This window comes from Rhamphochromis sp. 'chilingali' (genome assembly GCF_963969265.1).
Source record: "Rhamphochromis sp. 'chilingali' genome assembly, chromosome: 22".
NCBI classification, from domain to species: Eukaryota; Metazoa; Chordata; class Actinopteri; order Cichliformes; family Cichlidae; genus Rhamphochromis; species Rhamphochromis sp. 'chilingali'.
The window spans coordinates 29,886,656-29,947,603 of NC_137950.1; the positions used below are offsets into that span (position 1 = coordinate 29,886,656).

A 60,948-nucleotide genomic window follows, 5' to 3' on the forward strand; every position below is an offset into this window, starting at 1 on the left:
GGTTACTGCAACAAACTCATTCTCATCCATCATTCCAGTGGCCTGAGAAACACAGTGGAAACAGCATGAATGCTGGGACTCACAGTAAAAGCAGAGAGATGGAGATCAGGAGGAGGAGAATCAGTACATTCACACTGATGATACCATGAGACTGAGGGTCAAGTTTTCTTACCACTGCTCTGTCCCAGACCACAGACATCCTCTCCTCTATGCCATTAGTTCCCTCTGGAATCGAAGTGAAGTTGTCTTTACCAACAGCTTTCTGAGCGGTGGAAAAGCTGGCCTGAGCGCTGGAGGTTACTTGGAGGTCTCCACTGGAAAACACACAGCAAGCACTTGTAAGGGTCACCTGTGACATCTCAATGGTTCAGGTGAGGGGTAGTAAATGGCCTGTATTTGTATAGCGCTTTACACAACCAGTCATCCACCCATCCACACACACATCCACGCACACATTCACACACTGGTGATGGCAGCTACATTGTAGCCACAGCCACCCTGGGGCGCACTGACAGAGGCGAGGCTGCCAGACACTGGCGCTACCGGGCCCTCTGACCACCACCAGTAGTGAAGTGTCTTGCCCAAGGACACAACGACCTGTCCAAGCCGGGGCTCGAACCGGCAACCTTCCGATTACAAGGCGAACTCCCAACTGTTGAGCCACGATCGCCCCATGAAATGCTTACCATGCTAACAGGGAGGTCAAGTACTGCGGAGTCGAAGGATCAGGGTTAAGGGGCGGGCTTGTGACGAAGGCAGCAGCTATGGCCCAGTCTTTCGACCAATAATGGGAGCCGTCGGTAGCCAGGCCAGCTGTGATTGGTTCCCCATACACCACCATGCCTGAGGACAAAGAAGTTCAACTTTAGGGCACCAAGTTGCTTTTAAAGTATCAGTACCTGAGGCTGGGGGTGTTGTTTATGGTAACAAGTTACCCCAGAGCTGTGTGCAGTCTGTCAAAGTAAACTGGCTTAGGTGACCCCTTTCTCTGTATGACTTGAACATGGTGGTTAGTTCACCAAATGAAAAGCTCAGACAGCTCGACATCCAGTCCAGAAAAATGTAAATGTTGTGTTTCAGGACAGCTGGAAATCCAGAGGCTCCTGATCCAAGCCACAGGTGCGGCCAGCGACAACTCTAGAAACTGGCACCAAACTACTGACAGTCCAGAACAGTCACTCAGACCTCTCTCAGAGTCCAGGATTCCTGCGTGAACAGGAGCAGAGGGTAAGTGGCTGGTTTGGCAAACGAAGGAGACAAATGACCAGATATGGAGGAAGCCCAGCGTCACAAACATTCAGAGACTGCCTTCTTCCAGCATAAATAGGAACCGGCTAACAACAAAATCTCTGCTAGGTGTATTAATCAGATTCTGACCTGAGAATGTCAGAATCTAAGAACAACCATACCTTCTGACCTGGGTGATAGGTAGCAACAGTGGTACGCCAAAGGCTGTCAGGAAACTTGTTTTGTTCTTTTGTCCATAACAGGGCTGCTCGAGTGGCCCTCCAGATCCTGCGGCAATGACGGACATGAAGTTGAACAGAAGGAAATCTCACCTTCAAAAGTTGGAAACAGACGTAGCCCAGAGACACTTCGAAAGATGACAAACCCGTAGCAGAAGATGCCAGCGAATTGTGAGCAAATTCGATCCAAGAAATTGGTTGGCTCCAAGTTGCCTTATTGGAGGATGCAAGACATTGAAGAGCAGCCTCCGGCTCCTGACGTGCCCTCTCCACCTGCCCTTTAGTCTGTGGATGGAAACCAGAAGACAAGCTCACCTGCTCGTCTCTCCAGACTCGAGGTGTAAATTGTGGGCCACGATATGACACAATGTGTTGAAATATACCGTGAAATCGGAAAACATGGTGGACCATGGGGTTGAGCAGCTTCTAGCGCAGACTGGAGTTTGGAGAGGGCGAAAATATGTACAGCCTTTGAAAAATAGTCTATGATGGTGAGAAGGACTGTTTTACCCTCCGAGGGAGGCAGACCAATGATGAAGTCCACTGGGATGTGAGACCAAGGTTGTTCCGAGGTTGTAAGAGGGTGCAGGAGGCTGGCTGGAGGTGAACTGACAGATTTGTTTTGAGCACACAGAAGACATGCAGAAAAATGCTACCAGGCTTCTTTGATCAAGGACGGCCACCAGAAGGAGCGTTGAAGAAGAGTGATAGCCCGGTTCTTACTGGGATGGCAGGCCAACTTAGAGGAATGGAGCCAGTGGATGACTCATTAATGGATGTTGGATGGAACATACAGCCGGTTGGGTGGACCGCCACCTGGATAAAATTCATCCCTTTTGGCAATTCAGATCAGTGACTTCATCTTGGAGGTGAGTGAAACTCAGAGAGAAAATCGGGCTTTGCATTCCGAGAACCTGGTCGATGAGTAATTGTGAAATTAAAGCCTGGGAAGAAGGCCCCCCTGGATTGAAATCTAGTTATCATCTCAGTAGACAAAGGAGAAACAGTTCAGGAAGTCACGGACCATGTGAAACACAGATGGTGCACAGATTAATCCAAAAGGCATTACGAGGTATTCAAAATGTCCTAAATCTTTACTAAATGCAGTCTTCCACTCATCCTCTTCTTTGGATGCAAGGTGTTTCGCAGTTTAAAGAACACCGTTGTGCTCTGTGGGAATTCAACATTCAAACTTGATGTTTTTTAAGTTTTGTTTTTTCTCTTGTTATTTTAGTTATATTTGCATGTTTGAAAATAAAAAAATAAAATCTATCTAAAAGGGAGATACAGCAGTGGGGGGAGTGGATATTTGTTTTGGATGGTGATATTATTTAGACCTTGGTAACTGAAGGACAAAGAGACTTGTCCTTTTCTCTACAGAAAAGAACCCTGCACCTACAGGAGAAGTGGAAGTGCAAATGTGCCAGCTGTGAAACCCTTGGTAATATATTTTTCCATTTTCAGGTTTGGTGAGACTGTAACTATGACTTGTAGGTAGCGAAGCTATGGGAAGAAGGTCTATTGCACATTAGGCCAGATCTTTACGAAAAAACTGAACAACAGATCTGGGGCTTCACTGGGGCTCTGCCTCCCATTCTACTTTTAAATACTCTAGGAACAACAAGTAGGCCTGCAGTGTGAGAGCAAAGTGCTCTGATAGGGTGATATGGTACTACAAGGTCATTAAGATAAGATGGGGCCTGATTATTTAAGACCTTGTAGAGATGGGTGAGCCGGGAAACAGAAGGACCACCAGCTGAGCTCAGCATTCACCCTCTGACTCTGAAGGCTCAGGACCCCAAATAAGGGTCTGAATGAAACCTGTTAAATCTGGATTAAAGGCCAAAAGGACGAAGCTGACGCCCTCACCTTTCTTCCTGGCTTTGGCGATGACATCAGCAGCAGATTTGCTCATTACCTTGGTAATGTACAGCGGGCAGTTGGACTGTTTGGCAATGGTGATGGCCCGATACACTGCCTCAGTCTCTACCTGAAGCACACACAAAAACACACATCAGAAATATGCAACATGCCAACACATCAGCCACAATCTGCACAGGAGTGTGTCTCAGGTGTGCGTACCTCTTCTGAGTGCGATATAACATGTCCTTCAGGTCCAGTAATGCCAAGACAGAGAAGCTTCTTCTGCTCCTGAAACAAACCAGTATATACCAGTTAAAACATATTTACACCATTTAAAGCCTCGGGTAACCAAACAGTGAAACTGAGCATGAACCTTATTCTCCAGGAACAGGTAAAATGACAAAATCAAAGGGTGTGAGTCTGTTTGTTGTGTTAAAATCTCTCTCTGCCATGTCATTAGAGGATGTCACATTCTGGCAGGAGGCAGCAGTGTACCTACAAGCTATTTGTGAACCACACGCAAACCATAGTAGTGGTTCGCTGCAGGGTGTCAGACCAGAGACACCCCAGCTTTAAAGGCTCATTATGGTAATGGAAGCTGTGAATGTTGGAGGAACTGTGGCTATGACACAGCTCACCACTACCATCCAGTGGCTTGCAAAAGGATTGGCCCCCTTGAACTTTCCCACATTTTGTCACATTACAGCCACAAACATGAATCAATGTTATTGGAATTCCACGTGAAAGACCAACACAAAGTGGTGCACACGTGAGAAGTGGAACGAGAATCATACATGACTCCAAACATTTGTTACAAATAAATAACTGCAAAGTGGGGTGTGCGTAATTATTCAGCCCCCTTTGGTCTGAGTGCAGTCAGTTGCACATAGACGTTGCCTGATGAGTGCTAATGACTAAATAGAGTGCACCTGTGTGTAATCTAATATCAGTACAAATACAGCTGCTCTGTGACGGCCTCAGAGGTTTGACCCATACTCCGGAGCAGTAGGAGGCGGTAATGCTCCTTTTTGTTGGTTGCCAACCGCCGTTAAACACGAAGAAGAAGAAGAAGAAGAAGAAGAAGAAGACGGCGGCGGCGGCGGCCTCAGAGGCCGTCTAAAGGAATATTGGGAGCAACAACACCATGAAGTCCAAAGAACACAGCAGACAGGTCAGGGATGAAGTTATTGAGAAATTTAAAGCAGGCTTAGGCTACACAAAGATTTCCCAAGCCTTGAACATCCCACGGAGCACTGTTCAAGCCATCACTCAGAAATGGAAGGAGTATGGCACAACTGTAAACCTGCCAAGACAAGGCCGTCCACCTAAACTCACAGGCCGAACAAGGAGCTGATCAGAAATGCAGCCAAGAGGCCCATGGTGACTCTGGACGAGCTGCAGAGATCTACAGCTCAGGTGGGGGAATCTGTCCACAGGACAACTATTAGTCGTGCACTGCACAAAGTTGGCCTTTATGGCAGAGTGGCAAGAAGAAAGCCATTGTTAACAGAAAACCATAAGAAGTCCCGTTTGCAGTTTGCCACAAGCCATGTGGGGGACACAGCAAACATGTGGAAGAAGCTGCTCTGGTCAGATGAGACCAACATGCAAAACACTATGTGTGGTGGAAAACTAACACTGCACATCACTCTGAACACACCATCCCCACTGTCAGATATGGTGGTGGCAGCATCATGCTCTGGGGGGCTTCTCTTCAGCAGGGACAGGGAAGCTGGTCAGAGTTGATGGGAAGATGGATGGAGCCAAATACAGAGCAATCTTGGAAGAAAACCTCTTGAAGTCTGCAAAAGACTTGAGACTGGGGCGGAGGTTCAGCTTCCAGCAGGACAACGACCCTAAACATAAAGCCAGGGCAACAATGGAATGGTTTAAAACAAAACATATCCATGTGTTAGACTGGCCCAGTCAAAGTCCAGATCTAAATCCAATCGAGAATCTGTGGCAAGATCTGAAAACTGCTGTTCACAAACGCTGTCCATCTAATCTGACTGAGCTGGAGCTGTTTTGCAAAGAAGAATGGGCAAAGATTTCAGTCTGTAGATGTGCACAGCTGGTAGAGACAGACCGTAAAAGACTGGCAGCTGGAACTGCAGCAAAAGCTGGTTCTACAAAGTATCGCCTCAGGGGGCTGAATAATTACGCACACCCCACTTTCAGTTATTTATTTGTAAAACATGTTTGGAATCATGTATGATTTTCGTTCCACTTCTCACGTGTGCACCACTTTGTGTTGGTCTTTCACCTGGAATTCCAATAACATTGATTCATGTTTGTGGCTGTAATGTGACAAAATGTGGGAAAGTTCAAGGGGGCCCAATACTTTTGCAAGCCACTGTATTTTGGGATTGTAAGAATAACTACTGGAGAGATGTCCATAAAGTGATGCAAAACATCTTTAGTACATATTTAGCCTTTGATTTCAAATCCATATTTGAAATTTGTAAAACACTGGGGAGAATGGCTCCGCTATGTGATGATATTCATCATTGAAGGAATGGTTGTTTAAATTTTTGTTTGTTATAATAACATGTACTAATGCTATGTCACCATCTGCTACTGAGTGTGTTGGCTTTGCAATTGCTCTCTCTCTGGATAGTTACAAACTGTATCTGTCTTTAGATATGTTTGTTTGTGTGCTTTCTTTTCTTTCTCTTTTTTCGTACCTGCTTGAAGAAAAAGTACTTGAAGTGATGGCGGTCACCCAGACTACTGTACATATATGAGTCTTAGAACAAAGGAAGCCATCAAATAATGTACATTTTATTTCATGCATAACTTCAATAAACACTAAAAAAAACAACCTTTTTTTGCTTCTGACTACAACACTTAATTCAGTTCAATTTTGTTTTATTTACATATCGCCAAATCACATCAACAGTCACCTCAAGACACAAACAGTTGTCTCCAGCTTCTGTTTGCATTATGCTCATCCTTAGTTTGGACTCATTTAACTGATTCAAGCCAACTGTGAAACACCAACTTTCAGTTTTCTGCTCTTTATTAAATGAACAGTCAGAGTTTTGCTCAGTTACCTCATCAATGATGTCACCATTCTCAGCATGGACCTGCGCGATGGCTCCGAGATCACGGAGGACACTGAAGGCCTCATAGAGCTGAAACCATGACAACGGTAAAATGAAAGCAAAACTAACAAAAAGAAACGATTAATGAGAAGTTACTCTGTCTGCACACCTGAGAGTCGGAGCTCTGGTACTTATCTTTGTAGGCCATGAAGAAGAGGAAGGAGTTCACACCTGAAACACAGAGTACTGCAGTTTATACTCAGCCAGACTACAGTTCACCCTCTGTGTCTTGCGATATCTGACTATAATTGATAATGAGCTTATTGATTATTGCTTGGCAATCTTGACCTTTGTCCTTGACAAGTGTCTCCAGCTCCTCGTACAGCCCTTCGTGCCAGCGGGTGATGTCCACATGGAGGGAGAAGTCGCAGCACGCCCTCTGCTCTGCCGCATCTTTCCACTGGTCAAATGCCGTTAGTAAACTAGTCCCCGGCTCCACCAGCACGTGGTCCACTGCCAACACAACCAGCTTACCGTTAGCACATCACACTGAGGCCAGATGGTATTGATCGAGTATTGGTTACTGACTAATGGTGGTGGTTCCTCCGGACAGGGCGGCTCTAGTTCCCTGGTAGAAGTCATCTGCCGGGTTCAGGCCTTTCTGCGGTGAGTACAGGTTTGTGTTGGCGTCGATTCCTCCAGGGATCACCAGCTGACCATATGCGTCCACCGTTTTCACGCCGGGCGGGAGAATCAGGTTCTCGCCGATCTGTCTGATCAGGACACAACAGGAAGTCCGAGGTGTCATTGGTGTAATTATCGATTAGAATGTTCACTCGACATCTGACTATAGGAGTAACCTGATGAAATATACTTTGCTGTGTTGTACCAGTGCTCGATGAAGACCACTAGTATACTTCCAGCAGGGGTGGGGAACGCCAGGCCTCGAGGGCCGGTGTCCTGCGGGGTTTAGATGTGTCCTTGATCCAACACAGCTGATTTAAATGGCTACATGACCTCGCCAGCATGTGTTGAAGTTCTCCAGAGGCCTGGTAATGAACTCATCATTTGATTCAGGTGTGTTGACCCAGGGTGAGATCTAAAATCAAGGCCTGGAGTTGGACACCCCTGACTTACAGTAAACCGGGCTTTTGGATTTTCTCGTTTTCACTTCTGGTAAGATGAGCAAGCAAAAGGTTAAAAACAATGAAGCAGATCTAAGAACACCCTGGGAGAAGACGACTGGAGCTCGGGATGGCCAAAGAAGAGAAACCAGCACCTCATCTCTGACTTTTTTAAAGATGAGGAAGCAGATGAAGGACTGCTCTGTCAGAGACTGAGCTGTGATTGTCTACAGCTCAAGATGATGCTGATTCTCTGAAGTAAAGAGAGTTTAGGAATAAAACTTTGGAAGATAAACTTTTGCTTGAAGACGTCATGAAGAACACCCTAAAGCTTGTAAATTGACTTTTCTACTCTTTCTGAGCACTTTAAGCCTTTTTTCTATGTAACATTTACACACATTCATACTCCAGTGGATGCATCAGAAAGCAGATGGGGGTTGATATCTTGCCTAAAGCATGCAGGCTGGAGCAGATGGGTATCAAACCACCAACCTTCCAATTAGTAGGTGACCTGCTCCACCACCTGAGCTACAGCCGCCTCAAGTGGCAGAGGCTGAAGGACCAGATGTGCTGGTCTTTGGATAAAAATGGACAAAAGAGCTGCTCAGTGTGGAGAGAGCACCACGACGGGATGGGGAGATGCTTAGGCCACACTGGGAAGGTTGATTATGAAGATTCTCAAACACAGGGACAAAGTGAAGGCGATTCACACCGACCACAAGTAAAAACCTGACACCCAACCAGTGAGATTTTAAAAGTAAATTAAATGAAATAAAGATTATGTGTGAAGAACTCAGTGCGGTCCAAACAGCTGGAAACCAGTTTTCAGATGCAGCCTTTAGACTGAAGGTCAGTATGATCCAAATTCTGCTGCCTATCACAGACATACGTGAGCAATGACTCGGATGAGAACATCTGGTTTGACACAAAGATCCAACCGTTTCAGGAAGAGCTCAGAGAGATGCAGAGGAAATGATTTGTTAAGAAACTCCACTGAAGCTGCCTCTCCTGCTCTGAATCCAGGGTGTCAGCATTAGTACAAACGTGAACAAATATCGATGAACTTTCAAGATCACAGTGAAATTTGGTCTTCTCAATGACCAAATGCCCCCCACTAAAAAAAACCAACTAATTACAGAAAATACACTGCAAATGCTCCATCAGAGGAACCAATAACCCCAACATATACCTGAAACATTGACCTTTTTGAGTCAAAGAAAACTTGGTTTTAAACATGAAGGGCTATGTTGTTCTTCAGATGAGGAAAACGTTTTTTCTTCAGTGAATTTGCGTGTTTCGTTTGCCATGTGTGGAACACGAGGACATGTTTGTTCCTCTTTAAATCAGAATGATTACATCAGTGAGAAAAAAGAGAATATATTTACTTGATTGTCCCATCCTCAATATAGATATCAGCGTAGAACGACTGGTCGTCATTGACAATCTTTCCTCCTTTGATGATCAGACGGTCGCCCTGGAAACAGAGAGGATGGTGCATAGATCATAGGAAAGAAGCTTCTGACTGCAGATTCAGACGGGGTCGACGGGAGAGGTGTGGCCACCAAGCAAGTTGAGAACGCTTTCTTTGAGTTAGCTGGATCAGAGTTAGCAGCTCCCACCACATTATCATCTTTCTGGTAATTCTGACTCTCTGCTTTAGAATTTAAGCCTGCTCATGTTTAAAGAGGCATTTCACAGGTCACGTGACTCTTCTTCCTCACAAAATGATCCTCGTTCCGCTTGTCCTTATTATGTTGGGGATGGGGCTATCTCAGCTACCGTTGGTCAGGAGGCAGGGTCACAGTTTTTATTTGATTCCTGATGTTTTAGTTGTTTCCTGCCTTCCTTGCGTCCCCTTGTAGCTTCTGATCTAGTCTTTATCTCTGTGTTTGGCATCTATGTTCTTTCCTGTTTTATTTTGATAGTCTCGTGTCTTGTATTTATTTTTACTTTGCATGTTACAGGTGTTTCCCCTCATTAGCACTCGGTGTGTCTGTGTGCATGAATAACATGCCTTTGCCCTCAGTCACCTCCTGAGTGCCCTATGCTGGGCCGTGAATATTTATAATATTCATAACATATAAAAATGTATATTATATGATGTCATATTACACATATACAGTTATTATCCATGTGAGACGGGTAAAAACGAGTCTCCGGTTCTGAAGATGAAGCCGGTGTTTCTCTAGATTAAAACGGAGGCTGTGCTCTGTATTTACCCGTTGTCATGGCAAATCCTGGACGATGACCTCAGAGTGGACTGAACTCTGATCACTAATCTCAGCCGATTATCTGCAGTCACAGTTTTACAGATGTGCATCGCCTCTGATGAGGTCCCTGATTGGAGGAGTAACTCAAAGAAAGCCTGGATTTCTTGAACTTGAACATCTGTTTGGTGCAATCCAATCTCGTGATACAACACAGATGGAGGCTGCCACCCCAACGTCACCCACTAGACCAGGGGTCGGCAACCTTTCTGATGATGAGTGCATCTAAAATTTCCTCAGAAGTCAACGTGCCACATGATTGCATTAGCATTAAATTTAATAACGCTCTATATGAACAGTTAAACACTATATAGAACAACTTTATAGAATCATATTTGTTTGCAGATGTTGGCAGCTGTCAGCGAACAGTTATCGCTGTCTACATGTTTTTAATGTATGCTAGCATCATTCAGAGCCAATCAGCTTTTAGCTGATGGTGACTGCACACCTGACCTTACAAAGGGAGATAAAGCATGTGTGAGTGCTGTAAACACTGCGGTCAGACTGTAAACGAGCTGCTGTGTGAATAAAGTTTATATGAAGCAGGAAGTAAAGGAGGTAAACTGGTGAGCACGGGTTTTATCAAATATCGAGTGTTTGAACATTAAGGCCAGCTGTAGTTTCCTCCTGTGGCCTGCAGCCTTACTCGGGTTTATCGCACTGAAGAAAGAATAAGAACAAAGAACAAATATACGCTACGTGGCTCAAAGTGGTGAAACCGCAGTCCTGCAGTTTCACTATACCAAGAAATACATTTACAGAAATAAAGTCGCCAGTATGGAGAAATATGAAAACACAGCAGATTAGTGTTTTAAACTAAAACACTTCAGACGCTCCAGCCGTCTGAGCTCTGAAAGATCTGATTGGTTAGTGCTGGTGAGTTCATACCTGCTGATCTCTGCTCTGGAGCAGGTTGGGTCTACAGCATCAGTTACCATGGTGATATACCCTGAATTACCTGGATAGACCAAATGCTGCCCCTCCCACTGCCACAGGTGAGCAGGACGGATGAACTGTTTTTAAAAACACGCGTAAAACGTGGATCCTGTCACCTGACAGGTGAACTGAAACAAATCGAACCGTGCTGTGCCAGGACTGGAACTGGCTCAGGTTTTAACCCGTGCATTTTTATCGACCTCCCCTGAAGGCAGCGTGAAAAAACCTGTCAGCATCCGTGACCTCTGCAAACCGAGCCAAGCCGAGCCAGGCCGAGGTAGACGTGTCTAATCAGCCCCGCCCCGCCCGGCCCGGCTCGCTTCCCAGCCTCGGTATGCTTCTGACTGACCGGCGGAGCCGCAGCATCACCGGTTGGTTTGCCCCGGCTCGGCCCGGCTCGGGTGGACCTACCGCGTGTCTCGCGCTGCTCTTCTTGGCCTGGAACGACATCCCGATCGATCTGTGATCAGCTGATTGATCCGCTCACACACGCACACAGACACAGCAGCTATTGTTGCGCCCGTCGACACTGACGTCACGTTTCCGACAACACAGCCTGACACAGCTTCCGGTGGGAGCTTCAAAGTAAATCTCCCGAACGTGTCTTCTTAGAGTAATCAGAGTAAGAGTACGAGTATTGGAGGCACATTAAGAAAATATATATTTTATTGATCATTTTTTGAATAAAGTCGAAGTTTCGAGATGAGAGTGGAAATGTGGAGTTAAACGGCTGCTGTAACACACTGAGGCGCTCATAAACAGCGCGGACATCAGGGAAGCTGCATCCGTCGCAGGAGTGGATCTGAACAAGTGAAATCGTTGGTCAGATGCCAGGTTCTTGCAGCCTCGGCAGTCAGTTTGCGTTGAAACAACGGTCATCTCCTCAGAATGATGTCTGGTTCCAGTTCAGACTAACAGCAACGAGTCAAAATGATCAAATGCTTTAAAGTGTTTATAATGTTTTAAGTGCTTTAAACTGATTTCTCTCCGAGTCCACCTCGAGTCTATGAACTGAGCAGATGCTGCTGTGTTTTTATTAAATTAGGAGATCCGGTGACTAAACAAAGAACAGCTTCAGCTCAGCTTGAACTTTTTCATCAACATCAACTTTCAGATATTTAAACTCCTCAGGTTTTAGAGCAAATTAACAGCCTTTTATTCTGAAAGGAGATTAGACCTCTCGTGGCTTCTGATTGGCTCTTAGTGTCAACTAGTGGTCACAGATTTATTGAGTGATGTGAGTTGGATATTTTTTATTTGGATATAATTACACACAGTACAGAACAATAACACTCATGCTGCATGGCTGCACTGTCATTTAATCCTTTTAGTAGAACTGTACGCATACTTTTGTTTATTAGTCTGTCTATTTTTATTTTATTGTTATTTTATTCTGTAGAATGAATCACGAGTGAAAGCATGTAATAATGCACGTGTGCTAGTCTGCTCCAATTTCTCTGTAAGTACAACGACAGTAAAGGAATCTTTATCTGCTGAGGCCTGAAGGATCTGTTTATCCTCACCTTCATCTGTAGTTTGACTCTTAGTCCACACACACACACACACACACACACACACACACACACACACACACACACACACACACACACACACAGAAACGTTTCGTCACTCATCCAAGTCAACTTTTGGAGATGTGTGTCTGATTGATATGCTGCTGATATCAGACTGATATTTCCTTACATGTAACAAGTAACTCCTCTCAAATACCTAAATATACCACACCTGAGTGTACCTGCTGCTGAGCCTTGTTTCAGGTTATTAGTTCTTTTAGTTTTTAGTCAGTACTGTAGGGAGCGGCACGAGGATTCCCATCCCTGATATTTAGTTCGGTATCGTACTAAAATATAGCATTACCCAGGGAGGTGTTACTGTAGTACGCTCAGTAATCACAGTACAGTGAATGAAGTCTTGAATTATTTATGAGATGAGCGGATAGAAGAAACAAATCTACAATCAGCCTCTAACTTCTGAGAGCAATTAATCGTTGTGATTTACTGCACGAGGGATGAGAACGTGATGTAACAGACCTGTCTGCTGTGACCGTGGGGAGGATATGAATTGCTGAATAATTATTTTAAAGTGAAACTGAATCGTGAACTGTGTCTGTGACATTTCATTAGAAACCGAAGTGGAAGGAAGAAAAACTGGAAATGAAGTGAAGTCTCCACAGCCTGGGGTCACACTAACCGTATGCCCATGAACTTTGTAATACGATACAAAGTTGTTCCAAGCCGTCTTATCAATGATGTGTCACATGACTATACTTATCTGTAACAAATGACTGAAGCAAAATAAACACTCACCATCTGATGGTCAGTAACTCTGAGTTGTGTGAAGGTTGAAAGGTGAGATCAGCAGGATATGAGCATTACAAGGATAAACAGAACTCACATTTTCAATTCACTAGAAATAATACAAACCTCTCTCTTGCCACAATTTTCCCGAGTGTGTCCAGATGTGTGTCCTCTTCTGGCGGCGTGGCCTCCATCTCGGCTGTGGGTGCAAGTGGCTTGGCATCGCTGCGGCCGCAGACCCAACGACTCAAAGTTCAGTGTCTTGTTCTCGAACGCTCCCTCGACATTGCAGAACATCCCGCCATACTTCATCCGAGGTCGAGGAGAGTCTGAGCCGAGCCGCGAAAGGAGAGAAGAGCAGTCGTCCTCCGGGGAGCACCTCCTCTCAGACATCCTGGAGAGATGTGACCTGATCAGAAACAAGCAAGAGAAGAAAAGGAGGAGGAGGCGGGGAGGATGAAGATCTCAGACGATAAACGAACCGACAGGATGTGGAGGAGGAAGAAGGGAAGAAAGGAGGTCATGGGCCCAAAGTAAGATTAAGAGGGAGGAGGAGGAGAACACAAACCTTCAACCAATCAGATTCACAGGTCTGTCCTTTGTCTCCTTTTCTCTCTCAGGAGTTCATCTTTATTGCTCAGCATACCCTCACACCTCCTCACTCACTGATATCTCTGACTTTATCAGCTTAGAATCAGACGAAGGTCGTGACCAACACACACACACACACACACACACACACACACACACACACACACACACACACACACACACACACACACACACACACACACACGTCAGTGCTCATTACTGCTGATGCTCTGAAGTTGCTGCAGTTTGAACTTGATTTCTTTGCCTGTCAGATTTAGTCCATCTAATCACGCGCACACACACACACACACACACACACACACACACACACACACACACACACACACACACACACACACACACACACACACACACACACACACACACACAGCCAGTGAACTGTAACAAAGTCTGTAGTTCATGCCCACATGAAGCTTTCCTCTTTGAAAATGAAGTCAGAGTATCTGCTCAGAGTTCTTAAACTGAATGCAGGGCGACCGCAGTCAGAAAGTAAACAAAGGTTGTAACAACAAACATCAGGTTATTGGATGATCCAAACACAGTAAAGAAAAGGCATTCTATTCTATTCTACTCTAGTTTTTACTTCCCACTGTCACCATTGATGCTTATATAGGTGCTCTGACTAATTTTGTGTCGTCTTTACCTTATTAAAGTATATTTAGTTGACTGTTGTTGTGAATTACTGGTCTTTGAATGATGCTGAACTGATTTGGATTGGATTATTCTGGTGAAAATGCACTTGGACTCAATAATCCAACATAAGCAACAAAACACAGACTGCTCCTTGTTTGGTTTCCATTTTTAATCGCCAACTCTTCAGATGTTCAGTGTTTAGACTCACAGCAGGGATAGAAAAATATCATCTGGAATAATAAAAGTACAACAGCAGGATGCAACTTTTAAAACAACAGATTCTGATACTGCTTCATTTGAACACTGAGGATAACTCAGAGAAATGGTAAATGGTCAAAATGACAAAGTGCAGAATTTGAAGTCAAATACGGTTGCTGGCAGAAACCCAAAAGAAACAAAAGCTTTAAAAATATTAATGTAATGTAGGTATTAACCAAAATACAAAGTCTTTAGCTTTTTTATAATTAAACTTTTTATTTAACAATATCCGGTAACTTCAGTGTAAAGTGAAAAGGTGCATCATTTCATGTAATACTAATTAATCATATATTATATATTGTGATATAGTTTAGTTTTAGTTCTGTGACATTATTTAGATATGGATTTAGGAACAGAAACATATTGGGAGTCATTTCCAGGACCTAAATCCAGGATATCTAGCACCTCAAGGTCAGAGACCACTGCTGTGCTTCTCTCCATCAAATTAAACACAGTCTGAACCTGGTTTCTCTGGACCTCATGAACCTGGTTTGCCTGCACCTTATGAACCTGGCTTGTTTGGACCCGGTGAGACTGGTTAATCTAGACCTCCTGAACCTAGTTTGTCTGGACCCGGTGAACCTGGTCTATCTGGACCTCATGAACCTAGTTTGTCTGGACCCGGTGAACCTGGTTTATCTGGACCTCCTGAACCTGGTCTATCTGGAACTCCTGAACCCGGTTTGTCTGGACCTCATGAACCTAGTTTGCCTGGACCTCATGAACCTGGTTTGTGTGGACCTGGTTAACCTGGTTTATCTGGACCTCATCAACCTAGTTTGTCTGGACCCGGTGAACCTGGTCTATCTGGACCTCATGAACCTGGTTTGAACCTGCCAACACGGACGATGCTGCAATTCTACACTGCAATCATCGAGTCCATCCTCACCTCCTCCATCACCGTGTGGTACGCTGGAGGCACTATCAGGGACAAACAGAGACTGCAGCGTGTTGTGCGCTCTGCTGAGAAGGTGATTGGCTGCAGACTCCCATCTCTGCAGGACCTGTACACCTCCAGGACACTGGGGCGTGCAGCTCGGATCTCAGCTGACCCTTCTCACCCTGGACACAGTCTGTTTGACCTGCTCCCCTCAGGCAGGAGGCTCCGGTCCATTCGCACCAGAACCTCTCGCCACAAGAACAGTTTCTTCCCCTCTGCTGTTGGACACATGAACAATAACCGTATGACTGTACCCACCACTAACACATGACCCTACGCTGTGTCACTGCATCATTCCATGTTTGGCACTGATCACCACCTGCACTCATGTATATATCATGTATATATCTATCTACTTAGCACTTTTAATTCTTATTCTCATTTTTATTTTCATGTCTATTTAAGCTTAATTTATAACAGTATGTCTGTGAAGGTTCTCAGTCATCCAGGTCATCGTAGTCAAAGGAGCTTGCAAAGAAAAGCGTCTGGACTTCTTTAAGTTGCTTGAAGACGTTTCACCTCTCATCCGAGAAGCTTCTCGGATGAGAGGTGAAACGTCTTCAAGCAACTTAAAGCAACTTAAAGAAGTCCAGACGCTTTTCTTTGCAAGCTCCTTTGAGTATTTATAACAGTATTTATAACAGCATGTTTGCACTGAAGCACCGCAACAATTTCCTAATGTTGTAAACCTGCTCAACATTTGGCAATAAAACCCTTTCTGATTCTGATTGCCTGGACCTGGTGAACCTGGTTTATCTGGACCTCATGAACCTGGTTTGCCTGGACCTGGTGAACCTGGTTTATCTGGACCTCATGAACCTGGTTTGCCTGGACCTGGTGAACCTGGTCTATCTTGACCTCCTGATCCTGATTTATCTGGGCCTCATGAACCTGATTTGTGTGGACCTGGTTAACCTGGTTTATCTGGACCTCATGAATAATGAATGAATGAATGAATACATTTTATTTAAGAAAGCGCCTTTCAAAACACTCAAGGACACTGTACACAAGCAATAACAACAACAAACATAACAATTTACAAAATAATAATGATAAAACGTTGAGCAAATAGATCAAATAAATTAAAGTAGCAGGATGGAAAGATTTATGTGGAATAGGCTAATGTGAATAGGTGAGTTTTGAGTCTGGACTTATATAGAGGGATGGAAGTGATGTTCCAAAGTCGGGGGCAGAGCAACAGAAAGCCCTGCGCCACACGGTGGCTAGTCGGGGGGAAGGGATGGAAGAGAAAGAGAGGAGGAGGATCTGAGATACGGAGAAGGAATGGTGATTTGAACCAGGTCAGAGAGGTATGAAGGTGAGAGATGATGGGTAGCCTTGAATGTGTACAAAAGTATCTTGAAATCGATGCAGTATTTAACCGGACGCCAGTGAACCTGGTTTATGTGGACCTGGTTAACCGGGTCTATCTGGACCACTTCACTTCACTCTTATCTCCTAACAGACCTCCTGACATTGTGGAGGTCCTTCTTCTGTTGCAGACGAACCAGGTGTGACCTTAGCTCTGTGAATAAAGCGGGAGGAGCTAAATTCACTGTCTGCTCTTCAGGTGGAACAGCCAATCAGAACAAAGAATTATTGAACTAAACTTCTGTCAGGCTGGTTTCTGATGTTTTTATGTCTAGTTCTTATAGAGATTTTGCTCTTCAGCCTAACTCTGCTGAGCTCAGGTTCAGCTCTGTCACAGGTTACTGAACCAACCCCATCTGACAACTTCAAAATCAGCGACCTAAGCTAATCATATAGGGTGTCACCTAGTTTAGCTAGTAAGAGTCCAACACCAGTTTGGGCCAGACTCTTTTACTTAGCTGAACATCAGCAAGCTGAAACGAAGCCATCAGTCATTGTGAGACAGCACAGTGGCATTCTAGGAACGTGTAACAGGATAGTTTGAGAGCCAGCTGACAGCTGGGCTCTGCTCTGATTGGCTGGCAACAGAGAACCCATAGACCCTCGGTTGGTGAGCTGCTGGTTCCAGGAATCCTTTCAGGTCCTCCTGGTCTGATCCAGACTGAGCTGACCTGGCCACTCAGCTGCTGGACTGTGGTGGTCTGCACACACTAAAGCAGAGCAAACATTTTACTACACAGAGATCCAACAGGTAAACTCTGCACACCTGGGAAAGTGTAACCAACCTGCTGCTGTTAGGACCATAGGATGAAGGCCAAAGAGAAGAAGAGAAACAGGAAAAGGAACTGAAAGAAGAAGAAAGCAGTGCAGAATCTGTCGATGTCAGAGGAAGCAGTTTTTTACATACATGTTTCTGTTCGATTTGTCTTTACCTTCTCTTCCAGCTCTTTAATCTGTCGTTTCTGTGCTTCTATAAATTCTTCCAGCTCCTTGTTCCTCTGACAAACACAACATCATTGATTACAGACTACAAAGGAGAAATCATAATAGTGTACCTGTGCTCATTTCAGTGGTTTACCTGTTGGGTGAGCTGCAGTAGTTCCATCCGCTCTCGAAGGATTTGGGCATCTCTCTCTCTGAGCTCACACATCACAGTTCGTTTCCACTGGTCCATGGCTCTCCTCAGCTCCTCTCGCTCTCCCTCTGTCAGACTCTCAGACAGTCGACCCTCCATCTTTAATCCCTCTATCCTGGATTCCTCTTCCTGCTGCAGAGCCTCAAACAACATGGCCTCCAGCTCCAGGATCCTCTGGATCAAAGAAACATTTTTGCGCTGTCATTGTTGTTGCTCAATCATCCAGCTAAGGAAATCCCAAAATGCTGATCCTGTTCATTTGGATGTTTTCAGTGGGAGAAACGTTTTGTCACTCATCCAGGTGCAGGTTTCCCCAACTTTATAAACAGGACATTTGCACAATGACTGAAACGAGCACCACTGAACAAACAACGGGCCGTGAAGTCATTTCCTTGATCATTAATATGCAGATTGTCATGGCCATAGATTGACAACCATTGATCACAGCCCACTGATCAACGGGCCAATGATATCAGAACAGGCTCAAAGACTTGCTCTCAGTTATTTGGTTGACCTCTCCACAGTACAGGTTCAGCTATTCACTGACCTTATGGGCCTGATCCATCGACTGCTTCCTGTAGTCCAGCTCTTCATCCAAGTAACCTTTCTGCTTACTGAACAGCTCCTAGAAAACAACAGCATCTTCACTGGCACCACATTTATTTACCCCAGACAACAACTTCCCAACATGGATACTGCTGCTTTACAAACCGCTAAGGCCTTTTAATGTTTTCTGTACAAACAGACTCCGACATATGAAAGAGTTGAAACTAAAAGCTTCCTGTCCAGCTCGCGATCACCACGCTCTTCTTACTGGACCGACTCACCACAGAGCACTTATTTTAGCCTCATAATTCAGATGGATCTAGTGTCATTGACCAGACCACAGATCAGATCACATGATTTCAGCAAGTAGAAAAAAGTCCCAACAGAGACCAGATACACTTTGTCTTTCACCTTCTCACTCTCGATGTCCAACATTTTCTGCTGCAGGGCCGATTTTGTCACTTCAATGGACTCCAGCCACTGAAAGGGGGTAAAGAGAGACAGGTGAGCAGACAGGTAGACAGAGACAGGCTGGTCGTAAAGCAGATATTGATTGTGCACTGTCTGTCCTCCTCATCAATCCAAGTTCATCTTTAAATTTCTGTGTATGTTCAGCTTTATTCACAGAGTTCACACAGATTTGTGTGAACTGTTTCTCACCTGAACTCGTTCATCCCAAACAAACAGTTTAGGAGCCTCAGGTGACGCATATGAACAAACGACGAGGACCGGGCTGTGTCACGGGATACTAGAGTATACTGAGTACTACTTTTCAAAGCTTTTATTAACCCACAGATGCTGGAGAATCTGGGAACCTCATCAACACTCAGCATCTTTAAATCTCACCTAAAGACTTGTTTTTAAATGTTTCTGACACTTTTCTGTTTTTCTGTATCTTCCTGCAGTAGGGCTGCCACAAACGATTATTTTGATAGTCGATTACTCACCGATTATTTTTGCGATTAGTCGACTAATCAGATCATCATCCATTGGACGTAAAACGTACAGCTTATTGCACCAGCAGCATCTGCTCTTATATAACTATCATTAGCTTACAGCTTTAAGTGTGTAAGGTGCTAACTAACAATAAAGACAAGATGATAGTTTATTATATTATTTATTATATTATAATTTTAATGAAATTTGCAGATTGTTTCGGTGAAGTTTAATAAACTCCTTGCTATCTAAAATATAACAGGACACCGGAGTAAATTCTCCAGCATCTCACACTTCTGATGATCAGCTGTCTGCTTGACGTTTATTCAGCTGTGTAAAAACTATAACTTTAATCTCAGCCAAACCGATTTACTCAGGAACAAATAAAATACTGAAAAAAGCCAAACAATAACATGTTTAAGTTATCTAAGTGACTCATATATCATGTTTAACCTGAGTAGCGAAAAACGGCGGTGGGTTTGAAAACAATTTGCCGGGAGTCCGGTGTTCTCACGGCGCTAGTTAGCCTAGCCCCCGGCTAGCTATCGAGCTAGTGGGTAACAGACGTCTCCGAAAACGTCGGAGCGCTTTTGAAAATATGTGGTGTCCTGATAAACTGAGCAGATATTTGAGGTTTACACAGCTACATTCTCGCCTGAAAATATGTTAAACATTTATTTTGTGACCCAGAAAGAATAATAAGAGTAACATTAAAACTAACCAGCTGCCGCCATTGTTGGAAACTGAGCTGGGCTGCGCTATGAATTCTGGGACACAGCTTCTTCTTCTTCTTCTTCGGGGTTTAACGGCAGCTGGCATCCTTGTACATGCAGTGCTGCCATCTTCTGTTCCAGTCCGTTATTACACTCTTAAATCCTGCTACTTATTCCTGCGTCTTTTGGGATCTTACAAAGCTTCAAACGACGCGTCGACTATTAAATCAGTCGTGACTAGTCGACTAATCATGGCAGCCCTATCCTGCAGACATGCAAAGTACCTGTTGTTTGAATTTATTCTAGTCCATTAACAAACACATGATGGTAAGAGCCAACTTAGCTGGTGTTCATGTTTCTTGAATCACATGGTATTTTTGCATGTGCACACATTTCATATTGTTACCTCGCAGAGACAGAGCAAACAACTTTGTGAAACAATAGCGACGAGCTGTCTGACTGTTCACCTGATACCTGCCGAGATCAACAGCAACTTTACGAGATCGGACTGATCTTATGTAAACTTTGATGAGCCGTCAGTTATTCCACGTCCTCAATCTCACTATGCGAACCTGCTTTTTCCCTGTGCCAATAACTCTGAGAGGTGCAAAGAATAAGAAACTTTATCTGCATCCTGTCAGAGAGCAGAAACCTCAGCTCTCTGAGAACTGACAGGTGGGACGCTCACCTTTTCTGCTAGAGTGAGTACCGTCCGGGCATGTATTACCACCACCTGCTCTTCATTGGACAGATTCTACAGAAAAACAACATGTCAGCAATATATAAACAACACGCTCAACATGGAAAGTATTGTTGTCCCGACACAAACTCAGATTTATTCACTGATCATCAGAAAGGACTCACTAATGAAACAGGGAACGTGTCACCACGGTTACTAAACAGCATGTTTACAAAATGCACACATTCAACACACGTGAAGCCACAAGCGGATTACATGGATCACATGTTTCAGTGACACAGACATGTACAAAATAAATTCAACATACACTTACGGCGTTATCTCCCAGAATGTCCAGCTTCTTCATCAGCTCACTCATCACAATGTCCTGATCGGCAAATCACAAAAACAACCATTACACAGTGAAAAAATAAACACACACAAGTAGACGGCAAGACACAAAAGCAAAACAACTCAGTCACAATTAAAAGCTAGAGAGTAAGGATGTGTCTTCAGATGGAGAGACCCTAATTTGAAGAAGCAAACTGTTCCAAAGTTTACACACAGCAAAGGCCCCTCCTGTGTTTCAGTCAGAAGCAGCCTTCAGTTTATAGCATGAGATAAAGATCAGAGAGGTACGGCGAAGCTTATCCACCTAGAGACTTAAAAACAAGCAATAACATCTTAAAATCAATTCTATAACGTGCTGGAAGCCAGAACGCAAACAAGCCTAGACGGGGAAATACGGTCGCGTTTACGCCTGCCTGTCAGGAGCACACGTAAACACGCGAGAGCTGAAGATGAGAGAGCTGCTGCCAGGTCTGGATCAATTACTCGCATTAGCTACTCTCTCAAAGCCTTTAACAGCAGTTTCTCAATATGAAGAAACATCAAATAACATTCCCAGAATTTTGCAAAGGCAGTTCTGCTTTTCCCAGAGGGTCAAGGTCACCCTTAAGAGAAGAACGAGGGTCAGAAGGTCCACATAGGACAATCTCAGCTTTTTGATTGTTCACATTCAAAACATTTAATGCCAGCCATGATTTAATATCATGAAGACAGTCACGCACACTTTCAAAGTCTGTAGAATTCTTTTTAAGAGGAAAGTAGATTTGTGAATCATCAGCAAAACAGTGAAAAGAGAATCCATATTTTCTGAAAACAGAGCCTAATGGGAGCATGTGAAAGGAGAAAATGCTGGGCCAAGGGTGGATCCTTGAGGGACTCCACATGGATGGATGGATGAACCTGACAGAAAACATTCTGCTGCTTAAATAGAATCTAAACCAATCAAGGGCAGGTGCCTTAATACCCACAGCAGTCTGGACACTACAACACCATGACCCACTTTATCAAATGCAGTGCTCAGGTCTAAAAGCACTTAAATGGCATTAATAAAAGATCATTAAAAACTTTTAAAGGCATAGTTTCAGTGCTGTGTAGCGCTTTGAGCCTGGCGCTGGACGCAGACAATTTTCTCCAGGACTTTGGACACGAAAGGGAGCTCAGAGAACTCTGGCAACATGAATTATAGTTTGAAGGCCAAGAGAAACAGAATAGAACAATCCTTTAATTGTCCCACAAGGGGAAATTTGGTGATGCCCACCTGATTTATTTTTCCAAGTGGATCATTATTCATCCACTTGATTGATCTTTATTAATTATTTATTCTTTTAAGTTATTACAATTGGAACAGACAGGACCCGTGGATAGAAAAGGGAAAGACAAAGACAAGCAACCTTCCAAAAAAGGAGAGGGAAAGAAAAGCAGAGGGGAAGCGCGACAGAGAGAAAAGATCAGCTGGATCACCTGCTGGCAGAAAGAGAACAACACAGGAGGGAGACCACAGCAACAACCTAGATAAGCAGAACTAACAGTAAATAATAAAAACTGAGCGGAGCAGCACACAACGACAACGCATGGAGGCAGCAGCCAAGGAAGAAGTGTGTTTCTGTGAACACAGGTGTGGACAAACAGGTACTCAGGTGTGAACACCTGTGTGTGCAAGCGCACTTGTATTCATAAGGTTCCTCCATGTAAGTGCAGCTGGATAGTGTAGTGGTAAGACTACACATCCCACTTTGGAGTGGGAGGTGCAAGTTCGATTCCCACCCAGTATCCACTAAGGGTCCAAAGGGACCAAAGCCATGGACCAAAGGGCTATTACTGACAAAGCTTGTTTGTTTGTAATAGTAGGTGTTGCGAGCCATGAAGCAGGCATGGAGATGATCCCAGACATCCAGAGGCCCCCCAGAGCACCGGAGGAGCAGCTGCGTACATCACCATTGTGGCGAGATCGCCACAGGCTCCGCCAGCAGCCGCCAACCGAAGAGGGGACTGAGCCCCCCACCCCTGGAAGGGGCCTGACCGAGCAACGGGCGCCGGATTGATCCAGTACACGGCATGGTGTTAATAATCAGACAGTAGGTCCAATGGTGTCAAAGACTTATTATGTCGAGGCTTCAGACGGGACACTACTTCAGTGCACCAAGAAACAGGTTAAAGGTGTGTTCAGGGGTATTCAGCACAAACAGCATCGACATGTTGAGGATGATTTTTAGTTATCTTGCATCACAGGGATGTTTGTTCTAAACTCCAACCTGAGCTTTTCTTAATCCAGATCTGCTGCTGCGACTCTACCGGCCTCTGATGTGAATGCGACGACTTGTGTTTGGAGGCGGTTTGACCCTTGAATCTGTGACAGACTAATTTCTACGTCTGTGACTGAACACTGACCAAACTTCAGCGCCTAAGGGTTCACAGATGCAGCGTGAACCCTAGAAATAAAAAGCTGTGAATGGTTGTCTGTCTCTGTATTAACCCAGTGACAAACCTGTGACCTGTCCAGGTGTACCCCGCCCATCGCCCTATGACAGCGAGGATGTGCTGCAGTCCCCCCACAACACTGAATTGGATAAAGAAAACGGATGGCTATAATAGATTTATCTCACTGCTGCTTGATGATCACAAATTCAATAATCTTCTGCAGCGCTGCTGTCATCGTTTTTGCAGCACTTTATTTTCTTTTACATTTTTATAGCTCTGTCAGCATTCCTCTAATAACTCCTCTCACTGGAGCAAAAGGAGCTCAGCTGATCCATTTGTAAAGAGAATGAAATGACAAATCAAACGCACCTTTCAGGCCCAGTTTAACAGTGAAAGTGTAGCTTAGTTCAGCCAGCTAACACAGCGAAAGCCTGGATATGCTGAATATGCTGGCAGTGCACCCCTCAGAGATATTTACAGGTGCACTCAGGTGTACTGACGGATGTACTCACAGTGACTCCCTCTGCCTCACAGTAAACCTGTAGAGGACTGAGGCCTTCAGGGAAATGGAGCTGTTGGAAATTGATGGCGGGTGAGCGCCGCTCCCTCTCCTGAACAGCAAACAGAAATCACAGGTAAACGTCTGGAAGTTTGAGATGCTGTTACTGGCATCTGCAACGTTTTCACCTCTAACTCCAGGATCCTGAACTCCAGCAGCTCGTTCTGGTCTTTGGCATCCTGGATGTCGTTTTTCAGTCGCAGCTCTTCACCTTCCATCTGCCTGACCTGCAAACCATCCGTTGTTACGTGTGACATTAAGTCTATTCTCAGCCAAATACCAAATATACCAAATGCAAGTTGTTCTTTTTGATTCAGAAGAATTTGTGTGTATATTTACTGAGACGTCACGATTGACAAATGCGATTCACCTTCGCCACCAGTTCCTGATTCCTCCGATACAACGCCTGCTTCTCCTCCACCCACTTCAGGTCCTGAGACACAGACAGAGCGACCGCACTGTCAATGTTGTGATCGTGTGATCTGTTTTCAGACCTGTTCTCTGTTCTCATCACACGTGTTCGGCTGTGTTCCACAGAGAACCACTGGTTTTGCTGTTATATGTTCAGATATATATTGAAAACTATCTATTCAGGATTGCATACCTCTCATCATGACTCTTAGTCTATTTATACCTTGTTTAGCTTTTATACTTGTATGTTTTTTTTTTTTTTAATTTTTGTTTACCTTGTTACTAGGGGTGCAACGATACTCGTATCGATATTGAACCGTTCGATACAGTGCTTTCGGTTCGGTACGCACAGGTATCGAACAATACAACATTTGTAATTTATTTTATCAACTTTCCTTCTGACGATGCTGTCTGTGTTGAGCGCTCAGTGGATCTGCGCTCGACAGTGCAGCCTAGGCGGAGTAGTCGAACGCAGATTCACTGAGCGCAGCGCAAGCTAGCAAGACAGAAGCTAAGCTCGTTGCAACATGGCAAACTGACCCTCCCCCACCCTCATTCAGATCTGGCCTTTGGAACTATTTTGGTTTTCATGTGACGTATGACCCTGAAGGTAAGCGCGTCATGGACTAAAGTAAAACAGTATGTTGCATGTGCCATGCAATGCTCAATTACATGGTGGGAGCTAGTGTGTTAGCGCAGTTAGCTCGTTAACGTGTTGGCCGTCCAGCCCCACGTACGGGGCGATCGGCGGTAGCTCGTTAACGGAGATTTGCCGTGTTGTGGCGTTAACGTCATTTCAGATTAACGCTGACAGCACTAGTGGGAACACAACGAATATGACTGCACATTTACTCCGACAGCATCCTAGTACAAAGACAAGTGGAAGCAGACAAAAACAACAAGCAGCATGCTACAAACTTTACCCGAGTCATTTAGACAGCCATTAGCACATGATTCTCCTTATGGGGACCTGATATGTTTAATATGCTGCTGAGAATATAGCCCAGAAGAAGCGTATAGTAGAGCTTTTATTTTGGAAAGAGACATTTCTCTGTAATAAACTCTCTTTTCCAAAGATGAGTGATTTCTCCAGCAGATAGATTTATTTTATTACTTTGTTGTTTCAGCAACATTAAATTTAAAAACTGTACGTTTGAGTTAAAATATATATTTATAATTTTAATAAATGACAAATTAAAAAGGCATGAACATTTTTTGTATCAAACCGAACTGAACCGTGAATTTTGTGTATCGTTGCACCCCTACTTGTTACAGAACACTACACTCCAAGCTGCGCATGTGCACAATTGCAACTGCTGGCACGGTCTCTGCACACAGAAAATCTGCGTTGCGCACAAAAAAAATAATCTAACCTGAATTGAAATTAAAATTAAAACTTCAACAATTCTGTTTTGCAGTGTTAGTCAGTGACTGGCTGCTCCCGTATGGGAACGATGCCACCTTATCCCACAGTCCAGCCAATGATGCGATTCACATTCGTATATACGCAGCTAATCAACGTGGTTGACAGGCTATGACAGCGTCCTTATGTGCCAACACCGGTGTGCTGACACTAATTGGCTGCTGCCGGTCCAAACAATTTGATTTTTGATTTGACTGATAGTTGTTGAATAACAAATGTTGTGAAGCTATATAATATGTATATAGCAGTTGAAATGTTTTAGTTAAATCCTTATTGGTTAAATATATGGTTTGTTTATTTATTTATAAATTGTGTACACAGGAACAAGAATGTATTTAGCTTAACTGGCTGACATTTTTGTGTTATTCTTGTGATTTCTTATTGGCCTTGTTTATTTAATGCAGGCCAGGTGAACCTTTTTGGGTATGGAAAAGGATGGTGAGCCAATGAACGGCTAGGAGCAGGACTCATTCTGCATTCAAGCTTCCACTGGACTGGTAGGAAGCTATCAAAGACGACGCTCTTTCCCCATTTTCCGAATACACTGATTTCCACAATCATACACACCATTTCCCCCGTTTATGGACAATAGCGCTTGGACATCTCTCATGGACATTCAGATAAAACTCATTGACTTCAGTGTGGATCAGTGTTTTTGATGTTAACATGTGTTATTTATGGGGAACTTTTTTTTTTCTTGTTATTTTTCTTTGCTTTCGATTAAATACATGGTACCTGCAAAAGCATTTTGTGTTGTGTATTTATTAATTACTGCCCATCAGCTCCAGTAGCATTCCTAAATCTTCTGATTAATAATAACCTAATATTTCACTCAATACCTAGCCTGTATTAATTCATTAGCGCTTCATCAGTGTTACACATACTACCCTTTAGGCCTAAGCCCCGGGTGTATAAAGTGTTTGGCTCTGCCTCTGGAGTCAACAGTGTCCATGACACACAACGTAACGTTCGATAATGTGTCATGCGCAAAAGCATCAGCTCTAAGAGCCGTGCTTACAGAGTGCTTTGCAGTGAATCAGAAGAGTCGACTCCCATGAACAAGAGCCGGCTCCTCCTTTCGCTGCTCAGCTCTCACACAGTTGCTCAGCTATGCTCCAATCCCTCCATATTGTGGCCAATCACATGCGAGGTTATAGGATAACATCATTATGTGAAAAACAGAGAGGATGAGAGACACGACAGTCAAGTGGAGCGTGCGTCCGTCCTCTCAGTAAGTGCTAACAAATATAACTGTGTGGATTCCTACAGCATCCACACTATTGAGTTCCTGTTTCTCTTTATTTCGCTCTTTATGGGCGATCGTGGCTCAAGAGTTGGGAGTTCACCTTGTAATTGGAAGGTTGCCGGTTCGAGCCCCGGCTCGGACAGTCTCGGTCGTTGTGTCCTTGGGCAAGACACTTCACCCGTTGCCTACTGGTGGTGGTCAGAGGGCCCGGTGGCGCCAGTGTCCGGCAGCCTCGCCTCTGTCAGTGCGACAGGGTGGCTGTGGCTACAACGTAGCTGCCATCACCAGTGTGTGAATGGGTGGATGACTGGATATGTAAAGCGCTTTGGGGTCCTTAGGGACTAGTAAAGCGCTATATAAATACAGGCCATTTACCATTTATTCTTTATTCCACTATATTCTAGTTACTTCTGTACGTTTTCTGGCACTTAACTAGTCCCACAGTTTTTATCTGATTTTCACCATTCAAACATTTAAAAATTCTGCTATTTCTGCTCTTTCCTGCTATGACTTTTGGTGCTCATATACTTTTTGAGATATTACATTTTTATGCAATTTTTTTGTCCCATTGAAACGAATGGACCAAATTATCAGTGTGGTCATTGATTTTGCTTGCCAGGGTGAACTGTGTTTTAGCTCAGTGAGATGAGTAGCCGTTCTCAGAGCGGGAGGCCCGGGTTCGAATCCCGCCTATGGCAACATTTTTTTCAGGTAACAGTTAAACTTATCAACACAAATTTCAGCTTCTTCACCCCTTTTCAGCAGAATTATTAGTTTTTTCATTCCTTTTCGGGAAAAATTCCAGATTCTTCAGCAGAAACTTCCGCAGCACAACATTCCGTTTCTTTTCAGTTTCTTCACCTACTTTCAGGACATAGTTTTACTTCTTCAGCTGTTTTTAGCAGATTCCCCTACACGGCATTCATGCAGCATTTTCGCAGGAAATGCAACTTTTTCTAGGTTAAAATATTTCTGCCAAGTATTATTTTTCCTCTTCGTTATTGCAGTTCTGCTAAGTAATTACATTTTTGCTAAGTTCCTATGCTTTTGCAAAGTTATTACCATTGGTGCAACTTTTCAGCTATTTTCAGCAGACAGCTTCAGCGTTACAGCATCCACACAGCATTTTCGCAGGAAATGCAAATTTTTCTAGTTCTATAAAGTTGTTCTATATAGCGTGTAACTGTTCATATAGAGCGTTATTAAATTTATTGCTAATGCACATTGACTTCTGAGGAAATTTTAGATGGCACTCATCAGAAAGGCTGCTGGCCCCTGGTCTAACAGATCTTCAGGATGAACATGGATCTGGTCAAGCATTCAAAGATTTCCTCTCACCTTTATCCATATTTATGAGAGAAAAAGAAAAAGAAAAGTCAGGGCGTGCTCTCCTGAACTACCTCTCCAACCGTTTGCACCAGCAGAAATGGCAGCTGATGGAGCTGTAATGTTGTGTAACTCTGGGCATGTGCAGTAGAGGTTCAACCTACAGGAAAAACAGCGCTTTGGACACACCAAATTGTTGGATGTGGAGGTTTTACACCCACCAAGCACCAACATGAAGGTTTTGCCTCTTTCTCCAGACGTTAAGGTCAGAGCTCGAGGAGGAGATACGACCTGCCTGTCACTGTGAGTGGAGACTGTATCACAGCTGTGCCTCCTGCTGGCTCTCTATGGAGTACAACTGTAGTTTACTCTACCTCTGTATGGCTCTGATTGGTTCTTTGATTAGCTTGAAGACACACCCCTTTATTGCAGGATTCTAGCCTAGAACCAATCAGAATGCAGATAATATTCTCATTCACCTGCCTCCTCTTGGTTTTATCCTTCTGTAATTTTTCTGCGTTTTAGAAACTCAACAGTTTTGCATGTTACCAGTCCTTGCTGCTTCAGCGCTGATTCCAGATCTGAAACTCTGCTCTGGTATCGACTGATCTCACTCAGCAGCTGCTCTCTGGTCTGAAACACAAAGAATACAACCGTCAACCTGTTAGTGCCTTGCTTCATTGCAGCTAATGCAGCCCTCTGTGCCCCCACCGGGGTCACCTTGATCTCCTTCTCTGCATCGTAGTTTCCGCCACTCGTCTCCGCTAACAGAGCATACGCTCGCTGCAGCGCTTGGTACTCCTGAGTCAGCTGACGGTAACGAAGCTCCGCCTCCTCATGCACGCATAACTAAAACACACAAAACCCCAACTTCAGACCAGCGAGTCAGAGCAGTAACTGAAACAGTCTCAAGCTCTCATTGTTGCTGTCATCATGAAACGTAATACAGATAGCACAACCAATCATGCACAACTACACACATATCAGCCAATCAGACACTTGCAAGTCGCTGCTGGACGTATAAAAAACATGGCTAATATCGTGCCACTTCCGATTTAAAAGCTATTTCAGAAATAAACTCAGCTCTGTTTTTAATTTAATGACTCTATTAGGACTGATGCAGTTAACTGTTTATAGATCAGGGGTGTCCAACTCCAGTCCTCGAGAGTTTTTAGACACATCCTTGGTCCGACACACCTGAATCAAATTTATGGCTTGTTCCTAGGCCTTTGCAAAACTTGATGGGATGCTGAAGAGGTAATCCAACCATCTGATTCAGCTGTGTTGGAGTAGGGATGCATCTAAAAGCTGCAGAACTGTAGCTCTCGAGGATTGGAGTTGGACACCCCTGTTATAGACACTGGCAGCTTAAGCAGGTTACAACTTAAAGTACCTGAAGGATGTTTTGTTGTTACTATATGAATTATTATTTAAAATCTAGCAAAGGTGGATCTTTGAAGGTTTTGTCTTTCTGTCGGCTCTCCATCAAAGGCTGAGCGCTGTCTGTTCCAAGAGTCAGAAACTACCAGCTGTTTCCTTTTACATCCCACTGGACTTAAGGACACGTTTGGATGTCCTCACCTTTGGAAACAGTGGGTGTGTGTATGTGTGTGTGCGTACCTCGTCTGGTTCAGTATCTGGAGTTCTGTCAGTGTGAAAGGACAAAGACGAGCCATCAGAATCCACAGACGCCTCTTCATCATAGCCATAAAACGTCTCAATGACCTGCAGGCAACACACAGAGACACAACGTAGTTCTGAAAACCCACCACAAAGTGCCATAACACCATCAAGACATCCTCCATTTTTCTACATCACGCCCAGTTCAGGATGCTTTACAGATCATCAGAGATCTGATTTCTGGTCCAGAAGAGCTGACCAGAGTTGGTCCAACCAGCTCTCAGTATGTTTACATGAAATCATCGAAATCTGATGACTGGGCTGTAACCTGATTGGTCAAAGCTAATTTAATTTGGAGCTGTGACAGGAGAAGACTCTGAATTAGTAAACGACGTTTAGTTTGTGACCTTTTAATATTTCAATCATTATTCAGAAAACACTGAATGTCTGTCACCATGGTGACTTAATTTAAGGAGCTTGTAAAAACACAAGCGACTGGACTCGTTTAAATTTCTTGAAGATGTTTCAAGTTTCATCCAAGACGCTTCTTCAGCTGTAAAACCAAATAGTGGCGTGTCCCTTATTTGATCATTACCCTCATCACAGGAGCCAAAGTGTGAAAAAAGGTGTAGTTGCTATTAGCAGAGGTTTAGCGAGAGCATTTAGAGAGCATCCTCACACAGAACATGACATCGTGGTTCGGGAACAGCTGTGTGAAGGACCAAAAAGCTCTCCAGAGAGTGATCCGTACAGCAGAACGCTGCTGCAGGATTGCTCTCCCCCCACTTCAGGACACCTACACCAGGAGATGCCGGACTAGAGCAGCGCAGATACTGAAGGACCCGTCCCATCCTGGCAACAAACTGTTCCAACTTCTGCAAGCTGGTAGAAGGTTCCGCATCTTCCGGGCAAGGACAGAGAGACTCAAGAGGAGCTTCTATCCCCAAGCCATCCGTGCCCTAAACACACACACCCGCCCTCTCACATCATCTATAATTGACTGAGACAGGACTCTTCCAGACACTAAACCAAGGCACAATGTACATTTCAATTCCTTTAATTTTAAATATGTTTATATTGTCTATCCTGTAAAATAGTCAGATGTCTATTCATATTAATGTACAGAATTCACCTGCTTGCTGCTACTACTGCACATTCACCCAGTGTATATATATATATATATATATATATATATATATATATATATATATATATATATAATGTTCTTCCTCTACACCCCCCCCCCCCAATTTTTGCACATGTCGAGGAGCGTGTCAGGCTACATTTCACTGTGTTATACTTGTATAACTATGCATGTGACAAATAAAGAACCTTGAACCTTGAACCTTAGCTGAACCATCGTGAGTCATGTGACCTACTGAGATCAACTCACCCATGTGAGTGGGCGTTAAGGTCTCTGTGAAGGATCTCAGAACTGGATTATAGATGGCAGACAGTTGGTGTGGTAAGCCCCGCCCTCTGTTCAAAGATAGCCGTTCACAGTGGACACACATGCTTCTTTTACTCCTCTTTCAAACCTGTCCTCTCTGTCCAACATGTGAACATTTGCATCCTTAAAGCAGTGACCTTTGTCCTTTAGTACAGCCGAGCCTTGTCCCGTGGAGGTGGCTCTTCTATGTTGTGCGTTTATAAAGTGGATGTTTGGTGTCTCCAGTGTAGAGGTCTGAGCACTCCTCCCTACACTGTACAGCTACGCTACATTGTTGAGGTTGTATGTGGGATGAACCAGTTTGTGTCTGAGTGTGTGGCTGGGTACACTGGGATGTCGTGCTTGGGGAAGACTCTCCTGAGTTTCTCTGATAAACCTGCCACATGAGGGATGACAGTTGTTCTGTTTGTCCTTCTGATCCTCTCTAGTTGGTGTCTGACCGTCTTTGCTGTGCATCTTAGTTGATTTGATGAAAGCCCAGCTGGGATAACCACATGTTTATGAGCTTTCTTTACATGTGTGTTCCTTTGTTTCCCCTTCTGGCTTAGAGGGGATGTTTTTCCAGGGTTGCAGGATCCCGATTTCCCCAAGTTTGTGTTCCAGAGGGTGGTGGAAGTCAAGTGGGGAGTAGGTACTGGTCTGTGTTTGTGGGTTTCCAGCAAATGTAAACGTTGAGGTTTCCATCCTCCTCAATGTGCCATAAATAGCCCCTACATGTCGTTTCTATTGACGACAACATTAAGCAGACATTAAAAAAAAAGTTGTCACCTGGTTTTACAGTGGACCCTCTCAGTGGACCAAAACTGGAGGTCCAAAAATGACTTATAAAAGACGTCGCTCCAACTTCACTTTACGTAATGGGATGCACATTCAGTCTGAGCTGCTGGAGCTTTGCAGCAGGGCTTCATTTGCTGCTTTCAGGAACAAGCTGCACACAAAACACTGAAAGCGTTCTGCACATGAAAGAAATGCTGAGGGTCACCTGCTTCTGATCAGGTAAGCTGGTCAGCCTCGGTTTTCATGGAGATTCAATAGGTAAACAGCTCGCTAAAGAATTAACCTGGCTTCGTCATACACTTCTCTGCACATCTCTTACACACTGTCATGGTCCTGGGCCATGTGGGCCCAGTATTCTTAGTTCCTTGTATTTTTGTATTTCGTTCCTTATTTAGGCCATGTTTTCTGAGTTGCCCTGTTGTGTTGTTCCCTAAGTGTTTTCCCTTCATGGCTTTTACCCCCTGTGTGCCCCTCTGTGTATCTGTGAGCCCTCGTCTCTCCTTATGTTTTATTTCATGTTTCCCCAGCCTGTTATGTCTGTGTTTTCCCGGTGCTCTCTCTCCTCCTGTCTGAACCTCTGTGCCTGTACATGTCATGTTCAGTTCACCCCGCCCTGTCTCGTTATGATTATCAGTGTCACCTGTGTTCCCCGTGTGTGCCCACTTTCCTCGTTTACCCTCTGTGTATTTCTGTCTGAGTCTCCCTCTGTTCGGCGTCGCGTTCTCCCTCATGCCGTGTGTGGTTCTCCCCGTGTCTTCCGGTATATGTTACTTTAGCTTTTCCCAGTTTAGTGTAGTTTTGCATTGCTTTTGTATCATCGTTATTGTTTATCACCTGTCAGCAATAAAGCTGCATTTTGAGTTTATCCCCCGTGTCTGTGAGTTTGCAATTTGGGTCCTCATCCTGCCTGCCACACGGCCGAATCATGACACACACAAACAAAGAAATATCGGGGTACAGGCCTGGCCTCACCCTGCAGGCTCTGAAGGTCCGTTTCCTCCTCCCTGATTCCTGACGCCGGTACCTCAGTAACATGTCTCTCTCCTACAGACAGACAGACAGCAGCATGTTTCACTATTAATAGAAAGACCTTACTCTCAGGGTTATCACTGATTCTATGCATGTTCGATACAAAGCTCACAATCCATCACACAGGACACACCAACAACTGTATTAACACTGGTACGATTCAATACTTACAATCACATTCTTCACATAACCAGCTGTCTCCAGAGCCTGTAAACACAAACTAAGTCTTATTACAGTGAAGTACTGAACTGTAGTACAAGTATAAATGTGTGAGTGTGTGTAGTACTAGTAGGAGCAGTAACAGTATTACTTGTCGTCTGTATGGACACAGTTGCTCACTTAATGGGTTTTTTCACATTGTGGTTCCTCACTGAAGGCATCAAAACTATGAATGAACACATATGGGCTTATGTGTGTCCATCCATCCATCCCCCTCTTCCACTTATTCAATTCAGGGTCGTGGGGGGGAGGGGGGGCTGGAGTCTATCACAGCTGTCTTAGGGCAGGAGACAGGGTAGACCCTGGATTGTTTAAAGATCAGGCTTCAAACTTTCCTTTTTGCTAAAGCATATAGTTAGGGCTGGACCAGGTGACCCTGAATCCTCCCTTAGGTTGCTGGGAGACTCCCATGATGCATTGAGTGTTTCTTCTTCACTCACTATGTTTTTATACAACTCTCTGCATTTAATTACTAGTTATTATTAATCTTTGGCTTCTTCCTGTTGACAGCAGACGGCCCCGCCCCTCCCTGAGCCTGGTTCTGCTGGAGGTTTCTTCCTGTTAAAAGTGAGTGTTTTCTGCCCACTCTCGCCAAAGTGCTTGCTCATAGGCAGTCATATGATTGTTGAGATTTACTCTGGTTTATTTGTATTATTGTAGGGTATTTCTTTTACAACATAAAGCGCCTTGAGGCAACTGATGTGATTTGGCGCTATACAAACTGAACTGAATTGAACTGAATCAGTAGTATGGGTACCTTGGACAGGTCATCAATGATGTGTTGCTGCTCCAGGACTTGTAACCGCAGAAACTCCATCTCTCTCTCGTCCTGACTGTAACCATGGTAACTGGTGGAGTGGCTGCGGTCCAGATCATTTAATGAACTTGGCCTCCTCTGTGGACCACAAAAGCATGGCTGTTACCATAGCAATGGTACGCTAAAGTATTCGATTGCTGTTTGATGGTTTTTCATGCTCACTGTCACCAAGTGCTCGGCCATGATGGGTTGTCTTTTCTTTCATATAGAAATATAACTAAAATGAATAGATGTGGAAGAAATGCTCAGCAGCTGATGCAGCACTGTTTCACTGTGTTTGAATAAAGTATACTATAACTAGGGCTGTTCGATGTAACGATATAAAAACGTCTATGGTTTCATATTACGCTATCGTTTGTTTTGTGGTAAAATAAACAGTTTTCAGCAATATTTTTTCATGGTTTTGATGGTCACGGTAGAATTTCCCAAAGCTCTATTTTTCTCTTATGTTTAATATAACCACACTACAGTGGACAAGTGACTGTTTTTATGCGTTGTCATTACCAACAACGATGGTAAAACCATCGTGTGGCTTGTTTATTTTCCACATAAACCTTTCACAATAAAGCTGAAGATCCTGTTGAGATTTTTCAAAATAAACTGCAAAGTATTTCGGACAAGAGTGTTTACGGACGATAAGCTAAGAAAGAGCCCATAAAGAAAATTGCGTCCGTTTCAACTTATGTAACACTCGACTCCAGGTAAACGACGCCCAGCTGAAAACACTTCACGCAAGTTGAGTGGACCAAATTTCACAGAATTTACAGAAAATGTTAAATTTTTGTCTTACATAGGGATATGTGATTTTGGTCATATCGCACAGCCCTAACTATAACAGTTTCTGCTTTAGTGTAATTTCCATTACAGTAAGTAAGTAAAAGTAAGTAAAATGTATTTTCACAGATAAAAATCACAAAGTGCTAAATAAAATAATATAAAACAATGAGAAAATGAATTAAAAGCTTGTATAGAAATGCCTTCAGCTGCTTTTCAAAAGAGTCAATTGAGTCTAAACACCGTAAAGCCAACAGAAGAGAGTTCCACAGCCTCGGTGCCTGTTTTGAACCCAGTACATGGGGCCAACAGTAACTTCTGACCTGAAGACCTAAGTGCTCGGGATGGAGCATGAGGTTTCAACAGGTCAGATGGACTGGGGAGCTTCACCATGCAGAGCTCTAAAAGTTACGACTAAAATTTTAAAATGAACCCTAAAATTTACTGGCAACCTGTGAAGAGAAGCCAGAACTGGAGTAATGTGTGACCTCTTGTCAGTGCCAGTTAAAAGTCTCGCCGCAGCATTCTGTACAGTTTGAAGGCGATCCCGAGCAGATTTGTTGGAAGCACAAAGACCGTTACAATAATCCAAACGAGAAGAAATAAAAGCATGAATCATCTCAGGTTCTGTCTTTGACACCAGTAGTCTGAGTTGACAAATGTTTCTTCGATGATAAAAACAGTTCTGGACTAGTTGTTTGGAAAGATTCACACTGTACTGTCAAATATGATGCCCAAGTTTCTGAGACTCGATTGAACAGGAGGGCGTAAAAAACTGATATGCTGCTTAATTTCTGAGATTATATGGTCAGGACCAAAAATCAAAGTTGTGATTAAATTGTCATTTGATCATTGTTGGATTTCTGACAGACAATTATTTAAACAAGGCAATTCATAAAACTCAGAAGCTTAACAGTATAACTGAATGTCATCAGCATGGAGATGATAATTTGGCCTAGAGGGAGGATATACAGCAAAAAGAGAATCGGACCTAAAACAGATCCTTGAGGTGCCCCAGAAGGCAGAGCTGATGTTTCAGACAACACATGATTCATACAGACAGTAAAGATCTCTCAGATAGATGCGACATAAACCATTTTAAACAACACCAGTAATCCTGAACAAGTCCTTTAGCCTATTTATCAGGATGCTGTGATCAACAGCATCAAAAGCTGAGGAGAGAACCAGTATAACCAGTACGAGCACTCCCCAGAGTCTGCTGCCATCAACATGTCACCACACACTGTAAGTAAAGTGGTTTGAGTCGAGTGCAATTTGTGGAAACCAGACTTGGAAAATGTCCAGAACATTGTTCTTCTCCAAAAAGTTGTTCAGTTGTTCTGCAACTCTTTTTTCCAAGATCTTTGACACAGATGATCATTTTGATATTTTCAGTGTGATACTGAGAGGATGATGGAGAGATAATAGACCTGATGGCAGCGACTTTATTTACAAAATAGTTCAAAAATTCATTACAATCAGATTTAGTATAGACTGGTACATGAGGGATATCAAACAACACTTTGGGATGGTTCTTTTTTTAAATTCAGTTCTAGCATTTTTTAATCATGTCATTAAGTGAGGAAATTGATTCCTTGAGATGTATCCCATGAACCTCGAGCTTGGAAGCCTTCCATAAACGTTCTAACTTGCGACAATATTTCCTAAAATTCAGAATATTTTCATTTATCCAGGGACAGAAATTTGAAGAATGGACGACACTTTGTTTCAGAGGCGTCCCTGTATATGAGATAGATTTACATTAATTGTTAAAACGTACGTATATATCTGTGTATATAGGTAGGTATGTATGTGTGTATGCGTATGTACTCCTTTGTATGTATAACTTGTACATATCTTTTTTGTGTAAATGCCTGTGTTACTGTGTAGCCTGTGTTACGCTATTGTGTGTTACACACACTCCCTCAGTAGGTACCCTTAAACTTATGTCTATCTTATCTTCCTCTCCTATCCAAAAACTGAATGTAAATCTACATCCTGCCAACGGAGAGATGCCAAACTGTGTTTCATTGTTCTTGTAACAGTGACAATACAGATCTATTCTATTCTATAAGACACCAAGAGTCCTGCCAGGGTCAAGCGTGGCCGAGAGCCTTCCAGCAGCATCCTGGTTTATAATCGGGATCATTCAATCTTTTGGATCATTGGTGTAAGAGGTGAAAGATCCAAATAAAATGACAAATTAAACTTCAGTCTTGTAATTGGGTTGTCAATGAAGTACCTAAACCCTGAAGTGTGAGTGAATCCTGACACCTGCTGGTAAAAAGCAGTAACTGCGTGTGGAAGCTGGACATCACATCAATTCCAACACCATCACCAGTTTGACTGATACAGAATAGGGTGTGTTAGAGTCAGAGGTTACCATAGTTACCATCTCCAGATTCTCCTGGGTGACGAAGCGAAGCTTGTTATCGAGTCGACGCAGCGCTAGAGCCAGCTCTTCGTTTTTGCGGCTCAGACGCTTGTTCTTGTCCAGAAGAGGAAGAAACTGACTCTCGGCCTCTCTCAGGCGCTTCAACTGCAGAACACACGAAAAATAAAAACATACAGGCAGGAAGAGGAAAAGGATTTTATCAAGTAATTCATTAGCCCCAGGTAAGATAACATTAGGGTGACAGTGCCCTACAGTGTTTGTAGTTCTTATGATTGGAGTCCATTAAGCTTACGGTCTCATTTCAAGCTCCATATTTTGTTTCCTGGGCTGGAGAGGCACTGCATGAGTTGCGGTTCATTAGCTGCATAAGGTGGAATGTAACAATTAATTTACTCAACATTACCCTCTACAGGTGTAGCTGCCTTATTAGTTAGGATCAGCCTGGGTTAGAGTTAGGACAATAAAGGGAAGGAGGAGCTAACACGAGACCCAGCGTGAATCTCACCGGGCGTGCTACTGATTGAGAACATTTCAGTCACTAGCTTTCTCTGCCAACTTACTCCTATACAGCTTGAAAACTGTGTTTCAACCAACTTAAGCACTCTGGAGGACCACAAAGAAGACCGGGACAGTAGAAGCAGTATACCTGCAAGTGTTTCAGGTCCATTGTTAAGGGGAAACAAGACACTGACTCCATCCAGCAGCAAAGGAAACATGTTTGGAACAGGCTTCTCCTCAGACTAGCAACATGATGGAGATTTTAAGATAAGATAAGATAAGATAAGATAAGATAACCTTTATTAGTCCCACACGTGGGAAATTTGTTTTGTCACAGCAGGAAGTGGACAGTGCAAAAGTTATGAGGCAAAAATTAGAATACAATAAGAATAAATACAGTACACAGCTGTACAGAATAGAATAAAATAAAATACTATATACAGTAGAATAAAATAAAATAAATATACAATAAGATAAAAATAGAATACAAATACAAATACTATATACAACTGAGTAAAAATACAACGATGCCAGAAAAGATTATTGCACTTAGTATTATTGCATATGTATGGATGTGTGTGCTTGACCAGTTAAAGTCTTTGTTGTGGAGTCTGACAGCAGTGGGGAGGAAAGACCTGCGAAATCTCTCCGTCCCACACCGTGGGTGCCGCAGTCTCCCACTGAAGGAGCTGCTCAGTGCTGTCACAGTCTGCTGCATGGGGTGGGAGATGTTGTCCATCAGGGATGACAGCTTAGCCGCCGTTCTCCTGTCACTCACCACCTCCACTGGGTCCAGAGGGCATCCTAGAACAGAGCTGGCCATAGATAAAAAAAAAAAACCATCGAGCTTTGACATATACCTGCCCCCACTGGAAATCTTGCATAAAGACTTTCAGGTGCTGCGTAAGTCCGTGGAGTTCAGCCAGCCGCAGGTGAACACACTCACTGCTGTGGCCGGGGAGAGTCGGGGTAATCCCTCAGCGACGGTATGACCCAGATCTCAGACGAAAATTTAAAAAAATCAAGGAAACTGTCGTCGAGCTCCAGGCCTGCAGCATGCTAGGCCTGGAGGCATCCTAGAGAAGGCAGCAAAGGACCTGCAAACTACAGTGAGACATTACATCTAGATCCACCTCAAACTCCACATGGTAAAACATCAGCTTCCATTATGTCCATCATCTGGGACGTAAGCAAGCTGATGGACGCAGACCCAGACCAACTGTGTCCAAATTGGAAAACTTTAAACAGAAAGAGCTGGTGTAGAGCCATGGCTGGGAGCTGACAGCAACAAACTTCGGTTTCTCAAAGAGCTCCTGGAGCAATGCAAAGTCCTGTTCCTGATCTGAAAGAAATTCATCCACGGAGGCTCCTGAGCTGTCACTGTGGTCTATAAACTGTGCATCAGTGGCAGCTTTATCGTGACTAGACCATCTGTAGCTATACTAAGGCCTCTTTCTCATTCTTTTCCATATCCTTTTCCCCTGTTTAATAGACATGTCTACACAGAACAATTCATGCTGGTTTAATGACCACAGCCTGTTTTCTCGTGTTGTTTTTTCTTAAATTCCCCTCTATTTGTTTGTTGTTGTTGATATAACGTCACTTGCGAATGGTTCATTGGTGGCTGCACATCTCAGTTTTCACACCATTTCTCTCTGCACTCATTGTATTTGCTCTGCCTCCAATGCTGTGATTTACTTCACAATCACACAGCACAGGTACATACACAAGCAGACAGACACACACACAGCGATTTAGCGAACATTCAACACCCCACCAGTTACTTTAAACATGAACGCTCTGAGGTTTGTCACATACAATGTTAATTAGTTTGCTTCACTTGGGTTTTGACAGCCTCGGTGAGATGGGCGCGCATGGAGTCGTAGATCAAAAGAGATGGAGATTTGTGGAAAAAGCCACCCGGTCTCTTGACATAAACTCAGCCGCTCGCTCATCTTCTCCTCGTCCATCCAGCCCTTTGAGTTAGCCTTGACGATGACGCCGCCCGGAAACTTTTCTTTTGGCAAAGTCTTCCTCTTGAAAATGACCATGGGTGGTAGTTTCTGGCCATTAGCTTGGCAGCCCAGAACTACAGTGGAGGATGACTTCTCGTTCTCTGTGGTGCGTATAGATACCGTACTGGTCCCTGTTTTCTTGACAGTACGGTTCACGGGGATGTCAAAGGTAAGGAGGACCTCGTCCATGCTAGTGATGTGTTCTGGCCAGATCTTCTTTTCAGTGATCTTATTTTGGCAGTAGGTGCGGAAAATGGCCAACTTTTCTTTGTAATCGTTTGGCAGTTGCTGTGAGACAGTAGTTCTTGTGCGGATTGAGAGATTATGCCTTTTCATAAAACGGAAGCACCAAGAAGGTCGCCCTCGAAAGTTGTTAATCTGCACGTCACGTGCTGCTGTAGCCTTGAGTCGAATAGAGACTGTAGAGACACTTCTGCCTGCTGTTCTCTGTTCAATAACCCACTGTTCAATTTTGTCCTCTAACTGCGGCCATCGCGCCGTGTTCCCTCGGAAACTCCTTTTGGTTGTCTTTACTTGTTTTAGGTCATCTTCTTGCTTCCTCCACTTGCGCACCATCGACTCATTAATGCCGAATTGTCTGGCAGCTGCTCTATTTCCATTTTCTTTTGCTTAACTAATTGCTCGAAGTTTAAAATCCGCTTCGTAAGCGTGTCTCTTCGCGGGTGCCATTTTGGAGTCGTTATACACACACAACACGGTAATGTTGTGTTGAAGCACAGTACGTATTACTCCGCGAGGCTCCTGGCAACAGTAACCGTAATGCTCCAAAAAGTGGCACTAAAAATCTTTTTTTGACAGATTTTTGAGCACAGTGTGCCACATAAAACCGGTTCGAGGTCAGTAAGCACAAACCAAAATTCATACATAAGGCGCACCAGATTATAAGGCGCACTGTCGATTTTTGTGAAGATTTAAGGATTTTACGTGCACCTTATAGTGCGGTAAATATGGTAAAACAAAGACATGTAGCCATATTAATTAGCAGAAAAATAAACTTGACCATTAGCAACAGTATTACAGATCCAGAAGGTGGATTTATAATACTTAATTTATGTTTTCAAAATATGAATCACTAAATGTTGATAGGCCCTCCTTTTTATTACATCTTCACTTCACTTTCAGATCACTCTGACATCACTCCTATAATAGGAGGAGACGTCAACCTGGTATTTAATCCACAAATTGATATGCTCAGTACAGCTGTGAGTCAAAGGAACTGGAAGTCTACCGACATTCTCAAACAACACATGAGTGATTTTGGTCTTTGCGATGTTTGGTGTTCATATCAGTGGACATCAGAGTGGGAAAGATAATAATGACCTTCCAGGAATATAACGGTGTTTTTTTGAAAATCAGGAAAGACAAAATAATACACAAATAAAATAGAACCGAAAATGTAATCATTAGAAGCTCCCTATTAACATACAATTAACAACCTGAGAAAACTAAAACTATAGTTAAATGAAATAATTAATAATAATAAAACACAATTTCTGACACAAATGCTGCGTTTGAAGAACTTTAAACATGGCAATAAATCTGGAAAATTCCTTACTAACCAGTTAAAGATAAATTAAGAAAAAACATCTATAAGGATTCAACGGAGAACAGTACTGCACAACAAATAATTAGGAAACGTATATTCACCCCAGATTAATCCATGCTGACATTGAAGAATTTCTTAACAATATAAATCCACTGAAACTAAACGGCTAACAAATGACAGCTCTGGATTCACCTCTCCAGTGTCTGAATTTCACAAAGCCCTACAGCAGGGGTGCCCAATCCCGGTCCTCGAGAGCTACCGTCCTGCAGCTTTTAGATGCATCCTTGTTCCCACACACCCGAATCAAATGAATGGCTTGTTATCAGGCCTTTGCCAAACATGATGGCATGCTGAAGAGGTAATCAAACCATTTGATTCAGCTGTGTTGGAGTAGGGATGCATCTAAAAGCTGCAGGACGGTAGCTCTCGAGGACCGGGATTGGGCACCCCTGCCCTACAGCATCTCCCAAACAATAAAGCCCCAGGTCGAGACGCTTTTCCAGCAAAGTTTCATCAACATTGGCACCCACTTTTTTCAGAATGGTAAACCAAATTCAGAATGAACTCTTCCATTGTCAGTGTACTTCTTAAACCAGCCAACATAAGGACCCTACATAAGGAAACCATTTGACCAGGTAAACTGGAAATTCATACACCTCTCGAAGCACATCAGCTAGGACAAACAACCTTACTCCCCAGCTTCAATCTACAGAGGGGCACCAGACTGGGCTGTCTGCTTCCCCCGTTGCTTTTGTCATTTTCATCAAACCACCAGCAGTAGCAATCAGACACAATGTAGATATTAGAGAAATTCAAACTGGAAATACAGACCATACAGTAAGCTTATTTGCTGATGTTTACTTTTGCGTGGTAACTCACAAACCTCTTTTCTGAGGACAGACACTCTTAATATTATACTACTCCATCAGCTGAAGCAAATCAGCAGTTCTGCCTTTGAATTGTAATTTTCAGAACTGCTCCACCACTCCAGTACGGTCAGGTGACATTAATTAAATCTGGGACTCTCCACCATCTACCCTAGAACTGAAGATGAGAGGTGAAATGTCTTCAAGCAACTTGAAGAAGTACAGATGCTTTTCTTTCCAAGCTCCTTACAATCACCTGGATCAACTCTGTTCAGGTCACCTCCTCCGGTCCTAGCTGTCTACTAAAATAGAAAGCGCACGATTAAACAATCAGTCCCAACTGCTCTGCCAGCCCTCATGGAACTGCCTCCGAGCCCGCTGCACAGCCTCTCCTTTCCAGCAGAGCCGCAGGCCAGAACTCGCCACGTAGCCATGACCATCTGTGCCTCCAGCCTATAGAGCACCTTTCACTTAAATGGCTGGAGAGCCAGATACCACTGGGTGATCCAGACATTGAGATCCTTCATGCGGTGAAGCTATTGCAACAGTTTTTGGTCTGAATGAACATCCCAAGAGATAATAACGAAGGCAGTCGACCACCCACCAAATTGCCAGACATTCCTTCTCCACTGTGCTGTATATGGCCTCTGTCTCAGGGCAGTCGACCCCCCTTACCTGCTGGGGCAAAACAGCCCCGAGCCCAGTTTGAGGCATCCATCTGCAGAATGAAAGAAAGGGAAAAGTCAGGGGTGTGGAGCAGAGGTTCCCCACAAAAAGCCTCTTTGACCAGGTCAAATGCTGCCTGGCACTGACCCATCCTCTGGTGCACGTTCTCAAGTGAGATCAGCCAAAGTGTTGGTCAGCTTCATGAAGCCAGACACAAACAGCCAGCCCCAAAAACCACTTCACGTCTTTTTTGGTCATGAGACGCAGGCAGGATGTTATAGCTGTATTTTCTCCATCTGTGGACACACTTATCCAACTCCCAGGTGGCACTGCAGATACTGTACCTCTGTCTGTCCAACCACACACTTCTTCCGGTTGGCCGTCAGCCCTGCCTCAGGCACTCCAGGACCACCGGCACATGCTCCACATAGATGTTGTTATGGATCATAATCTAATCCAGGTAGGGAGCAGCATATGAAGTGTTTGGATGCAGCACTTGGTCCATGAGAAAGGTGACTGGGGCTCAGAACAACAGAAGTGTGATGAATTCGTGCAAACCATACAGAGTGGAGAAGGCCCGTTTTACTTAGACTCTGGAGACAAGGATCTATCCCCTGGATATATCCAGTACCTAACCAGTCTAGGAGCTCATCGACCCAGGGCATAAGCATCCAACTGTGATACCTCATTTACCTTGTGATAATCCACACAGGAACTACAAGAACTATGGGGTTACACCAGGAACTGTGGGATTCTTCTGTTACCCCTATCTCCAGCATAGCAGCCAATACAGTGTGAGCTATTTGCCTTTTATGTTCGGGGAATCTATAGGGAAGTGCATGCACAGTCACTCAGGGTGCTTTTCAAAACAGCGCTCTGTGAGAGTGGTATGACGGGGCAGCAGGGAGAACACATCTGGAAAAAGCTTTTGTAATGCAGCAACTCATACAATACAAAACTCTCCATAGAACAAACTATACAGGACAAAGGATGTTCCACAAAGGTCTTGCAGACTCTAGCATATGCAAACACTGCAGAGGTAACTCTACTGAGAACTATATACACACTACCGTATATGGTCTTGTACACCTGTTCAGAGGTTGTGGCAGAGACCAGGGCCGTGCAGAGGTTTAAAGGGGCGGGTGCTCAAGCCCCTCTAGCCCCCCCCTCTGCACGTGCCTGGCAGAGACCTATCCACATGGTTTAGTTGACATATCCCAACCTCAGCCAAGCTGTGCATCTTAGCTGATGTAAGTGAATTAGATATGGAAACAAATACATCGCATAGTCCTCACTGTGTGAAGGGGGCCCGGGAGCCAGTATGTGAACGTGGACCGAAGCGCAGATCAAACATGGAGACAGCAGATAGATTTCTCACAGGCTTTATTACAAACACGAAAATAAACTTGAAACATGAGGAAGGGAAATGTAGTGTGTTCGGATGTGGAGTAACTGCAAATAAAGGAGAACATAGTTAGAAGGGAAGCGAAGGGAGCTGAACCAGAGGTAGATGAAGATTGGTTTGAGTTGCTTGCTTGGCAGGTGGAGCACGTGGGGCTCTGAGGGGGAAGGAGATGCTCCGGGTAGCATTGAGGGAGGCGAGTAACTGAGTTTGTTTCTGACCTTAATTCCTTGTGTTCCAGAGAGTTCCAGGCTTCTTCTCTTTGTGTGCATGGTCCAGGGCCCTGGTGCTGGGGTTGCCCATTTTCTGGTTGGGACCGTGCTTGTGTGGGGGTGCATTGCATCCCCTTGGCTGCTTCACCTGGTGGGGTGGGTAGGCCCACACTGAGATGTCCGGTCTGTGCCTTGGGGGCTTTTGAGAACCTGCAGGCTTATGTGCTGAGAACTACATGCTTTTTCCTTCCCCGCTTCTTCTGACAGCACAACACTAACACACGTAATATCACGAGGGGGAATATATGCCTCACAGGCCTCAATCGGTAGGACTTTGCTCACTGTGCTGCACAGCCATTAATTACACTGTAGTCATTACAGTTCAGGACACATAACCATACACATAGGACGTCTGGGGACATATGTGATACCCAGAGGTTGGTGGGTGGGCTGCTGAGGCGGTAGGGCTGCTCAATTAATCGAATTTTAATCTCGATTACGATCTGGGCTTTCAACGATCATTAAAAATGACTGAGCCGATTATTAGCACCTCCCTCGTGCTTTACTCTCGCGCTGCTCCGTGTGGCAAATCGAGCGCACCTCTCTGCATTTCCAACACGCGTCACAACAATTAAGAGGACCCGAGGGAAGCTCGGAAAGCTAAGCAGAAGTTATTTGGACAGGAGAGTGGCTGCTGTTGGTTGAAAAGAGGTAAAAAAGACTTCAGTGGTGTGGAAACATTATGGGTTCGCGGAGTCAGACGTGGATCAAGTAGACACAGTGTGTAAACTTTGCTACGATGTAGTAGCTGCACCACAGAGCAACACTGCAAAGTTGACTAAACATAGATGTTTACATTTTTCATTTATTTCTTATATTGCAAACATTTGCACTGTTATCAGTATTTGCACACCATTTTATATTATTTTTTAAAGTCATTATTCAACACATTGTAATTGTTAACCCTTTAAAGCCGGTCAGAGCAGCACGCTCCATTTTGCGTAACTATTTTTAAATCCCTGTAGAACCTGAACCGTGTAAGCTAGCGCAATAATTTTTTTGCATATGAAACCGGAGGAGTTGTACTTACATCTGATGCCATCAGCTTGTCCTCGGTCACGGTTTCCTTCCACATAAAGCTTTGCAAAAATTGCATAAAAAGCGCTTGCAGGAACAAAAACACAATATTCCAGAAACACGCTTTGCCGATCCGATCAGCTGTTCGTAACACTTCCCACATTGAAAAGGAGGTCAGCGCAAACTATCGCATGTCCGCCATTTCCTGCCCGAAACCGGAAGTGACGTCATTTTCGCAGAAAATGTAGTTTTTTACTTGTAGGCCTTAAAAGCCTATACTGGTGTTTTTATAAGTCATGTTTGACTTTTCTGAATAGATTCCGTGATGCTTAGAACTCAAATTGCTCTGCTGGAAATAGTTTATTTTGATGCACCTGCTGTTTTCTTTGCAAATTTGCATCATAGGATTGTTTTTCGTTTTTCCTGCAGTATATAAAAATTGCTGTATCTCCAAAATAAAACTATCAAGACACTCAAAATAAATTTCCTGTTGTTGTAAACTATTTTTTACAATTTTTTTGTATTTAAAGTTTTGAGGGACAAACCTCTTAAATTTCTCCAAGTAGAAATATATGCAAAAAAAACAAAAACGATTTTCAATTTTTTTGTAGTTTTTTGCACTTTTTTGCAATTAATGTAGTTACTATGGACTTAATGCATACATATTATTAAAATATGGGCTATAACAGTTGTATTGATGTATAGCAACTTGAAATGCTCCCACAAATGGCACTACAACATGTAAAAGAATAATATAAGCTCTGGCGGACTTGGTTCTATGGTAGGTCTTAAAGGGTTAAATAAATATCATCAAATAATCGAGATCTCAATTTCAGTGAAAATAATCATGATGATCATTTTTGCCATAATCAAGCAGCCCTATGAGGCGGCGATGAGCACTGTTGACCATCTGCTCATGTCTCCTCAAATCTAATCGCAGTCTAATTTCCACACTCACCCAACAGGCCACCACTGCACTGACATAAAAAGAAACATACTGCTCATACAAACGCTCACAATCTTCTCCCACATATGACAAAATTGTATGTTTGAGAATCTTGCCTTGTTGTGTCTTTCAGGTGCTTTGTGTTTTGTTACAGATGCAGCAGTTGGAGACCCTGTTTGCATCAACCTAGACTCTCCACCTTCACCAAACTGGCCTCCAACCTCCTGTCTGCTTCAGCACAACACCCACTCTGATAATAATGTAAAAAAATATATATATATAAACAAAAAAAAGATTAACAATAGGAGCCTACAGAGAGGCCATAGTTCTCCTCTTGGTAAAACAAATGTGTTTGGCACAACAAAGCATTCAGGCCATGATTCTGTTTGCTAAAACTACCACACATGACAGGTAAAGAGATAAATAAAGAAATGAGCAATGGGTCCAATATAAGGTTTTGTGTGTGTGTGTGTGTGTGTGTGTGTGTGTGTGTGTGTGTGTGTGTGTGTGTGTGTGTGTGTGTGCTTTACCAATTCGTTGCGTTCTTCTGACAGTAGAGCATTTCTATCCTCTAACTTCCTGACGACGGCACTGAGCTCAGCTATCTTCAGCTGAAACCTCCGAGTGTCACGATCCTCCTGAGACTGAGCACAAGAACGACAGCCCAGGTCAAAGGTCAGCCACCAACCAAATGCCTAACTGCAAACTGCATTCAAGCATCATCAGCGAGGTAGCATGCAAACACATGAAAAATCTAAAGTTTCTTTTGTATTTTCATACAATAGGAATTTCTTCAACACTGAATTACTAAAAATATAATTTGAAACAAACTGAAAATCAAACAGAACAAACTGAAATCTTAAGAGAATTCAGTAACAGTACAAATGGTGTTAAAAGGTGAACCTCTAAGGAACTTTGGCACAAAGTCAACAAACCTTTACAGAGGACTTTTACTTATAGACATCCCATTTTAGTGTTCTATCACTCTCTGATAACTAGTCAGCAAAATTTTAAAAGGTCCATGAGAAAGTTGAGTGCATCTTTCTGCTAGAGTGTTAAAGGTCTGGTTAGCTCCAAGTTTGTTTTAAAAGCCTAAGTTTTCTGTCTCTCTCTGTCTACCTTAGCCCTTTGAGCCTGGTCTGTAGAAGAAGACTGCACATGTAGTTTGTGTAGACACCACATTTCTTGAGGTGAAACAGCAAAAAGTTTGGCTGAAGTCAACCTGTTATTGGCCTTAATTTCCGGTCTCAAATTAGCCTGGATGGTAACTCAGGACTTTACCATGCTGTACACTTCAAGACTGTTAGGATGGCTAGGAAGGCCCTGAAACACTCTGCTGGGCAACTGGGGTATTATTTATAAGAAAGATGCCTCTGGTGGTATACTTTGAGAGAAGTACAGCGTGACTCAGTCTAACTATTAGGGGGTATTATACTGTGTTATTTAAAACATGTTGGATATTAGCAGTCACAGAGCAGTCATTAGGTCAAGTACCATCTCAACAATGATTATGAAACTGACTCCCAGCCCACTGTTCGTCAGTGGTGCTAGTTTCAGTCATTGTGCAAACGTACTGTTTATAAGGTTGGAAATTTGCAGTCAGATTGAAGAAGTCACCTGGATGTAGGGCTGCTCAATTAATCGAATTTTAATCTCGATTACGATCTGGGCTTTCAACGATCATTAAAAATGACTGAGCCGATTATTAGCCCCTCCCTCGTGCTTTACTCTCGCGCTGCTCCGTGTGGCAAATCGAGCGCACCTCTCTGCATTTCCAACACGTGTCACCACGATTAAGAGCAGCGGTCTCCAACCTTTTTTGCGCCACGGACAGTTTATGCCCGACAATATTTTCATGGACCGGCCTTTAAGGTGTCGCGGATAAATACAACAAAATAAAACTAGTACCGGTACCGAAAAAAAGAAGATTTATTCATAACACACGTGAAAAGACCCAGGAAAACAGAGTAAACGATAAAAACGATAACAAAATAACGCTGAAAACCGATAAAAACCCTGAAAACCAGACATTTCAAGCCTGAGCCTCAACTCTCGCGGCCCGGTACCAAACGACTCACGGACCGGTACCGGTCCGAGGCCCGGGGGTTGGGGATCGCTGACTAAGAGGACCCGAGGGAAGCTCGGAAAGCTCAGCAGAAGTTATTTGGAGAGGAGAGTGACTGCTGTTGGTTGAAAAGAGAGGAAAAAAACTTCAGTGGTGTGGAAACATTATGGGTTCAGTCAGACGTGGATCAAGTAGACACAGTGTGTAAACTTTCCTCGGTGTCGTAGCTGCACCACAGAGCAACACTGCAAAGTTCACTAAACACAGATGTTTACATTTTTCATTTATTTGTTATACTGCAAACATTTGCACTGTTATCAGTGTTTGCACTATTTTAGATTATTTTGTGACAATCTTTAAAGTCATTATTCAACACATTGTTATTGTTAAATAAATATCATCACATAATCGAGATTCAGTGAAAATAATCGTGATTATCATTTTTGCCATAATCGAGCAGCCCTACCTGGATGAGTGACAAAAAGGTTCTCCCACTGAAAACGTCCAGATAAACAGAATCAACCTTTTGGGGTTTACTTACCTGGATGATAGAGCATGCATCAAGATACCAACTCAACAGTTTGGAAAGGGTTAGTGTTAACACATTCAAACACAGTTTATATGAACTATATTTGAAGAGTTTCAGTCAGGTTTCAGAGCTCATCACAGTAAACAGCTTTAGTGAAGGTTACAAATGATCTGTCCAGTAGACCTCAGTGCAGTTACAGCGATTAGACGGTGCACTGCTGTGGTTTCTTTAATCATATCTAAATAACAGACTCCAATTTCTTCTTTACACACTTAGGTTAATTATAAAGTTCCACAAGGTTCTGCACTAGGGCAAATATCAGTGTGGTGGGGCGTGGTCTGCGGGGCCGTGCGGACGCACCTGCACGGCATCCGCAATCACGCCCGCCGTGTTAAAACACGGGGACTCAGGGGTTGGTGGTGGTGTGGTGTGATGTGAATCAAATAAAGTTGGCTCTGAACGTCGCTCCGTGGTCCCGCCCTGCCTTATTCATGCCACATTGGTGCCGAAACCCAGGAGGCGGCATGGCGGGTACCTACCAGAGCCAGGAAAGGAAAGAGCTGGCCGAGATGGTGGCCGAAATAGCGGCCACCCAGCGGAAGCAGGCGGCGGAGGTGCGTCGCCAACAGGAAGAGCTGCGGCAGGAGAGCGAACGCCACCTGGGGAAGATGGCAGAGCTGGCAGCGCTGCTCTGGGCCTGGGCGCCACCCCCACAAGTGTGTCCCGAGGACAGTGAAGTGGTGGAGGAGCCGTGTGGGTCACCTCGGCAGCCGGAGGTGGTGGACGAGCCACGCGGGGGTCCGAGCCTGCCGGAGGAGGAGGAGCAGCCGGGTGAAGGGCTGCTCCTGCCGGGAGCGGTGGAGGAGCCGCTCCAATCGGAGGCCGAGGACGAGGCGGGCGAGGGTCTACACCTGCCGGAGGCAGAGGAGTCGTTCCACCCGGAGGGGGGCGAGGGGCGGTGCCTGCTGGGGGCGGAGGCGCAGTGCGGGGAGCCGCTCCAAACGGGAGTGGCGGAGGCGCAGTGCGGGGAGCCGCTCCAAACGGGAGTGGCGGAGGCGCAGTGCGGGGAGCCGCTCCAAACGGGAGTGGCGGAGGCGCAGTGCGGGGAGCCGCTCCAAACGGGAGTGGCGGAGGCGCAGTGCGGGGAGCCGCTCCAAACGGGAGTGGCGGAGGCGGTGGCGGAGCAGCTGTGCGGGGAGACGGAGGTCCCTGCTCCAGGGCAGCCTGTGCAGCCGGAGTTGGAGGCAGAGGAGCGGGACAGCCCCGCTAGGCCGGGGATCGGCGGGCTGGCTAGTCCAGCCTCGCTGCCACCAGTCGATTCTGCGCGCCTGACGTCTGCCCAGCCGCCTGTGTGCAGGAGCGCACGGCCATGCCTGTGGGGCCGTGTCCGCTTGCTACGCGGCCGACCTCCGGACCAGCTTCGCCGTTGCCGCTGGATGCGCGGGCGGCCACCGGAACGGACGCTTCCCCGTCGCTTGGTCAGGGCGATGTCTAGGGGCCGAGTCTCGCCCCAGTTCGCGGGGGGGGAGTAGGTTCGGCCAGATTGCTCCCCGGCCTCAATCGGGCGATGGGGGTATGTGGTGGGGCGTGGTCTGCGGGGCCGTGCGGACGCACCTGCACGGCATCCGCAATCACGCCCGCCGTGTTAAAACACGGGGACTCAGGGGTTGGTGGTGGTGTGGTGTGATGTGAATCAAAGTTGGCTCTGAACGTCGCTCCGTGGTCCCGCCCTGCCTTATTCATGCCACAATCAGTATCAGGGCAGTGTCATTCAAAGGCTTGCCATACATTTTTACTGCTATGAGGATAATACCAAACTTTATCTACCCATCAGGGAATGTCTTAAAGACATAAAGACCTGGATGGCCGCTAACTTTCTGCTTTTTAATTCAGATCAAACTGAGGTTATTGTACTCGGCCCTGAAAATCTTAGAAATATGGTATCTAAGCAGATTCTTACTCTGGATGGCATTACCTTGGCCTCCAGTAACGCTGTGAGGAACCTTGGAGTCATGTTTGACCAGGACATGTCCTTCAACGCACATATTAAACAAATATGTAAGACTGCGTTCTTCCATTTGCGCAACATCTCTAAAGTTAGAAATATCCTGTCTCAGAGTGACGCTGAAAAACTAGTTCATGCATTTATTACTTCCAGGCTGGACGACTGTAATTCATTATTATCAGGATGTCCTAAAAACTCCCTGAAAAGCCTTCAGCTGATCCAAAATGCTGCAGCAAGAGTCCTGACAGGGACTAGAAAGAGAGAGCAGATTTCTCCTGTTTTGGCTTCCTGTTAAATCCAGAATTCAAAATCCTGCTCCTCACATACAAGGTCTTAAATAATCAGGCCCCATCTTATCTTAATGACCTTGTAGTACCATATCACCCTATTAGAGCACTTCGCTCTCGCTCTGCAGGCCTACTTGTTGTTCCTAGAGTATTTAAAAGTAGAATGGGAGGCAGAGCCTTCAGTTTCCAGGCCCCTCTTCTGTACACACTCACTCTACTTTTAAAATTAGGCTTCAGTTTTGTGACATTTTAAAAATCTGTCTCAACACAAGACCACAGCACTGTCTTGGTATTGGTACTTGCTGTGGTCCCTGATGCTGTTTGTCCTTCCCAGTATTAGTCACCTGAACACATACACCTGTGCAGGTTTTTGGATGGCTCAGTGAATGTTGAGTATATTGATAGTTGATGAAGAAGGAGCCTGATGTGGGATGTTAAAAAATACACAGAGCCCCTGAGAGCTGACATTGGGGAATGTTTGCTGGATTATTTTAGCTAAACTGCTGCCTTCCTTCTGGTCTATGTGAACAGTGAAGGGAAACACTGCAGACACCACAGTAGAGAGATGCTGTGCCAGTTTAACTCTCTGTGAACAGCTGATCTCTAGCAGCATCCAGCTGCTCTGTAGGTATTATCCTGTCTTTGACTGCTGCGGTTCGGTCTGTGGTGCTGTGAATATTCGGTGAATACAGCAGGCTTGTATCACTAAAGTCACAATCATAAATCGCAGCCATGACAACAGGCTCAGTCCCAGTGGTTGCTGAATCTGCTTTGTTTCTGCACTGGTGCAGGCTTGTGCCTGGCACACAGCTGAGGGTGACACAGTATATAAGTCATGAATCAGTAGCACAACACAAACAGGAACTCCCACTGTAATGCTCTGGGGCTTTTGTGACATGAAGCAAATGAGATGGCTTTTTCACATGCAGTTTAAACAAGCAGGAAGAGGCGGAGCTTACAATGTGAGGAGCGTTGTTGGGGTTAGGGTTAAGAGTGGGGTGGTTTAGCCCCGCCCTCTGTGCATCTCTCAGGGCTGCAATTTGCTGTTCAGCAGCCTGAGTCTGCAGCTGGAGGCGGTGGGCGTGTCCAGCCTGCAGACCGAGGGCTTTGTCCAAAACACTGACAGCTCTGTCCTTCAGCTTTATCTCATCCATCTGCGCACAGACAGGTGAGAGACAGACATTGAGACAGGTTAGAGGAGACGGGGTTAGTCAGCTACGTCCTTCGGTTTTCTCTCTCTTCAGTCAGGTGAGACAGACAGGTGAGACGGACAGGTGAGCGACAGACAGCGAGACAGATTAGAGGATGCAAGGTTAGTCAGCTGTCTTTGTTTTATCAGAGACAGGTGAGGGGTGAGAACTGAGGCTTGGGTTATTTCATACACACAAGTGAGAGTCAGGTCCAGAAACAACTTTCTAGTCTTTGTAATGTAAAATGAAGCAGGTGATTTTTGTACCTGAATGACTCGTGTATAGCACACTGAGTATCTGAGCTTCGGGTTTGTCCAGAGAAATCTGCAGGTGCACACGCTCATAAACAAGCTAGAGTCAGAAAGTTTTGTGACTCTGCCCATGATAAATTATTTTGGCTGATGTCTCAGGTAACCTTTGCAGGATGTTAGTGCAGCTGCTTTGGTGCTGGATCTAGTTTGCATCTGTGATTTTACTGTGAACTTCCAACCCCATCATATGTAAGCGAGCAGTACGTTTACTTACTCACTAACCTAAAAGGTGAGATTAGTGTAACCTGGTAACCACCCACACAAAGTCTTGGGGTGCGAATTTGTCCGTTCTACCTTAAAGGAAGTATGTGAGGGAGGGTTCGGGACCGAGGACAGTGGTCAAAATGAAATCTTGAAAAGTTTTCGTTCCATGGCCTGAGGCATGAACCTTGTACGTGATACCGTATCTTACTAATGTGTACGTGATAAAATCACAGATTTTTTAACTTTGAGAGAAATAAGTTGGGCCAGCAGCTTAGGTTGATGTCTTAGGTCATCGTTGTCCCCGGCGGAGTTTCAGTGAGCCGGTGTTCAGCCTCTGTACTGCACCAGTCTGTGTTTGTGTCGTACCACTCCGTGTTACTCATGTATTCACTTTCATAATAATGCATTTATTCATCAGAGTCCACCAGAGGAACGCTCCAGTTTTAGTGGCTCATTCATCTGCCAGTTTCACATTTTTCATCTTATTCAGAGACAAGTTGCACGATGTCTATGGTTTAATATTTTTAACTGACTGCACAACGACAGCTGCTTGCTCAATGCTTTGGTCAGGTTTAAACTCTGCATCCAAACAGAAAACGACCCTTCACGCTCGTTTTCTATTTAAAAAAACGCCGCTGGATTGATGATTCCCATGTTTCCAGAGTCACAGCAGTTGGGAATTTCATCTTAACCGGGACTTCATTTTTGCCAGAACGCATTTTTGAGTTTTTAATAAGCATAAATCTGCAGGAAGTCTAATTCTACATTTAAATTCTGTTTTTATTTTTTCATCAGAACATTACACAACTCCACCAAACCTGCAGTGGAAGAATAAACAACTAAAATTGTCTCTAAACATTAATATAGTGAGACACTCAATTCTAATCCATCAAATTCTACTGTGTGTTAACGACAGAGCTGTGATCTGATAAATCTGTTTACTTACAGTCGCCATTTTTAGTCTCCTGTCTTCAAATGAGCTGAACTTCATTATTTTAGTAGACCTTCTCCAATTATACTGAACAAAGTGTTTAGAGCACACACGTGCTCACATGCTTTGGAGGTCACATTTTACGCCAACTCCCGCACTGACTGCCCAGGGTCGTCATGTCCACGGAAGATGCAACCCAGGCCGCCCCCGAGCAACATGGCGGAGGACTTTCATCGATCATCTACCCACCTTAGATGTTGCACGGGATGAGGCCGAAGCAGCTGCAGCTGGCCGATTATGCTCATACAGCACACAAGTGCTGTGTGCAGCAGCTGTGTTTCTTTCATTCTGTCTTCTGTGTTTAACCTCTTTATATTTTCTAGGTTTACCTTTAGTTGTAATGCTAATAGTAAAGCTGTCCATGTTTGTGATATGTCAGACGCTTCAGTATCCAAACCACCGACCTTCTGATTAGCAGATGAGCCGCTCGGCCACCTCAACACACAGCGCCTGGTTATGTGTAGCTATCATGAATGTGTAAACAGTCATGTGTGCGTCACAGGCTCCTACCAGGCGGCGAATCTCTCTCTCACAGTCTCTCTTGGTCCTGTTAAGCTCCTCTTGGTGTTGATGATGAGCTGATCGCAGCTCGGCCGCTCTGGCCTGGCAGGCCTGCTGAGCCGATGTCAGCGCCTCCTCAGCATTCCTCTTTGCTCCTCTCAGCTCAAGAATCTCGTGTTGGAAGCGACAACGCTCCGCCTCCCAGCTCCTTCTCGCCTCCTCCACTTCCCCCAGCAGGGCGCTCCTCACCTGAATAGCATGAGAACAAAGAGCCAATGGTGTCCTCTGGCGGTAAAGAACGAATACAGCCCAGATGCAGGTATTACAGCTACTGTGCTGCAGGGGTCCTCTTCACACACTGAGGTTAATTATGGAGTTCCACAGGGTTCAGTGCTAGGACCAATTCTGTTTACATTATACATGCTTCCCTTAGGCAGCATCATTAGAAGACATAGCATACATTTTCACTGCTATGCCGATGACACCCAGCTCTATCTGTCCATGAAGCCAGATAACACACACCAATGAGTTAAACTGCAGGAATGTCTTAAAGACATAAAGACCTGGATGGCCGCTAACTTTCTGCTTCTTAATTCAGATCAAACTGAGGTTATTGTACTCGGCCCTGAAAAGCCTAGAAATATGGTATCTAACCGGGAATACATTATGAGGGGTTGTATGTTAAACAGCTAAAGCTTTATTTTCCAACAGCTACTATGCCTAAAATGAGAAGTGTTTGAAATTAAACATAACAGACTACATTTTTTCTACAGTGAAATTGCAGAGGCAGCAGCAGTAAATGATATTTATTACTGGGATGTGCAGAAGCTGAGAACAGCTGATCTGCTGGCCTGCTTCATGGCCTGCTTGTGTCACATGCTTGAGTTAAATTCACTCTTTGCCAACCTCTTATGTCATTTGTGCAGTGTGATGCACCCAGGTGCAACTCGTTAACCAAGCTAGCTAGCATTAGCTGATAACTTAGCACTCCACCCTCATCCAAATATATTTGTCTCAAGAGACAAACATCACCGTGGCCAAGTTCATATAATATGTGTGTACAGTGGAGGAGGAGCTTAATGCAGTGAACACAATATGGACAGATGGATGGTGTCGGACAGGTGTGCTTTAGGTGGTTCACCTTGTCTGTGGATCCATCCCTTAAGGTGAGCACCAGTCCATTAAGACGTTGGATTTCACCATCTTTGATCTTTATGACCCTCATGAGCTCCATCTCATGTTGCCGTAGTAACGTCTCCCGGGTGAGTGAAAGCTCCTTCTGCTTCTCCTCGTGGAGTTTGGTCCTCAGCTCAGTCACAGCAACCGCCGCCCGGTGATGCTCTGCCTTCAGCTCCTGACTTTTCTCCCTCTCCAGTCGGCTCACCTACAGTACTCAGTATTATCATTACATTACTCTGAGTACTGTGAAATTTTTGCAGTAATCTTTGTGGTACTCTGAGTTTTTTCTTGATGCATACTCAATCATCCAGGTAAGAAAATCCCAAAGTTTGATTCTGTTCATCTGGATGTTTTGAGTGGGCGAGACGTTTCATCATCATCCAGGTGACGTCTTCAGTCTCAGCTGACTGCAGGTTTACATCCTTATAAACAGGACATTTGTATAATGACTGAAACCAGCCCACTGAATAAACAATGGGCTGTGAGGTTAGTTTCCCCCCACAGAGTAACAGAGTGTGCGCTGTTAAGTGCCAGGATTTATACATCGGGGAAACCAAACAACCTCTGGCTAAGAGGACGGCACAACACAGAAGAGCCACCTCATCAGGCCAGGACTCTGCAGTCTATTCACACCTACAGGCCAGTGGACACTCTTTCAATGATGAGGATGTAACATCCTGGACAGGGAGGAACGCTGGTTTGAGGGCGGAGTCAGGGGAAAGACCATCTCTGAATGGAGGAGGGGGCCTAAGGGTCCATCTGTCACCATGGGGGCGATTGTGGCTCAAGAGTTGGGAGTTCGCCTTGTAATTGGAAGGTTACCGGTTCGAGCCCCGGCTCGGACAGTCTCGGTCGTTGTGTCCTTGGGCAAGACGCTTCACCCGTTGCCTACTGGTGGTGGTCAGAGGGCCCGGTGGCGCCAGTATCCGGCAGCCTCGCCTCTGTCAGTGCGCCCCAGGGTGGCTGTGGCTACAATGTAGCTGCCATCACCAGTGTGTGAATGGATGTGTAAAGCGCTTTGAGGTCCTTAGGGACTAGTAAAGCGCTATATAAATACAGGCCATTTACCATTTTACAATGCTGTGATTGCAGCCATTCTCCAACTCTCTGTGAAAGGTACTCATGGACACTGATCAGTGGTCATGTCACTTTGCATACTAATGATCATAAACTGAACTCACAGCCCATTGTTCATTCAGTGGGCTACTTTCAGTTATTGTGCAATGAACTGTCTATAAGTTTGGGGAAACCTGCAGTCAGCAGAGACTGAAGACGTCACTTGATGATGAAACATTTCTCCCACTGAAAACGTCCAAATAAACAGGATCAACTTTTTGGGATACTCTGGGTTTTGTAGTCCTTACCTTGTTCTTTTCCTGTTGTAGTTCGATCTGGATCTCTGTCAGTTTTGCTCTGAGCTCCTCATTGGCTGCTTGAAGAGTTGCCATGGTGTCCAGTCGCTCCCCCTTACCCCGCCCTCCTGCTCCTCGCTTTGACATCACCACCTGCAGGCTCCGCCCCCCACTCAAGTGTTTGTCAATCTGAGGTTTGACTACATCTGCACCTGTGCTCGCACACACAACCAAGAACACACAGTCAGTATAAGTAGAAGCACGTCACACTACTACACTACTGGTGACCATGCTGAGATCTCTCCAGGCAGCTCTCTGGGTAGTTATTTTGAAACACTGCATTAACTCCTAGTTGCCAGCAGTGATGATCCCAACCCAAACTACTGAAGAATATCCCAAAAAATGGACCACACGTCTGCCAAGAGAATGTCTGAGAATGTCCACAACATGAGGGCAGTCATTAATCTGCTGCGGCATGGTTTAGATTGCACACAGCTTCACGTCCACACTGACAGGGATTCTCTTCTGAGGCGTTCTAACGTTTGGTGGCCATGGGCTGCAGTTACACCAAGAGTGTAGAGCAATCAATCAAACACAAAAACCTCATCCAGCGCAGGAAACCAAAACCAGAATCATGGTTGATAAATCTGATGAAAACCTCTGTCTGACGTCATTCCAAAATAAAGAAGCTTTTCCCTGGAAGTTAAACTTCTAGCGAGCAGGTTCCAGATCTTCACCGGCAAAGGAGAACTAGACTTCAGTGTGGTAGCGCAGCTGCATACTGCTGTACACAGAGGTAGGAGCACTCTGCAACTGTGGCTGCACAGCTACACACCTTCTTACTCACCTGGCACTGATCACATGTTCGATGTCTGACAGGTGACTTCTCTGACAGAACAAATACATGACTGTTTCCATGGCAACAGCAGCAGCACATAGCAGTTGTCATCAACATATTAACACACACACACACACCTAAGGGTCTAACTGATAAATCACTCACCGTCCAATTGAAAGCCCTGGACACTGCATTGCTTTGCGTGTGTGTGTGTGTGTGTGTGTCAGTAGATTAGCCTTCTCTCCACAGCATGCTAACAGCAGCTAGTTCACACAAAGTGTGTGTGCTGCCAGCTTCAGCCTGCCTTTACCTGTCTGCCTGTGTGTGTGTGTGTGTGTGTCTGTCTCTCTGCCTGTGTGAGTGTCTGTCTCTCTGCGTGTGTTAGCAGTTAGCTCCTGCCAGAGTGTGTTTGTGTGTCTGAGCTGTTAGCATCTCTGCAGCCTCTGCTGGTGTCACCTCCTCCTCTTCCTCCTCCCAGCATCCCTCACTCTGGAAGCTGAGTCCTCTGAGTTATGTCTCCCTCTGCTGGTCACTCACCTCCACCACACCTCACTGCTTCTTGCTGCTCCTCATCTCCACATGGCTGATGAAAGGCTGGCTTTTGTCTTCATGATAAAAAATGATCATGAAACAGGAACAACGTGAAAACTGTGATTTGACACACACAGGTGATGAGCAAACTGGACACAGGTTTGCAGAATAAAGATCAGAACAGGAAGTGGCAGAAAATGAATAAAGACGACAGCTGGTTCATAAAGATGACTTGTTCATATTTACTATTGAAGTGTTAATTACTGAAAAATATGATAGGAGTGGGCTCTAACCATAGCTAACCATAGCTCGACTGGCCATCAGGCAATCACCCTGATGGTGATTTTTCCTTTTTATGGGCCGATAGTTTTTTTTTTGTCGTTGGGAACGGTATAAACAATGAAAAGTGGTGGATTGCCCAGATGCTGGCAGATGTGTAAAAATAACTCAGTTTCTTGGTGGTGCACAGCAAAATCTCCAGTGTTAATCTAACACTGGAGATTTTGCTGTGTGGCCAGAGCTTCCACGAGACAGCAGGTGGATGAGGGAACAATCCCAGATAGAAAATATCCATTGAAACAATGTTAAATCAATATCAGGCAATTCTATTGAATCAATCTGATATTGATGTAACGTCACGTTTGCACCCTCTGTTAATGTTGAAACATCAGAATTTGATATTGAATCAATGTTGAACGCTGACATTGTTTTAACGTCAAACTGTCAAACACTGTTAATGTTGAAACAATGTTAGAGTCTGATACTGAATCACTGAACTCTGATGTTGATTTTCTATCACTTTGCACCCTTAGTTACTATTGAAACAATAAAATCATGATTAAAACTCAGTACTTAAAAAACTGTACTTAATAGGCATTTCTATCAATACTAAACTGCTGCAAATTACCAGCAATACTTAAACCTGCAAAAAAGACAATTGTGTATGATCCACAAACAGGAAACCCATTATATGCAAAAAAAAAAAAGACATCTCTGTATCAATAACAAAGTAATTTATTATATTTTTTAAAAAGTTGTGTTACATGTATTGGTTACAAGTCACTTTTTTTTTTTAAAGTTTACTCGGGGTTCGGGCTGAATATCGACCATTCTGCACCACCCATCTGATCTGGAGCGTAGTGGAGACATTTCTGCTCTGCTTGGGCGAAGGCAAACTCAGAAACAGCGTTTACCCCCACGTGCTGAGTCGGGCCATCTAGGCCACAAACAAACAGAAAGAAGGAAAAAAGGCCAAATTAGAGCTTAAATATGAATAACCTCTTGTCAGTTGTCTTCAGCAGGGAGAAAGCATCTAAACTACTAGGCTGATTAAGATGAAAGTCACAAGGCAGAAATCAGTAAACTGCTGCCTGACTTTGATTCCCAAAGAGCCCATTAGCTGAAAAGCTCAAAGCCCAATTTTCTAGAGGCAAAAAACTATTTGCAGTGAAATGCATTTCTATTCCTGCTTGTTAGATCTTCCAATGACAGCCTGCTGTTGTATATTCAAGCAGAACATACAGGACAAGGCCATTTTTAAGCAGTCTAAGGAGCTTGGAAGGAAAAGCGTCTGGACTTCTTTAAGTTGCTTGACGACATTTTTAAGCAGTTTAACTGAATTTGACAATTTCTAAAGTTCAGGGTTACAAAAGTCACATAACCTTTAAGAACTGACCATTGCTTCATTTGCCTCCAGTCATTGCAGAGTTGTTCATCTCATCCATGTTGTGCAAAGGCTAATCCAGAGGCAATACCCCAGCATCAACAGGTTCAGTGCTGCAGGATTAACGGGGGCTCTGAACTCCTCGCCGGGGTCCCTGACTTCTCTGATCAGCTCTGTCACCATGATTATAAGCTTTTGGAAGGCTGCATCTGTTGAAAAGAACAATAACACAACAAATACTGGCTTGTGATAAACTGGATAAGCATTGTGATGACAAAAAAATATATAACTATCCATAATTTTTCACATTTTGCATTTAGGTTTGAGTAGTTCAATCTGTTAAAACTGTTTACAATTTAGCCTTTTAACATACATGAAATCCTATGCAAAATGTCAAAGTACA

General features: G+C 44.3%; 2 protein-coding genes across 2 annotated transcripts in view; both read right to left on the minus strand.

Annotated features, from left to right (window-relative positions):
* Positions 1-11,247, minus strand: part of dpysl4 (dihydropyrimidinase like 4) — a 15,452-nt gene extending 4,205 nt beyond the window's left edge. Inside the window, exons 1-11 of the mRNA XM_080872205.1 lie at positions 11,112-11,247; positions 8,883-8,971; positions 6,962-7,146; positions 6,722-6,886; positions 6,543-6,604; positions 6,383-6,463; positions 3,549-3,617; positions 3,336-3,456; positions 687-843; positions 173-314; positions 1-42 (exon numbers count right to left, since the gene is read on the minus strand). The exon at positions 1-42 is cut by the window's left edge and continues 43 nt beyond it. Of these exons, the coding sequence (XP_080728331.1) occupies positions 1-42; positions 173-314; positions 687-843; positions 3,336-3,456; positions 3,549-3,617; positions 6,383-6,463; positions 6,543-6,604; positions 6,722-6,886; positions 6,962-7,146; positions 8,883-8,971; positions 11,112-11,150 (1,152 nt within the window). The 5' untranslated portion in view covers positions 11,151-11,247. The remainder of the gene's footprint in view (positions 43-172; positions 315-686; positions 844-3,335; positions 3,457-3,548; positions 3,618-6,382; positions 6,464-6,542; positions 6,605-6,721; positions 6,887-6,961; positions 7,147-8,882; positions 8,972-11,111) is intronic.
* Positions 11,248-17,404: 6,157 nt separating this feature from the next.
* Positions 17,405-58,783, minus strand: jakmip3 (Janus kinase and microtubule interacting protein 3). Its single transcript, XM_080872204.1, has 24 exons — positions 58,517-58,783; positions 57,526-57,725; positions 56,124-56,366; positions 54,992-55,231; positions 52,745-52,939; positions 47,430-47,543; positions 37,648-37,794; positions 34,422-34,559; positions 33,617-33,652; positions 33,389-33,460; positions 30,190-30,294; positions 29,290-29,418; positions 29,119-29,202; positions 24,534-24,596; positions 24,292-24,390; positions 24,117-24,215; positions 21,173-21,226; positions 20,848-20,913; positions 18,922-18,990; positions 18,512-18,589; positions 17,908-18,138; positions 17,762-17,827; positions 17,615-17,674; positions 17,405-17,539 (listed from the first exon to the last, which is right to left on the minus strand). The coding sequence occupies exons 2-23, from the start codon at positions 57,658-57,660 to the stop codon at positions 17,624-17,626; spliced, it is 2,514 nt and encodes an 837-aa protein (XP_080728330.1). The 5' UTR covers positions 57,661-57,725; positions 58,517-58,783; the 3' UTR covers positions 17,405-17,539; positions 17,615-17,623.
* Between the last annotated feature and the right edge of the window lie 2,165 nt (positions 58,784-60,948).

What these genes read in the sequence shown, in the direction of transcription:
- jakmip3 (XM_080872204.1), bottom strand. Translation starts at nt 57,660, where the DNA reads ATGTCAAAGCGAGGAGCAGGAGGGCGGGGTAAGGGGGAGCGACTGGAC. An exon ending in TACTCACTCTAGCAGAAAAG is followed by an intron (nt 18,991 to 20,847) that starts GTGAGCGTCCCA and finishes ACCCCCTTTCAG; the next exon opens with TGGCTGGAGTCCATTGAAGT. An exon ending in TGGACATCGAGAGTGAGAAG is followed by an intron (nt 18,590 to 18,921) that starts GTGAAAGACAAA and finishes GTTGTTTTCTAG; the next exon opens with GAGCTGTTCAGTAAGCAGAA.